Below are 70,311 nucleotides of genomic sequence, written 5' to 3'. Positions count from 1 at the left end.
AGCTGCGATTCGATTGTCATCTGCTCTGCCGGCTCTTGTAATGATTTCACCAACAATTGGCTGGGTGCCACAAAAATCAGTTCAAATTTGTCTTGCCATATAGTGCGTTTCAATACTGACTCAAAAAGAATAACTGCACCCGTTACAGAAGCGATTGCCAAGCTTTGCAAAGGAATTAAAAAAACTATAAATAAAACTGTCAGAAAGTGCTCATTTCGCAGCGACTCACCGTGCGCCATCGCGACGCCATTGTACGCATGTGACTGTGTAGAAGTGAGTAATATCTTTGGTTGCACTTTCATTCCAATCGGACAAACGTGGACTCCATGTGAAAATGCGTACTTTGTCGTAGCTGCCAAATGCCACAGCTTGACCGTTTGGGCTAGCGGCAGCAACAGTGATCTCTCGATCATTTCGTGAATAATCGAATGTGCGTACTGAACGCCCCTGTGAGATTAGAGCAAGATTTTATTTTACATTAAAAGTGGTTTATGAAGCAGATTCAACTTACCAAGGTATCGTAGAAAACTACTTTCTGATCACAGCCGCCTGCGCAAAAACCGCCTTGCGGCCAAGCTAAAGCAAAAGGCGGTACGGGATGCTGTACTAGACGACCCGAAGATTCGTTTGCATCATCATTAACGAAGTACCGTATAATTGTGCCATCATTGTGGCCAGAAAGAAAGCCCGTGCCTTTGGTATTTGAAGCCAAGGCAATGCAAATGCTCTCTGCAGAGTATAAACTTTGAGATTTGTTGCTCTTGCAATGTAACGCACGCACCTTGCCATCGTCAAGTCCTTGAAGTGAGGGAAAGGAAGAAAAAGTTGGATCTCTATGTAATTATAAACGTGAAACTCAACTTGGCGCTTCTCGATTGGAGAGTTTGTGTTTAGTAAAATATATAAATGGGTTCTTTATTAGGTGTTTTACCAAGTTTTGCCTCTTGTTAAGTGAGAAACTACAGTTTTATTTCTCTTCCGAACAGCAGGTGGGTTTTGCGAGGACCTTTTCGATAATAGAAACACACTCGGAGGTCTGTCTTTGTCTGTTGAGTGGCGACCGTTATTAGAAATACTTTTTCCAAAAGTACTTTGTGGTACACGTTCACGGTAAATAATGAACCTGGAACCAGGCTCAATTCGCGATTCAGCTGCCAAAAAAGTTCTTTCTTCTCGTTCTTTAGAGAATTTTTGTTATAGAATGACCTTGGACTAAATCTAAAGTAAATCTGCCAGTGAATAGTATGGATATTTAATTATTAGGAAGGTGAAATTGTTATCACAGTAGATCCTTTAAAATATATATAATATTTCTATAGAAAATAAATGTATCTAAGCACCAAAAGTGGGCGCTAGTAATGTGCCCGATGTCCATCTTTGAAAGAGTAAACCTTGCCATTAAACAAAGAACACGATTCCATTCAAATGACATCCTCGGTTGGCTTTACATTATATATTTTCATAAGCTTCGGCGCTTATCTCACTAACATCCGCTTCGATTTAATATTTCAACTCTTCAATGTCTTTGAATGGTTGACGTTAAATTTATTCTTAATAGCGCCCCACAATAAATAGTCTAGATTGTAATTGTTACTTCTAGGCGACCAATAAATTCAGCTAATTATTAAATTCTTCAAGGCTTTCAAATGTTTTCAATATTTCCCAACTTTGTTCAAATTATCTATCCACTTTCATAAACTAAATTTCTAACACATTATGAGTGTTACCTTAACCGTCACGGTCAGAAATATATATATAGTTCGAATTCCAAACGCTAGATGGACCACTACTTTATCCGCTATATCCTACTTTTGTTAAAAATAAGGTTTTATGTACCGCCAACGAACCTGCAATAATAACACCGGTCGACAACCAAATTAAAGCTGTAACTGCATTTGTTTGTGGAAATTTGTTGCATATAACTTTTTTCTCAGTCCATGACTCCCCCAATTTGTATACATATACGATATTATCACTTTGTCCCACGGCCAATTTAGTGGAATCCGGACTGAAGGCAAGACCGCGAATGACGTAAGAGTTTTTTCCGTTGGCTGGATTAGACGGTTTTGTTGAGAATTTATCACGACGTTCGCCAGCATCATCGTATAGCAGAATATGCCGATCGGCGGTGGCGACGGCCAGTTTTTGATGATTCGGTGACCAGGCTAGACCAGCAATGCGATTGAGTTGTTCCTGCAGCCATACCCAGGGCGAAAATTATGTAGGTGTGTAAATAGTATTTTGATGATATGACTACATTTAACTCACCTGCCCGTCTAACAAAGTTCTTAAATATTTTAACTGCATTTGAAATTTTTAAGTGTAGACACTTTAAATTTTAATAATTATAAAGTTACTTCTATTTATCGAAACAAAAAATTATTTCCGTATCAGAGTTTGACTGTAATTTTTCTTCTGTTGTGGCTGCATTTCGCATGACATCGGTCGCATCGTTGCCAAGGAGCTTTTAGCGTGTCTTTCAGGCTATCCGTAAACAAAGTTGTGGATGAAAATGTCCAACAGGTGGTCATTATACACATTCAGGTATCTTTAAAGGTTAAAATAATTCAGTCCTCACCAGTAGGCATTTCTTCCCCTTGGTCTTGCATCACCGTCGTCTTCCTGGTAGGAAACTAAGGGTTGATTACGTTGAGCTCATGTACTTACAACACATACATATGTACGTATTTTTCTATAAAATTCAGTGGCTTTCAAATTAGAAAATTATTATTCTCATCTTTTAATAAACAAATTTATATACTTTAGTTATAGCATGTAAAAAGTGGGTATGATTTTTGTATGATATTAATAATATTTATGTTGGAACAAAGTGAGATGGGGAGCAATATATGTATGTAAGTAGATATGGGCAAGTTTTATTATGGTAAGTGTACATGATTATTGAATTATTTTCAATACCAATTTACTTTGTGTAATAAGTTTCATTGAAGAGGCGTGGACGAACAGACATGACTAAATCGACACGTCTCAATATTACCATGTTATGTGCATTTAAGTACAAATATATATATAACTATCCCCTTATGCTATTATGTACATACGTACAAACATTCATCGTGCGAACAAAATCATAATACTCTTGTGTTCAAGAACGCGCTTGTATAAAAATATTTGGTCGATTTCTATTCTAGGACACTTATTTTGTTTACACCTAAACCTGCTGTGCTGCAAGCAACTTTTTAATGCGAACAACCATTGACACAACTCGTGAGCAACTTTAATTTCAAAAGCACACTTTATTCAATTCAACACGAATTTGCCGCATGAGGCCGCCAGGGGTAATTCCCAGCAAATTTCCCAATATTTTTATACATATCCTTTTTATCCGGCCACAGGAAATCTGTTATACAGTGGGGATTTCTGTAATGGGAAGTAATTGAGGTGAGATTTGGGAAAATTTTCGAGTACGCAGAGTGGTGCGCCTAACTAGTGTTCGAATTGTTCATAGCCATTGACTTGGAAAAAAAGAACAGCGGTAAAAAATGAACAGCGAAATCCGCTTGGGGTGGACATCTGACATGAAAATAAGATAATTATTGTGTATGCTATGTATATTTACTATATTTGAAGGATGCTCCATAAACAGAACGAATAGATCTCGTAGAGGAGTAAAAATAACTTTTCAAAAAGTTTTCGTTTCAGTTCAAACCAGAATAAATGAAACAAAATCGAATAATTAACGAAAACACGTTGATTTTGCTGGCAACATGTATGCGAAGCACGTTGACTTCGTATTTGAACACACGACAAGGCGAATAGAATACAGAAGGTGGCGCTTTCCGAAAACCGTCACTATATTCTTAGCGATGTTAACAACCGGGTGGCATCATAATACAAACAAATAAACAAAATAAATAGAGGGAAGAGAAATTATTTGTTTCTAAAGATTCAGTGAATGGTTGGACAAAACTGCAAGTTGTCGTTGTCGCCGAATTAAATCTACATATTTCCAATTTTACCTGCAACAACTCGCAAAGGAAGTGCTGCCACTGAAGTAGAAAATGTGACATTTTACAAAACTTTTTGTGAATCTGGCGTTATATAATCAAAAGAGGATAAAACAACAATGTACACTTAAATGTATTAATGCTCAATAATTCACAACATATAATCAATATCTATTATTTCCTTTTCTACGCTTAAACATTTTACTTGAAACAAGATAATATAATTTCAAAGAAGAGAAATGTTGCTATTTGGCAACAATGAAAATATGTACGCCACTCGTTGTGGTTTGTTCATTTCATTTCATTTATTGCCCAAAATCATTTTAACATAGGAGCTTACAAAGTTATGATAGAATTAGATTATTTAGCATTATCCTAACATACATTTGTGTTTATCTAGGAGTTTAAAACTTATTTTTCTTTTGATTATACAATAGGTTATCATTTTTAATTTTAATGTCTTTGGCATATTTTAAAACTTATTTATATTCTCCCAAAAAGGGCTTAAAAAGGAGATAACGTATATTAAACTTCTATAATTTATTTGGCTATAAATTGATCAATGTTATAAACTAAATTTTCATCGTTGAAGTTGTAAGTATAGTATCGCCTATGATAATATATTGCTTTACTATTTTTATGTAACATATATTATTTTTTAGTATTTTTAAATATATTGGTGATAAATATTTTTCTGTTAGAGGTAATGATATTTCTCTTGCCTTTGACAGATATTTGTTTATCAGTTCATTTTCTATGAATGTCAGTTTATCAACAAATCTTACTGACGATTTCATTAAGAAAAAGTCTATGCGTGATATTTTACATTTTTCATATAAACTTTTATTAGAAACTCTTTGTTTTATTAATATTTATTTATTTCTTTTGAGCATCTTATTGTATTTGGTAAGTTTTGCGTCCATAATTTATTCTATATATATTGTAAATATATTGTATGTAATTGGCGCTTACATCATTTTTGGGTGTTAGGCCGAGCTCCTCCTCGTATTTGTGGCGTGTGTATTGATGTTGTTCAAAAAAACGGAGGGATCTACAGTTTTACGCCGCCTCCAAACGGCAGATATTTTTTATGGGGCGCTTTTTAATGGCAGAATTATACTCGGAGGTTTGCCATTGCCTAGCGATGGGCGATCGCTATTAGAAAAAAATTTTTTCTTCTTCTTGGTGTTTCACGGAGTTTCGAATCTGCGTCTTTCAGACAGATGTATGCGCATATATAGATGAAATCTTGTTGGAGAAAAAATACTTTTTCCTTTCGTGTCTTATTAACTGGACGAACCCTCCATCTTTGTTTGTTTCCAGAGATTTCGTTGTATGCTTCATATATATGCGCTGTGTTTGTTATCTGTGCAATTTTATCAATCGCTGCTGCCGGCAAAATTCAAACGTAAAGATCCCTTATAAAACAAATTGAGTACTGCTAAATAAGCGTATCTTTTCCGCAATATGCGGTGTTGCAATTTGTTAGTTTTGTGAGAAATTTAGAAAGCGTACGCTGTTACAAAATGAGTTCCGCGCATGAAAAACGATTTGAAGCAGTCAGCGTTCTTACTATATACACACTCTAAAAGTGTCACGTGCATCTGCAACATAGTGTGTGAAGAAGTCGAAGACGTTCATAAATAAATGGGTGCGACCGCAAGGTGATACCGAAGTTAAAAACGTTGCTGACTTTTGTCGAACGAGGTCCAAAAAATATACCAGTTGAAGCATTTTTGAGGAAAAGGGTTAATGTATTATTACTTTCAGCAGCGAAGATATTTGAGAAGAACTAACCAACCTTCAATTTTACAAAAAGACAACGAGGCCAATCACCCAAGCCGAAGGTATGTTTAGTGGAAACAGTAAAATTGGATTGAAATGTTGGATTGGCCCTCAAAGTCGTCTAATGTCAACGTTATTGAAAATTATTGGGTAATAGTTCAGCAAAACAAATAGGGACGGTCAAAGTTATCAAAGCGAAGGCGTCTGATTTGGAGTCGATTACCTCCACAACTTGCGCAGAAAATAACAATAAATAACAAAATATGACTTGAAGATGTGAAGCCATTATATCTATATCTAATGGTGGTGACTGCACATTTTATTGAATATATTGCATACTCGTATAATACGAGCTCCTTTTGGAAAGTCCATGAAAAGTCAGTAAAATGGCACCACTGGCCCATATCGAGGATATGTTTAGTTAGTAGCATCTCTTGGAAGAATAAACACCAAGTTTTAGCCAGATCGATATATTTCTTTGTGCTTGGCATTTGTTCGAGTCGAAGAAGTCGAGTGATTTTCTTTTTCCATCACGACAACGTACTTGCTCACGCCAATTCGAAGAAATGGGTGGCGGGAAACGGATTTTTTAAAACTAGGAAGTGATTGCGGAAATGAATGGATATTTTTCAGTCTTGGTAAAATGATATTATTCAGCAGTGATCAACAAACTAGAACAGCGTTGGACGAAATGTAACGGGTATTTTTTTTAGCTATTATCTTTTTAAATAGTTGGTTTAAACAGCTGACGCACGTTTCGTGTTTTGTTTCACTGTCAAACATCTTCAGTTTGGCCTATAATTTAACCATGAATCGTCTTACAAACGAACAACGCTTGCAAATCATTGAATCTTATTATAAAAATGCGTGTTCTGTTAAGAAAGTTTATCGTGCTCTTCTTCTTTTATGGTCAGTTTAATCGTCTGAAGCGGCTTTTTGAGCTACTGTGACTAAATTTAGAATCAAATTTACATTATTGGACATCAAACCACCAACACGCTTATGTAGAGGGCGAACTGAAGAAAATATCGCAGCTGTATCGGCCAGTGTTAATGATGACCATCAATTATCGATTCGTCGCCGTTCGCAGCAATTGGGCCTCTGTTACTCAACAACGTGAATGAATGGGCTCTTGGAAAGTTGGCCGAAGATCCACTTTTTTATCGAAAAATTGTGTTCAGCGACGAAGCTCATTTTTGGGTATGTAAATAAGCAGAATTGTCGATTTTGGAGTGAAGATCAGGCAGATGAATTGCAAGAGCTACCAATGTATCCAGAAAAGGTCACAGTTTGGTACGGTTTATGGGCTGGAGGTATCATTGGACCGTACTTCTTCAAAATGCTGCGAATCGTAACGTAACTGTGAATGGAGAGCGCTACCGTGAAATGATATTCAACTTTTTTTTGCCCAAAATGCAAGAGATTGACTTGCATGACATGTGGTTTCAGAAAGACGGTGCCACATGCCAAACAGCACGCGTAACAATGGACTTGTTGAGAGGCGAGTTCAGTGAACATTTTATTTCACGTTCGGGACCTGTCAATTGGCCAACCAGATCGTGCGATATAACGCCTTTAGATTATTTTTTGTGGGACCATGTTAAAGCTCATGTCTATTCAGACAAGCCTGCTTCAATTAACGCATTGGAAGACAACATTAAAGATTTATATGTGAGATACCGGCCGAAACATTGGAAAGAGTATGTCAAAATTGGACTTAGCGGATGGACCATTTGAAGCGCAGTCGTGGTCAACATTTGCATGAAATAATCTTCAAATATTAAATTATATGGACTGTACTATCGATTTAAATAAAAATTTCATGCATTTTTCTGAATTTTACGTGTGTTTTTTTGAAAAACTTTCCTATAGCTCTTAAAAAATCACCCTTTATAAGCCTAAAAGGGGCCTATGTCGAAAAATAAAAAAACAAGAAGTGCTTTTTTTTAATTTTTGTTTTTTAATTTCTAGGTTATGGTGGTCACGTTTCTAGACAGACTGTATATTCTGCATTTTAGGCAGCAAGTCCCCATCTTAAATTGATTTGATCGGAATAATGATCATTAAGGGGAATAGAGATGGAACAACGAAAATAGTATTTTGGTTCTTCGCTAATTACCGCGTATAATTTGATGCTTAACTAGTGGAGGTACTTCTTCCGTCAATTCCACCTTATTCGTTTTTTGCTGTAGCTGTTGCATTTGAAAATTCCAAACGCTGATTTTTTTTGTCAAATAACAAATTAATAAATTTATTTATTTTAATAACTGCCAAAGCAACTATAAATGACGACGTTTGTAGAGCAGATAGTAAAGCGTGAGGCTTCGCTGTATTTTTTTATTTAACTCTACCAATGCGAAACATGCATATGTACCAGGTTGTTCAATAAGTTTTGTAGTTCGATAAGAGAACGTATGCGAAACTACATTTCAATCTGTTAATTAAATTTTTGATTAGAAGCCATTTAGTACCGACGTGTCACAGTATTTTCTGGCTATTCGGCTCCGGAACCAGTTCGTATCCAGAAATCGGTCAAGAAGGTGTTAGAATCAGTTTGCAAACTGGTAAAACGATATATTCTGAATATTATTGTAACCTTATAGACCAACTGAAGGAAAAAATTCGTCAAAAAAGACATAGTTTGCAAAAGAAAAAAATCTTTTTCATCAGGAAAATGCACCGTGTCACAAGAGCATTTTGACAGCGGCTAAAATCCACGAATTAAAGTTCAGACCCAAAAAAATGCATGCATTTAAAACCATAAAATTGTGTTTTTCTTATCAAACCACAAAATTTATTGAACATCCTTGTATATCATCCAATAAATTATCAAGAGGACTCAATGAATTTAAAAGCTCTTTGAGTTTTCCAAAACTTAAGAAGACAGGTCTGTTTTGCGGTAGGATAACAATTTTTTATGCTATCTTTCATCACTTGATCTGGCATTTTGGATTGTGGAATAAATTGACTATGCAGTTTCCTACTGGTGGTATTTTCCACGCGTGAGTTATAGATAAATTTAAATTGTGACTATTGTGCTAATAATAATACGAATTGGGATTATTCTTTTCAATTATATTATGCCTCTGAACCTTTTGTTCTCCACTCAATGTATCCGTATCCTTATTTAAGAGATGGAAGTTTAGTAAAACTATAAAAATTTAACTTTAAAAAACATTAAAAAATAATACTTTTTAAAAAATATCTTATCCTCTCAAAAAACTCAAATCCACATCCAAATAATTTAATGTAGTCAACAAAGTAACATTTCCAGAGACATCGAGAACTGGAAAAAAATAAAGAAATTCTGAACAAATTTGATATTCGGGGAACACAAAACGAACATTCAGAGCACGAATTTGTTATTTTCTCTGTTATCACTGAAAAGAATTTGGATTCATTGATAGGTTAAATCAATTATGACGTAATTATTTTTGTCCTGCCGTTTCGACAATTTCGTTCTGAATGTTTTAGGTTTTGCTTGCCTAGGTTCATTCCTGTCTACCATCCCCCTTTCAATTGCAAGGCGCAGAATTGCTCGAAAATTTCCGTCATTTTCTGTAAGAAATTCTTTCAACAATTGTTCATCGTCTCCATGACCTCGTAAATCGAGTCCCTGCCTACCACAAGTTCTATTCAATTTATATCTACTTTCAAGCTTAATGAAATTTATCACTAAATCAATTTGGGATACAATATCGTTTTGAACTATTTGCCCATTCAATATAGCGTTCGTATATATTTTAAGTTTTCCACAGCTTTTTTTTCAATATTCAAATATGCGTTGAATTACAAGTTGTGTGGATTTTATGTCCTTCTTTACAAACAAATTCAGCTCCGAATACAATACAGAATTTGCAGTAACAGTTGTCTTCTTCTGCAGAATAGACCAAGCACGAATAAGCTCCCAACAACAATAGACATTTAAATAACGATTCTCAGAAAGTGGCTTGTTATAGTAACAATCCGTTATCCACATTTATAAAGAACCTCATTATTTAATTTACGACGGCGAAAATTTGCTATATTATGCAGAATAACTTGTAAACACTAAATTCGAAGAATTATTCAAAAATTGAATAAGATTGCATTCATTTTTGAGTTTTCGATAGACACAAAAAATAAAAATACATATAAGGAAAAAAATAGAAAATTAAAAAATGTATATTACATGAAAATTTTTTGATTGAAAAACATTACCTGATTGCAACTACATACAAAGCTGGAATGCAGACTGTTTTCGATACAACATTGAAGAGTTAAGAGACTTATGAAAAATTATTGCGGTAGCACCGAAATTTTCAGTTGGGCGAACAAAATCTACCACTCGAGTGAAATAAGTGTTGATCGTTTAATGTAGGGGTGCGCACCTCAGTAGCTCAACATCACTATAACAATGAAGATATTTCAAATATGGCTTTTTTTTACTCAGCACATACCTTAAAAACTTAAAAGTTACGTAATGTGTACCGTGCCGAAATATTTTAAAGGGCTTGTCATAAAGTCGGCCGAAATCAATACTTGATTAATTGACTAGTTATTTTGTCGGAAAGTATGAACGGATGGCTTTGATATAGTGCATAGTTGATTTTATAAAAAATTAAAGACGATTTTGTTTTTAAATTTTGAAATTATTTCGCACGCACCAGTTTTATAAAAATTGATATAAAAAAAAATATATAGGTACAGTAGCTATAGAAGCTATTCACCCATGCATTGGAAACAATTTTTTTGTTCACTGTCAATTAAAAATTGCGAGTGCAGTTGGTGTACCGTACGCATTTCAATAAACCGAAAAAGTGTTTGTATACATCATTATGAAGAAGATAATTTCAGCAGTCTGTGGTATGCAAAAGAATTTGCCTTTATTTCATTGTCACGCTGGAGGAATTAAAAAAAAAATGATTGTTTACTGTGCCACTCCAGTGGCCTAACCCCTTAAATAAACAATTTCCCCTTAAATAAACAACAATTCACCCTTACTTACCATCAAGGAACTTACCATTGCTAAAATTCACCACCATCGCTTTCCAAGCTACCAACCACATTTACTCCGAGCAGAGCCATGCAGCAGAGTAACAATTCAACGACCACTCTCAATTGCTCTCTAAAGCTCCACCGAGTCTGCAAAGGAGTCAGCTGAGTTTATCAAAAACATGCCTGCAAATTGTTAACATCGAGACCTATGTCACTATTTTTTAATGCAAAACAGTCAGCCGTAAAACGTTCGCTACGCTGCTTTCAATACGGAAAATTCCTCTGTGAGCACAAGCACGATTGGAACTATTACGGTAGGTCAAAGAACAAAGTTTAACTGAGCAAGCAAGTAACTAAGTACACATTGCGTTTCAGTTTGTTGGTGTTTTGTTTTATTGGTTTTTAGCAGCATTGCAAACACTTTCATAATGAGTGACATTTTTCACCCTATACTGTTTGATCGTTTTGTAAATATTCCTTCTAATATGTGTCCATTTGATTTTATATTACAAAGTTAATGTTTCCACCATACATATATAACTGCACATACATTTCTACACACATATGCACATCGAGTAGCTTTTCGTAGTTCGGTTGTTGCTTGATACTTTTGTTTTCTCAGCATGAAGCGTAAACCAATAGCATATAAGTGCAAGCAAAACATGACTATCACATAAAAATGTGTACAAAAGGAAAAACAAAAAAAAAAAACAGAGAAAACTCTGAATTTTACAAAGCGCATTTCGTCCTTGACTTTTAATGAGCCGATGTTGCATATGTACAAGTATATATAAGTAAGGCTGTCGCTAACTACAAGTGTGTGCATGCATTTTATATCGCTTTCAGCATTTGTAAGTATGTCTTTAGCTCCTGTTTATGATAATCCTGCAAATAATTTCACAACGGAAATACAATTAACACCGGCAGAGTACATACATACATATGGATGTATGAAAATAAGTATACGTAAATAGTATATGGAAATGCATATTTGAAATTTAGAATGAAAGCAAAAAGTAATACTCGATGCCGATCTGCTGAATATTATATTAACTACTGGTACCCTTATTAAATAAGATAATTTTTCAATAGTATCGAAGTGCATATCTATGAACTTTACTGAACGCGAAGGCTCTGGCAGTTAGTACGTAATTGGAAGAAGTATTTATAATTGCTCCTCTTTTCAATAAATAAATAAAACTATTAATTTTTCGTGTTAAGTTTGATAAAAAAAGTAATTGTTAATATTTAGTAAAACTGTCGTTGGATTTTATCTGGCTTCTAGTGGCTCGTACAACTCATCTCCATAAAAATCGTCAGCGCCTTGTCGTGGTGCAATTTCCAAGCTCTATCGGTAAAGTCGGGCCACAAACGTTGATCTAGGACGCCAACATAGAACTACGCAGATAAATCAAGCCGCAGATTTTGGAAAACTAACTATGTATCTGCTTATGCCGTAGTGTATTCGTACGTAGCGACGCTTCGGTCGATTTGCAAGCGCACGTAATATACGAGTGGGTCTGTCAGCCACTCACTCTCTAGAGCACTATTTTACCTGACTTTTCACTGGCAAGCTGTGCGTATTTGAATATAATTTGAAAATTATGGGAAGACTACTATCCAACTTTCAGGATTGCTGAGCATGTCTCAGCAATTAATAAAGAAAATATGAAACAAAAATCTGAGGGAGTGTTTTTCGAAAATGACAAACAAAAAAAAAAAACATTTCCCCATAAACTTTTGAACAAAAAGATAACATTTTTTTCACAAAAATACTAAATACTAAATAAAAAGTTTGATGTATCCCAAAAATTTAAAACACAAAAATGTTTAAAAATATATAAATAAGAACCGAAGATATGTGGCTTAAAAAAATCTATAACATAATTTTCAAAACAACATTATTAGAAACTAAAAAAATTGTATCTTAAAAATTCAAAAATTGTATCTTAAAACTATTTTTTTTTGTTTTGTAAATGTTAAAACATCCGAGAAAATTTCACTTCAAAAAGCTATACATAATTTTCTCCAACATTGAATAGATCTCAAAGTTATTAATGTTTTCAGTTTACTTCTTAAACTCAATTCTATAAATTAACAATTTAATTTTTAGAAGTATTCTTTAAATTTTGAACAAAAATATATAACTTTTGTTTTTTTTTGTTGAAGTATAATTCATCCCGGAAAATTTAAAAACATTCAAAAATTTAAAAAAGAACTGAAAATATTTCACTTTAAAAAATACAAAAAAATATACCAACATTTTACGCCCTGGGACTCTGGTCTTGGGGGGCCTCCAAATGGCTGCAAGTTCCCTTGATTAAATCGTAATTAAAGCGCTTTATACATTATATATTTCTAATGTCTAGATTCGTAGTATTTTACTTTCGACTGTAAAATACTAAGTACAGTACAGTCATCTATACTGTACACAATAGTGCATTAATGCCTTGGTCTTACCGACTGAGAAAAAAACATATTTATGTTGGTAGTATGAACAGAATGTACAGTACTAATATTCTTTTATTCGTTGTGTGCAGAGTATATGGTGGAGAGAACTGGTGCTGACTATCACTTTTACGTGTAAGTCTTATGGAAGAGCGTCCTTTTATGTTAATGGCGGCCACTGTAACTAAATTACTCCGTTTGATTTAACATAGGAAAAGCATCCAAAATGTGGGCAGCACATCGTCTAATACTCACGTGGGGAATCCCCTGAACGAATGAACGAAGTAGTCGATCGAAGTGTATTTTTTCAGAAAGAAATACGCCCTTTCTCTTAAAATTAATTTAATTTCGTAATCATATTTAGTCACATAAAGTTACTTTAGTATTAGTTAGTAATGCTGTTTTTTTTGTTGCGGAATATGAACAAAATTGTTTTAATAGTGATTATATTGTCGTACATTTGAAGAAACAGGATATTTATTCATACCTTTTTTAGTGAAACGAGTTCACCCATCTGGCTCTCAAAAATGAAGGCTAAAAAAAGCAAAGACTGAACAGGCCAGCTTGCTGGAATTTATCTAAATACCTATTACATAGTAAAAAAGGAAAGATGCCATCGGCGAACAAATTCATAAAACTGTTGTCCCCAATACACAATCAAATGCTGATGCTGACATTACTAAAACAGATGAAACGTCTTGTGATATTAACAAAAACTCTGCCGTAAGCGACAACGAAGAACAGGACGATAAAATTAATGAGACTGTTAAAATCAGAAAATAAACTGAGGAAGAGAATACTGTTTCAAATTTCATGTTATCCAATGATGCTGTAGACTGGCCAATACCACTGCCAGATCATATTCGAAGTTTAATAGTCGAAAGGGGTAGTGAAGTATTATATTTCAAAACAAGGACGGACCTTTTGAATCTATAGAAAAACCAGGTGAAAACATCGTTGTTTAACTTCGTCTTGGTTTTACTCATGTTTAAACGAGACTAAATATTTAAGGAAATGGATGCTATATTCACCATCACCAAAGAAATTATACTGTTATTGCTGTCGGTTATTAGCATCTGAGGGAGACAAAAGTGTTAGTAAATTTGTCTCTGGTTTTTGTCAATGGTGGAAATTAAATCCAATAAACATTCATCAAATTTAGAACAATGGAAATCATTACCTATCGGTAAAACCATTGATAAAGATAACTTGAAAATAATTAACAGAGAAACTCAGAAGTGGAGATACATTTTACATCGACTCTTAGATGTAACACTATTTTTATCCGAACAAAATCTTGCTTTCCGAGGCCATCGTGAAGAGATTTCTTCTGAAAACAGGGGAAATTTTCTAGAATTGGTACGACTGTTATCAAAATATGATCGTGTGTTGAAAGAGCATTGCCTTAAACTTGAAGCTACCACTGGTGGGTCAAAACGAGTTCCCAGTTATTTGTCAAGAAGTTCCTACAATTCATAATAACATGAGACTTTACTAAATTCTTGCCCTGCATATCGCTTATACTTCAGTATTTCTTAACCATTTGCATTTCAAATGCATGGTGCGAGCGAAGTTTTTATAAATTGAAACTAATTAAAAATTACCTTCGATCTACAATGAATCAAGAGGGACTCGTCAATCTGTTTGTGCTTTCGATTGAAAGAAAAGTTTCAAAAACAAAATTGATTTCACTGCAGTTATTGAAGAGTTCAGTAAAATGAAGACACGAAAATATAAAATTTAATATAAGTATAAGGTTCATGTTACCAAATAAACATAATTATGTAAAAATACTTAGGCAGACATATTTGAAATTAATCAAAATCTTAGAAGGGCCTCATTCAATTATGCCAGCCTGGGCCTCTGACTAGGTTAGTCCGCCACTGCGGATAACATAATCAAAAAATTAATGTCATGGAAATATGGATCATATTACAATAAAAAAACACATGCCAACAATATTTCTGTTTTGTGATACCATTTAAAAGCATCCTTTACAACTGATATAAAAATACAGAAGCTTAGACTAAAGGTCACAGTTGTGCTCTATAGTTGTAAAGGAGCAACTGGCGACGATGAGGCATGTTTCCCAGAGTAATACACTGGGTACACACCTCTGTGGTTAGCGTCACGCTATCACATATCTGGTGATTGACCAACTGCGTTTCCTATATCTTCATTGGAGCATACGGCCTGTCTTAAAGAGGAAATTAGCTTTCTCTGTCCTACAGAGAGTGCAAAAACCGGTGTACTAAGACTATGTACATATATGAAATATATAGTTGGGTAGCATTCACCTATAAGGCCTAACAGACTATCATGGACCAATGATAAATTGAAACCAGCAATAGCAAGTAGAGACATCCATTAGAGAAATATGGGCCTTAGATGTTCCGGACTCTCACTGTTCTCTTCGGTTCTATAAGGAGTTGTAGGTTGTCCACCTATCAGACTATTGTAGAGTCTTTCAAATGAATTTGACAGCAATAAGGAAATGTGTTGATTGTCTTCAAGTAACATTTTTTTTCTTGTCACAAAAAATCTCCAAAACTGTAGTGGGACTGATTCCTTAACAGGATGATCGTGCAGTTTGTTTTTCACGCGGTATTTGTAACATGCGCAACAAAACACAATTCAATGAGATAGCAAAGCTTACAAGTGGATTACAGCTTACAAGTAGGTTTACTCCAGTCAAACTTTCGCCGATCTATAAAAGATTATGTGTGTCCTTTGCTACCTACAAGCTCATTTTGCACAAATGTTTAGGCTCAAGATTGAAACTCTTGCATCTGCTATGATACCAAAGTTGTGTGGTAAGAATGGAATATGAGGAGCTTGCAGGAGTTTTTCAGTCTGGACAGAAAATAATTATTCGTAGCCATGGGGCTTCCAACAGGCCATACTCGTATTATTACCGATGACATGCGATAAGGCTAGCAGCCGCCTATAGCGATTTATGTAGAAGTTTAAAGAACGAAGGAGGGCCAGAGACTTAAAAAGTGCGAATGCTTGCACTCTGAAGGAGGAGATGGACATTCATGGGGTCAGGAGCTTTTGAGCATCTGAGTGATACGGCCCATTTAAAGACACAAAGATTGCTCAGCCAATCCGCCAAGATATGACGGTCTAGGTTATAGGCAACCACTCCAACCTAATCTATTGAAAGAAATTGTACTTGTGATCTCAATGAACTCTAGATGGTGTAGGAGATCGCTGTAGTCGAATGGGTTTGTGCAGGTCAGACAGAGTCAAGCCTCTGAGTGTGTTTCTGCCATGACAAAACTTTTCATAAAAACTCATTTGCCGTTCGGAGGCGGCATAAATCCATAGATCACTGCATTCATGAACGCTTCTTACAAATTGGAGGAGGAGCTCGGTCAAATACCCAACAAGGATGTACATACGCTCCAGTTATATACATACATATATAGATAACATATACGGCGGCCGTTTTAGACGAATGGGATGGATTCTGACTACCATTTGGAATAGTACGCGTTCAAATCTCCGAGCATAAAAAATCAAATGATGAATAGCGGTCGCCCCTGGGCAAACAGTAGCAAAATTCCGAGTGTATTTCTGCTACGAAAAAACATTTGCAGTTCGGAATCGGCTTAAAACTATAGGTCCCTCCATTTGTGCAATATAATCAAGACGTGCACTACAAATAGGAGGAGGAGCTCTGCCAAACACCCAGTAAAGAGTGCAATTACGCTATACAAGTGCAAAGCGTGTTGCTACCTTAAAGCCCAAGTCCAAAAAGAAATAACACGAAACTTTGTTTTTCATACCAGAGTGACTACAATAAAATACCATGACGAATGAATACACAAAGTAAAATGTCAAAACTAATATTACACATGGTTGCAACAGGAATGAAAAAGGTTAGGAGCTTGTGGCGTTGCCCACAAACGCGTTGTATTACCTAACCGCGTCCAAAGCAGCTCTAAGTGACCAGCAATTTGCGAATCATTGTGGCTAGCAATCAGTAACGTAAATGTCGTCGCAAAATAAAATTAACTTAACGAGCTGGCTTGAGCAACAGGACAATAACTATACAGGGGAATCTTTGCAGCGCCGCTTAAATGACTATTGCCAGCGTATGTTTGTTCGCACACTTTTATTTGTGTTTGCGTATGTGTTTTATAAGCAGAGACATATTCTGACCACTGTGTCCTTGTGACTTTGTTTGCCTTTCCGTGACCATGGCTGGTAGCTTTTACTTTTCGGTCGCTTTATATGCGCAAATTAAATTTGAATAAAAATTTCCATTGTATACTACCGTAAACAACAACAATAACCGACAAAATTGAAGGCAACAATTGCAAAATAATCACTTCTGAGAATTTGAAGCTTCAATACAGAAGGCAAAAAATAAAAAAACTAAAGTGAAATGAAGAAAAAAGCAAAAGAGAAAGCGTGCTTATAAAGCGAATGAATAAACTTGAAATATGTTGTAAAAAGCTAGAGCATGCAAAGACTATTTCGGTCTTGCCATGGGCCACATTCGCTAATGTTTTTGATTGCTTTGTTGTTGCTGTACATTTTACTTAACAATCGGAAGCTGTGCGAACTGTGCGGTGCTTCCATCGTTTTACATTACTATTGTGATGTCACAAAAGTTACAGCAAAAAAACAAAACAATGAATTGGCGGAACTTGGCAGAGAGTAAATGGGTCACGACTCGGTCACTACAGAAAAAGAGGGGACTGAAAGAGAAATTAGGGCAAATAAAAAAATGAAAACAAAAAAGAACAAAAAAAAAAAATATAGCAACGAAAATGCACAGCGATTTCGACGCACTGGACAGGGAGAGAGCTGGTAATCGATTGAGAGGAAATGAGACGAACGAACAGGGGACGGATTGGGGCTAAAGGTAGAAGAATAGCACACAAATTATGCAAACATTTGTTGAAATGCCCAATTAGGGTATCACTTAAAAATATTAAAAGACAAAACAAAAAGCCAAAAAACCGCAGAAAATTAACGGGGTCATTGAGCGTAGCTCGGTAACTAGGAAAGGATATATTACACGAACGAGAGTGGTTAGATGCACACAAATACACAATACGGACATACTTAGATACATGTATTAAGAAAAACTCCAGTTGTGGCCGTTCATTTTACTTAAATTGGTATTTTCGCAAATGAACTGAAAACACCAACATTGCTAACAGTGCGGAAAACAGTTTGCTTAATGTAAGTAATGTTATTTAACTTCTTCATTTGTTAAGGCAGTCCAGCATACGTACACACATGCATGCGTACATACACATAGTGCAGGACAGCCTGGCGCTAACCGAAAAAGGCGAACGTAAAATGGCAAGCAACGCAGAGTTGACCTTAATCAGCGAGTTTTTCATGTTTTCGTAAGAAAATTTTTTTATAAAAAAAGCAACTATGTACATCTAGCTTTTGGAATCTCAACTGTTGACTTTTACAGCTGAAATAATATCTGTGGGGTGTCAGAAATTTTGTTTATGGTTAGACATTTATATTTTAAATTGGTCGCTTTCGCTTCGATTTCGCTGGGAACTTTGAAACCGAGTATCGAAAATCAAATAACCAGTTAAAAAGTGACCACCTAAAAGCAACGATTGCTTCCATTAGACTATTTCTTGTGAGGCGCCGTTAAGGATAAATATCATGACAATCATACAGATACGATTTAAGTGTTCAAACATGAAATCAAAGTTGCCATTAGTAAGAAAGTTCCCAAACTCACTGAAATATACTGAAACATTAGCAAGAATGATAAACTGGAAGATTGCGACATCCATGAGAGAATTTGTGGCTGTGACTTAACTACATATATTGTAATAAATAAACGGCATTTAGGAGAAATACGCTCATGAATAATAATAAAAATGCAAAAACATGTCATTTCAATGCAATGAATAAAAGTAAAAATCAGCTAATTCTGCCAAATTAACTGAAGGCAGGATAGCGACTTGCAGATGTCACCAACTCAGGAGTCTCCACCTGGCAAACAGTAGGCTAATAACTGTAGCTCCTCCATCGATACTTGTCCCCATGGTAAAACGTAACCTATGAATGCTGTTGCTATAACTAAAATTAGGATTAGTACTCTTACTAATCATGTGGGTGTAAATAAGTATGAACCAAAATAAATCCCTCGACCAAAGAAATACCTGGGTGTAATTTCAATGAAATTGTGTTCCATTTTGGATGGCCAACATTACTCTTTCCAACAAAAAAGGTTATTGAAAAATATTTACGCGCCTTTTATTTATAAATATAGCCAAATTGAATTAAATTTCAAACGCTAGATGAATCATTTTGTTGGACATATACCTTCTGTATATCACATAAATAAGTTCACACCTACTCAATTTATAGTCAAAGTGGTATAATTTTTTATTAAAATATTTAAAATATTGTATATTACAATATAGCAATTTTTGCCGTCGCAAATTAATCCATATACGACAAGGAATCCAAGGAGACAAATACTGACACATTTAAGTCTGCAATCACGATAGAAAAAACAAAGGCTACCATTTAAGGAAGACATGTTGACTAATTGATCTGCTAACACAGTGATCGGCAAGCAATAGCTTACTGCGCTCTCCGAGTACGTAAGGTCATATATGCATGTCTCTCACATATATATTTTCATATATACATATATAATTGGCACGTACACCGTTTTTGGGTGTTTGGCCGAGCTCCTCCTCCTATTTGTGGCGTGCGTCTTGATGTTGTTCCATAAATGGAGGGACCTACAGTTTCAAGCCGACTCTGAACGGCAGATATTTTTAAGAGGAGACCGTTATTAGCCAAATGTTTTTCTTAATTTTAGTGTTTTACCGCGATTCGAACCTACGTTCTCTCTGTGAGTTCCGAATGGTAGTCACGCACCAACCCATTCGGCGACGGCAACCGCCTGTACATATACGAAAGCGTAATAACAACACGGAAGCCCAAAGTGAACTTACACACACTCAAGGAATGAATAGTTCACATGTGTGGAAATGCCTACCGTTACGTTAACATATTGATAAGATTCAATCGATGGCTAAGCCCATTTGCAATGGGTGAAGAGATTTAAGGTGGCAATTTTGAAACAATTTAATTTTTCCCCTCGAAGTATTTTCTTTCTACTCTTGTGGTGGGGGTCGGAAGCAGTGTTGCCAACGCCAATAAATCTGAGTCGCTAGGGCCAATATCAAAAGTCGCTAGAAAGTCGCTAACTCCATCAGGGACGGATCCTAAATTTCATTCTGAGAGGTGCACAAGAGGCCAGCTGCGGACTTAAAATATTTAGATGAATAATACTTATTATAATTAAACCAGTAATACCAACTCTACTGAAATTTGAGATCAACGGAAGTTAGTTTCAATCTCCTGAAATACTGTTTTTTTCAGATTTTTAAGCAACCTCGAGATAGATTTAAATATTTTATATTTACTTAAAATGAATTAAGTAAGTAAGCTAGAGGATAGTAAACAATCAACTGAGCCGATATCAATTAAATTGTTTCACGTACAGAACATAATAAAATCCGGGGATTCCCCGACCGCATTGCTCTTATGTGATCAGTGGTAAAAATAATTTGGTTACTCATTGCAATTGTGTGAAACAAGGTGTAATTGAATTGGAATATATTTTATTATTTCTAATACAACGTATATTTTTGTTAATTTCATAAAAAATTTTAAGGTAAAAATATATTTAAAATTTCAATTATAGATCGATAATTTATCGACGATAACACACCAATAGGTTATTTTATCTATAGTCAGTAAATTATTACTCTAGAGTATGGAAGGTAAAGAGCATTCACGGGTAATCAAGTTGACAGAAAAGTATCTATTGCCTAAAACGGTTTTGATTTGCGCTCCAAAAGTCGACAGATAAGTCGCTAAATCATTTTTGTCGTAAAAGCTTTTTTTATCGCCAAAACTCAAGCAAAAGTCGTCAAGTCTAGCGACAAAGTCGCTAAATTGGCAACACTGGTCGGAAGATTATCCTGTTGTTACATGAATACGTTCCCAATCAGGCTTCTTCCATCAAGTATCTCAACCTCTTTTCTTTTTCTTTTAATGATATGATACTAAGGGGATTATTTTACAATGTGAGTATTCTTGTACTCTGGCATATTTTAGTATAGGTTTTTAGCATTACTATTGCACAATCGTGCAATATTCCATGATTGATTGAACCGATCCATTTGTACAAAAGCTCAATAGTTTTCTCCGTCGCTTTAAATGCTAGTTTAATGAACATGCGATTCTATTTGCTACTTCCATCTTTTTCACAATTTTTGTTTATTTAGTGAAAAAGTAATTCAACAACAAAATCGGATGATTAATTTTTCGCCGCATTTAGCATTTCCTTGAGATATCCAGATATCCAGTATCCCCATCAACTCCTACCGGACCGATACTTATAGTTTAATGGATGTTGAGAGCACAGGTATAAGACTTCTGTTTTGGTAGTATGAAAAGGAAGACACATAAACAAGCTACTTGAGGGGAAAATTTTAAGAAAAGTGAAGATACAAATTATGGAAGCGGAATTATTCGAAGTAGGTTAACGTTTTTATAACTGATGTAGCAGTTGTTAGATTATTTTATTTCACTCAAATGTGCAACGCAGCTGATGTAAAAGAAGCACTTAAGAAAATGAAGGGGTCCTTTGGTCTTTTCCTTCTTTTCTTGGTTGCAAATTTTGGTGGATAACTCCTCTGACTGGATTTGAACTGGGCAGGGGATATTTATATTATCTCCAAATATTTCTGAAAAAGGAGCAGTGCTTGGTGTAGCGCCAGCCCTTCCGCTGTTGCCGATACTTGGTTTCTTGTACCTGGATGAAATTTTTGAATTTGATTGAGAGCGTGTTTACCGTCTTGGGCTGGCCCTAATATCACAGCAAACTTCTTAGCTCAATAATAATGGGAAACTTACCAAAAATCTTGGGTTTCGAAGTCTAGCAACACATTTTGACTATTATCAATTTCTTACTGCGTGCATTTGGAAATTCGTCTTTGCTTGCAATATAGGCCCTCAAAAATGCTCTCGTCTCCATGTCCAAATTTGTCTATTAAAAAATGAAAAATTATAAAAATTGTAAAAACATTCACTTGTCAGTACTACCAATTACAAAACGCTGTGTGCCAAAGTAACAAACGAAAAATAAAATGAACAGAACGAGCCAATTGAACCACATCTCTATCGGAATCACACAGTTGTTGTTGCATTTGAGTGCAAAATTTTTATCGGGGTCCCAATCATTGACCATTGGGACACGGCTATTGTGTCTAATTGATTATGAAATAGGCAAAATTATTATAGTTTCATAGAAACCTTTAGGGTACATATAAACTAACGTTATTTTGATACATGATTAAAGAACGTTGCCTAACAAAAACCATGTAAATCCATATTTCAAATTTTATACAAAAATTAGAAAGGTTCTACAAATTTCTCATCCAAATTTTACGGGTTTTAATCAAAATTATCAGAAAGATTTTTGGTATGCTTATTAAATTTTAGTAAAACAATTTAGTATTTTAGTATTTAGTACAGGTTTGAATTGGTTGAAAAATCCTACTTTCAATTTTTGAAAATATTTTCCTTGACGGTGTTACACGTTTTCTCCATAAAGCAAAAGCGCGAAATTTTTTTTCGGACCGCAGGTCCTCCGCGAAGCATTTAAGTACATACAACGGATCTGTGAAAGAGACCAGAGAAAGGGCCAGCGTTGCGTCACACTTATCGATAACTATGGTTTACCAGCTGAGAATAGTAAACTGTGTTGTTATCTCTGTTCACACATGAATCGTTCAACGCCATAACAACGCTTCCAAATTGTGGAAATTTGCTTTGAAAAAAAAAAAAAAAAAATCTGTAGGCCCATTGTGATACCACCAGGGCAGCTCCTTCTCCTCACTCTACATTGTCCTCATTGAACCAACGAGTGGTTTTAATGTATCTAACAAGTCTTGTTATTTTTAGATGGGCTACTTCTGCCAAGTTATTCAAAGAAGTTTTTCCAAAAATATTGAACCTTCTTCTACCCAGAGCTATGCACCCGCATGGAAAGTGTTCTATAGTCTTCATCAATGTCGTTATAAGCTTGTTCAATAGTCGTTATAGGGTGTTCCCAGTCTAGGCTACTGGCGTGCCTGCCTATAAGACAGTGCCCTGTTAGAACCCCAAGAATATTTCTCATGTCCTTCCTGCTCAGTTTCAACAGTCGGCTTGTGTGACCCATGTTCCATTCTGGACACGTCATTCTGCTTGTTGCATAGGTTAGGGAGTGGGCCCATAGCACGTTGGCAGCTTTGATGGTGTGTTTGTCTATTAGCATCTTACAAGTTGCTATGTTCGCTTTATTTGGTTGGATAGGTAATATGGTACCTAATCTCGCTAGTTTATCAGCTTTGCAGTTGCCTGCTATGTCGTTGTAACCTGGCACCCGGAGCAGGTTTATTGTAAAGTACTGTGATGTTCTGTCTAAACGTCGATACATTCGTTTACTGTCTTCGAGTTAATGTTAGGTGATTGTAATGATTTCAGGGCCGATTGGCTCTCTGAATATATATTTACAGTGAAATTCCCCATTACGGACAGTCCTTATAACCGGACAGCTCCAATAACCGGACAAATTTTGGGCACACAGGTTTTTCATTCATTTTTTCATACAAATATCATCCTAATAAACGGACGCTCTAATAACCGGACGCGGACAAGGTATTTCAAACCATTTTCATAAAAAAATTTCTCATAAACGGACAAAATTCAAAAATATCACAAGCAAGCTTTGTTGTTCATTATAAAAATGAAACAGGTGATTCCCCTTTTAACATGTATACACTCATTCAAGTCCTGTGTTTTAAATTAAGAGTAGTTTTCCATTCAGTTTGTTAAGTCAGTTGCATGCGAATGGTTGCGTTCAAAGGTTTTCTCCAAATGGATCAAAATGTTTTCACTGAGGACAACAATATAGAAGTTCAATTTGACCAACAAAATGATACTATGGACATAAGTGATTCAGAAGATGAATTTTCAGAAGAAATAAGTGAGCCTATAACATCATAGGATGAGGCTTTAAAACTTGTTGCGGGCTTGAAACATTATGCAAAAAATGACTATGTAGCTTTTCAGCACATTAAAAATATCGAGAGTCACTTTGAAAATGAACATTTTAAATTAAAGCAATCAAGCATTACCTAATTTTTTCAATCAAACTAGTATTGAAATGTAAAGACTTGTACAATGTACTTAATCGCTATATGTACATATATGTATTTATATGTAATACTAAAGTATGCAAATATTCTTTACTTCCAAAAATTTCTTAAATAAACTATGTACAATACAATTCATATGTGTGGTATATAAATATTTTGTGACTTCATCCCTTATAAGCGGACATCTCCCATAGCCGGACAAAAACACTGCGACGGTGAGTGTCCGGTTATAAGGAATTTCACTGTATTTCTCTTGTGGTGAGAACACTTTTCTTTAAGGCCAACAGGCTTTTTCTGACAGCCAGAATTTCAGCTTGAAATACACTACAGTGATCCGGTAGCCGTAAACTTTACGTAGGAATCTTGGCACACAAGTCTATAAAATACAGTTCGTGCAAAAAAATTTAAGCCAAAGATCATAGTTTGGGTCACATTTTTACTACTAGATTTACACTTATATTCATTATACAGATTTATTGGAAAAAGTAGTCAAATGCAACTCGTAGCCTCGGCGAACATATGCCGAATATCTGTTCAAAAGTTCAAAAATGCCATAAAATTATATACCGGATTATGGTAAAAAAAAGTAATTCCAAAAATAATTATGTTTTATATATTATTAACATTTTAAGTTCTCAAGCTCTTAAAAATATACCCTTTACATACAACAATCAGCGAGCGAGCATTGGGTACTACCTCTTTAAATATTGTATACCTCGAAATGTTACGGGGATCCTATTTCGAAACTTACAGAGATTAATCAGCAGAGTCTAATAGCCTAGGTGTCGTTAATCGGGTGAAATAGTGAAACTTTTAAAGAGATGAAGAAGAAAGACTGAAAACAATCATTCCAGTATGGATGGGATAATATGGATGCAATGCTAGTTTGCACTAACACTATCGAAATTACATTAAATGTTTTAATATTTGAAATTGTAATTTAATATTTTTTTAAATAAATAACTATTTTTAAGTTCACGCAGCTAATACCCGTATTTGGTGCCTGCGGTCCACCTTTTACTGACAAAGCTACCCAATAAGCAAATCAGCTGTTCACTAATCCGCGTAACAACTGCTTGTCACACTATAACTTTAATCAGAAATAAATGAGTCGGTAATCAGGATTAGCTATAGTGAATGCATGTCCTTGAGCCATATTTTGTGTTAATTTCGGCGTAAGTTGTGGAAGTAATCGGCTCTTAATTAGCCGAATTTGCATTGAGAATTACTGAGCTTCCATATCTTAAAAGGTTGTTTAACAGTTCGTTGAAGCTTTCAATTATCAGCAGAAAACCAGAAGCGACGTATGCAACTATTCGCCAAATGAAAAGTTTTCTCGTGAATATTACGTTTGTCCAATTACGTTATGAATTTGCCTTAGCCATACAAGTCTTTTCTTCTTCTGTGGTAATGAGAGCAGTGGTTTTTTCAATATGTTGCAGAATTTGAGATCTTCTGAGTGTAAACATCCTCGAATTGTGTCTTTGCATACAGTTAACAAAGTTTAAATTCCAAAGTGAATTTAATTTGAAGCTCAGATGCTGGGATTATTGCACTGAGCCACATAATACCTTGCGATTTCATTTATAATTTACAACAGACTTCCCCGTCAAGCTCATGTGCTAGAGCAACTTGATGGTCTGTATAAAAGTTGTTCAACATTTTGTATTGAAAAACTGTGAAGAAAGTTGTAGAAATTAAAAAGGGAACCAAAAATAAAAAAAATTACCCCACTTCCCATGATCCCTTGCCCCCCCCAAATAGAAAAATTGCATGCATTGGAGTAATGGAAGTTTCTACAGTATATGAAAATATTTACAGAGAAGAATATATTTATGTATTACAGTAGAAAAATGTGTAGGAAGGACACACAGGGAAAGAGGAATGTAACGGGTGATCAATCATGAGGTGCTTTTTTCAATAGTTAAAAAAAAACAAAAATGTAAATTATGTTCAAAACCTTTATTTATCATTTGAAAGGACATTCTTTGACATTTACTTTTTGAATATGACTTCATTCAAATGTTGACCGCAACTACGCTTAAGGTGGTCCATTCTGAAGGTCCAATTTTCAATCACTCGTTCGAGCATTTCGACTGGTATGTCGTGAACAACACGCGTAATGTTGGCTTCCAGAGCTTCAATCGTAGCTGGTTTCTCAGCATAGACCTTGGACTTCACGAATCCCCAAAGAAAAAAGTCCAAAGGTGTGATATCACAAGATCTTGGTGGCCAACTCACAGGTCCTAAACGTGAAATCAGCTGCTCTCCGAAATGACTTCTCAATAAAGTCATTGTTTCACGAGCTGTATGGCAAGTGGCTCCGTCTTGTTGAAACCAAATGTCGTAGAGATCATTAGATTCAATTTCAGGTAGCAAAAAGTCCGATATCATGGTACGGTAGCGAGCACCATTCACAGTTACGTTGCGGCCATCATCATTTTTGAAAAAATATGGACCGATGATTCCACCAGCCCATAAACCACACCAGACCGTTGTTTTCTCTGGGTGTAAAGGTAGCTCTTGAACCTGTTCTGGTTGCTCTTCATCCCAAATACGGCAATTTTGCTTATTGACGTAACCATTGAGCCAGAAATGCGCCTCATCGCTGAACAAAATTTTGCTCGAAAACAGCGGATCTTCTTCAATCTTTTCAAGAGCCCAATCAGCAAAACGGTGACGTGCAGGAAGGTCATTTGGCTTTAGTTCTTGTACGAGCTGTATTTTGTATGCTTTTAAATGAAGATCCTTCCGTAAAATTGACCAAGTTGTTCCATACGACAGTCCAAGTTGCTGAGAACGGTGCCGAATCGATTCATCGCAGTTTTCACGTACACTCTCTGCTACTGCCGCTATATTCTCAATGCTTCTTGCTGGACGTGGTCTATTCGGTCGAGAATTATCCACCAATGAATATTCGGATTCAAATTTGTTGATGGTATGTCGAATAGTGTTTAAGGCAGGCCGATTATGTTGACCATAATGCGGTCTAAGCGTACGAAAAACATTTGTCACAGAACGCTGATTTTCATAATACAGTTGAACAATTTGTAGACGTTGTTGCGGTGTGAGTCTTTCCATGATGAAATGCCAAACGCTGTTCAACAAATCCACGATGACAGTTTGCCACAACTCGCGCGCGATCTGTAAAAAAAACGCAAATGAAAAAAACTCCTCTTAATTGATCACCCGTTATATCTTTTTCCTGGGAAGCGAAGTCCAGAGTATGAGTCGGTCACATTTTGGTTGGCGCTAATAAATTTGAAGCAATATGAAAGTCACATGGGCGGCACAAAATAACTGCACACACATATGTATGTGCATTCATTAATTAAAAAAAACCCACTGCGTGTGTGCGTGCATGTAATGGCATTAGTTATATCCTCCCATTCGCGGTTACTATACCCAGAATGTGGTGAGCTGTTGAAGGAAGGAAGAAATAATGATATCTGCTACACACTGGTAGCCAGCATCATCCTTCTAAGGCAGCACAAAGTACTTCCACCGGAACGATATACATACAGTGTTAACTAACAACAATTCTACCACGCTTATGATATAGGCCATAACCCGAAAGACGAACAACCACCAACGCTTTGGCAAACATTTTCAAATTGGCGAATTTTGTATGCTACCATTAAACAAATATACCCACATTTACATACATACGCATATATACTTGAATGTATGTAGTGTAGAAATATATCTAAAAGTGTTCAGCATGAAAGAGTATTACAGCAACAGCGGCAGCAACAGCAACAAATGTCGTAAAATTCGGTTTTCAATACAAGTACAAGTGAGCCTGCACTAACACATATACGAGTACATTTATACAGAAATTTGCCGGCAGGCAAACAAAAATAAAAGTTCCCAAAGAATATTTAACAAGAGTGACATCTACTTTTATGACTTTACGAGCAAAATGTCAAATGTTGTAGCATCGGGCACTGCTGGCAATAAATGGCTAAATGGCGCATTGTAGCGTTGCTTCACCATCACAATAACACTTCAACCGCCGACCAGCCCGAATCTATGCATCTGCCTACACATATTTATTGTGAGTTTTCTAGATTGTATAAGTATAGTAAACGGCTACTAAAGCTGCTATTGCTGATGCCTTTGACCAGTAAAGCTGCACTCGCTTTCATGGATGCCTAAGCGTATACGAAATTTACGAAATTCCACGAGTTCGCTGTTCCCACAATCATCTAGAGAATAAAGCTCCTGTCAAAGGAAGTGGAAAGTTGCTTGTGCCAATGTCACTGCGTGCAGATTCCGGTGCCGTTAAGACTCATCCTGCCGACGAATTTTCTAGGCAACAAAAAAACATGAGTTCGCAAATGAGTCAACGAGCCAACGAGTCAACGAAACAGCGATTCTGCGAATCAGCCTACCATAACGTCGCTTAATGACTTAACCATGGTCCGTTGGCGGTAATGGTAGACACACCCGCCTTGTGTCCATATCGCGAGAAGAGGGAGTGGACGAGGGAAAGCCAGTGTGTTTGTTTGCAATTTTTGTTAGCTTCATCCGGTCGCAATAAAATATTTATGCAAATTTGAGTTCTTTGTTTAAAACTTTATTGAAAAACGAGAATACATTTATTTATTTGTTTTCTGTGTGCAAGAACATATCCCAAATGAACGATTGCCTTTGTCTCAAAGTTATTAAAAATGCTGGTTTGTGAGTTTGCGCTGCTTTGACTTTGCTGCCTACTCGTGATACGATGATAAAGAGCTTTATATGATTGAAAAACTGAATTTACTTAAAACTTATAAATAATCACTTTTCTATCTTTTAAATTCATTGAGTAGCTCTAATTTATTCGATTTTTTGCCTTCATCACATCGTAAAAGGAACTCAACGGACGACACAAATTAAACTTTTTTAACAGAAATTGCCCGAGATGAATATTAAATTGAGCAATTTGCGCCTGTCTGTATGTGTTAATATGCACGTATCGGGTGTATTTTTATCTGCATGAGAACTATAGATATTGATAACTATGGTTTGGTAGCTGAAAATGGCAATCTGTGTTCACATTTCTGTCCAATAGGTTTGGCAAGCCATCATGAACCGTTTAATGTCAGAACAACGCTTCCGAATTGTGGAAATTTACTTTGAAAAAAATAAATCTGCTCCCGAAATTCATACAGCACTGGCACCATCATCGGCCCTTATTTCTTTCGAAATGAGGAAGGAGCTGCCGTTACGGTGAATGGCGAGCGCTATCGACCCATGTGGACTAGATTTTTGTCTCCAAAAATTAATCAGCTAAGCATCGACGACGTTTGGTTCCCACAAGATGGCGGAACTTGCCATACAGCGCGCTTAACAACCGATTTATTACAACATTTAAGATACCATTGACGCCACACGGCCAGATTTATTGGAAAAAGTAGTCGAAAATTGGGCTGAAAAAATTCGTTCCAACAATATTTCTGTTTTGTATTATCACTTTAAGTTCTCAAGCTTTTAAAAAACACCCTATATATGCATGCTGGCAGTGTAGCTGGTGTTATTTATCAGCACTTCCATTTTCCCTACTGCCCGTTTACTCTCAATTAACGCAGCAATTTGTAAGCTGCTTACCGTGAAATGCTTATGACCTGCATGCCAAGAGTCAATGGCGGTTGATGGGGGGGCTACTGTTTGCTTCCGTGCAATGTTCATTTGAACGCAGTGACCCGCCTGTGACTCAAATTCAGAAATTCCAACGCCATTAGCGCACCAAGTCACAGTTGGTACTTTAGAAAATCAAGCAACAAAACACAAAGAAACATGTCCCTTATTTGTGATGAATGTGACTCGCGGAATAGACGGGCGTACTCTCGTGTATTCCTCGCGGGACATTTTGTGATTCCACAAATGGCTGCTTACACATTCTATTTGCGGCCACATTGGCTAACAGTGACCGAGCAATCACGAAAGGGTGCATAATGGCATTGGCGGGTTACAAGGAAAAAATGTTGTATAAAGAAGGTATTCGAATGACAGGATGAAAAAATTAACCATAGACGCATTGCTTCATTTGGACTATTAGTCAGCTAGCTTTAAGGATGTATCTATGTAAAATAACGGCCTTTATCAGGCCTTTTCCTCGTCTTTTCTTACTACTTCTTCCTCACCTCCCAGTCGCAACAACATTTTAGCACCTCTATGAAATTCATTACTCCTTAGTAAATTTCTCAGATTTTTGTATGAAATTTAGAAGTTTGTCGATGGCGATGGCAAGGTGGACCCAAAGAGTATTGTTTTGTCTTGTTAGATTTTTAAACGGGTTCAGCCATCCTAGTTGGATTCACATACTCTACACTCTCCGCGTGTTACAAGTGCCTAGCTATCTACACATACAAATAATAACCTCTAGATATTTGTCCGATAAGATGTTCCGTTACGACAGCGACATTGGAGCTACAAAGCCACAGCTGGTGTGCCACAAGGATCCGCGCTAGGGCCACTACTGTGGAATATCATGTACGATGGTGATTTGCGGCTCAAAGTACACAGGGGACATTGTTTATTGGCTTTGCGAACGATGCATCAAATGTTGTTACCCCAAAAACGCTCACGGAGGTAGTAAACATTGCACAACATACTATACAAGCGGCTAAGGAATGGCTTGGTGCGAAAAACTTCAGGCTGGCTATCCATAAGACAGATGCAGTCGTAAGAGGGTAGAAAAGGTGCAGCTCAGAGTCTAAGCCATATGTGAAGTACTTGGGAATCTTTATCAAAGCTGCGATTGCACGGTATCTCTGACCAGAGTAATTGTAAATTTCGGTGCAGTAAGACAGCAGGCAATAGATCTTGCCAGGAGTGGTGAGGCGCGATAGTTTGGAGTGGCCCCTTAAAAGCGCTACATGTGCACGAAGCATAAATTCCACGTACCGCTTATGCACTCATAGAATCTGCTCTGCCTTCATTACGGTCTCGGAAAATGCGGCGCTCACTATAGTTGGGATATGCCCACTTGACTTGGTAGAGGAGGATATGTGTGCATAAGTCGCAACAAAACCCAATGTGATCGCAATGAACACATAAAAATGGTAAAACTACGTAGCTGCACCAGTGGCATACACGATGTGATAGTTAAACAAAAGGCAGGTGTACCCACCGTCTCATACCCAGGGTGGAAGAATGGCTTGAAAGAAGTCGGGGAAGTCGATTACTACACTACCCAAATCCTTACTAATGGTGGATATCTTAAAGCATATCTTCATCGCTTTGGGCATGAAGAGACTCCATACTGCGAGCTAAGAATGGATGAAGATGCGGAACATGTGCTTTTCGTATGCCCCCGTTTCAGAAGACTTAGGAAAGCACAGGAAGATAACCTCGGCTGTAGCGTCACGCTCAAGAAATCAGTGCCACTGATGTTTAAGACCAACGACGCATGAAACGACGTACAGCGGGCTATGCCGAAGTAATGCCACAACTTCGGTGCAATGAGCAGACAGGGCGAACGCCAAGCCAACAAGCACACAGACATAACACGAACATACAGGTATATTGAAGATACCACGCATAGAAATTTACTCTTCTAATGGTATATACAGGGACTTGACGAGTGAGGGAGAATTAATACGATAGGGGTGGCCCTCTCATTAAATGGTCTAAACAGTGGGTGGTAACAAGCGGATGCTACCTTCGACGTATTGCATGAGGACTAAAACGGACGTAGGGTCTGGTGCTCAAACCGCCACCCGACGAATTGCTTAACGGTTGTACGAGGGTATTGGTACTTTGACGGTAGGAGGTTTAGTTCGGGTTAAACCCCCCACTCTGACGGGGTTAGGTTTTCGATGTTTTTTCCTAACAAAAAAAAAAAGGAAAAAAATCGAGACTGCCATCATTACTTAGAAATATTTCAAGAGAAAATAAGTGTTTTAAAATTTTTAATATTTTGATATTAAGTTTCTTAAGTTTGCTAAACTTAAACATCTCTATATTTGAATTACATGAAGCAATAATTTCTTACAAGCAGGTAACCATCAAAGCGCAGTGAAAGTGGCTCCTTAGTTAAAGCAGAAACAACAACAATGTAACGAAATAATTGTTCTGAAAAATTCTTCATTATTTGTGACAAATCATTTCGGCACTCGAACACTCCGGCTCAATTATCACTTCGCGATTCCCATGAACATTGTGCTCTTAAACTTTTCGTGTTGCCTCGTTTGCTTACAACTTTCTCAATGCCCATTCTGCAGGTTGTGCCGAATGTCACCAGTTTGTTGTGGGGTTTTTGCGTAATTTGCCGAAATTAATGACAAGTGCCGGCTGAAGATGTCGCCATTAATATATAAAATCATTCGAGCGCAATTGTACGCTTGACTATTTGACAATAAACAATTTTTGTCTTTGGCTCTGTTTCCCTCTTTTCATTTCCTTTTTGCTCAGTCTTTATATTACATAGAGACTTATTGTTAATTAAGTAGTAAGCGCACTTGAGATATTTTCAGAACCTTCAATTATATTTAACCCAGGTGGCTTGAGTAAAAACTACCTTATTTATCTTCTTTGTATTCTTCAATAAGATACTGAGGAATGCGAATATATGGAAGGCGTTAATAATATAAAGGCTAAAGAAAGAGACAAAGGTATCTTCATTACATATTAAGGATTATGTAAAATACATTTTAATATTTGTAACGAGGGATAATTTTATTTTTATTCCATAAAAGTATAACGGTTGTCGAGCTTCTTATACATCTGACCAATAAATTTATGCATAGAAAGTTCAAAGTTTCACGAGAGGGTCGTAGAAGTTTCTAGGTGATTAGGTAGCAGTCATTGCCATCAAAGAAGCAGTTAATTGGCTGCCTAACAGTTCTACATACTTAACGACTAGGAAGGTAAAGATTTTTCCTAAAGTCATCGTTCTGGAAAAATACTTCTCCTGCGGGCACTTTCTTATCAAGCAGTCTTTCAATTTTTGTAATCTTTAAGAATTACTACACATCAATGCATATTTAACTAACTGATGGTTTGGAATTATTGACAACCTTTGTACTCCTGATAGTTTCTTAATGAGACTTACCAAAATAATATAAAAAATGTAAATGCTTTATTGAGACATTCATTTATTGAAATGCTTATCTATCTGCTCTTCTTTGTGGCATGAAGCTAGTGGGTTAAGCCTTTGTACATTTATCCCATTTACGATTTATATTTCGTTTCATTTATGATTCTCCTTCCCACAGGCAAAGAAAGTAGAGTTATCAATAATTCCCATTATATAGGGTTTTTCAATAAGAGGTGTTATTCCCTTATTGTGTGGCACGTAGCGTCGTCTTGTTTAAAATAAACGTTGTGCAGATGTATACCATCCAATTCCGGCCATTAAAAATCGTTAGTCATCTCTCGATAGCGCAATCCATTCACCGTAACTGTTGCTCTAGCTTCATTTTCGGAAAAGGTAGGGTCCAATGACTCCGCCGGACCATAAACCGCACCAAACAGCCACAGTGAGGATAGAGAGGCTTTTCAACAATATATATATATATAATTGGCGCTTACACCCTTTTTGAGTGGCTTGGCCGAGCTCCTCCGAGCGTCTTGATGTTGTTCCACAAATGGAGAGACCTACAGTTTTAAGCCGATTCCGAACGGCAGATATTTTTTTATGAGGAGCTTTTTCATGGCAGAAATTCACTCGGAGGTTTGCCATTGCCTGCCGAGGGGCGACCGGTATTAGAAAAATGTTTTTATTAACTTTGGTTTCACCGAGATTCGAACCAACGTTCTCTCTGTGAATTAAGAAAGGTAGTCACGCACCAACCCATTCGGCTACCGCGGCCGCCTAACTTCAACAATAACTCTTGGAATTTCTGAGCCCCAGATCCGACAATTTTGCTTGTTGACGAAACCACCGTGGTGGAAATGGGCCTTATCACTCAAGATAATTTTTCGATGGAATTCCGGATAATTTTCATGCATTTCAACAACCCAATCAGCAAAGACATGCCGTTGTTGATGATCGGCCGGCTTATATTCTTGTGTTAATTGGACTTTATAAGCCTTAAGACCCAAATCTTTATGCAAAATATTTTTGTGGAATGCCTAATTCCAAAGAACGACGACGAATGCAAAAAACTGGGTTTTCTTCAACACTTTCGGCTACAACAGCAATATTTTCGACTGTTCTTGAGCGACGTGCACGGGTTTTATTCTTCACATCACTAATTTGTCCCAACATATCGAATTTTTTCACCAATTTCTGTATTGCTGTCCGACAAGGTGCTTCACGATGATCTAAAAATGTTCGAGTTTTACGAACCGTATCTGGCAAATTTTCACCATTTTTATAGTGAATTTTAATAATTTCAATGCGTTGTTTAAGCGTGCATCGTTCCATTTTTATTAATGGCGTAGTTTCTACTTGTCAAATGTCAAAAAATGCCAGCTTCAAAAGGGACATCTACAGAAATAGCGGGCTATTCAAAATAACACCTGTTATTGGAAAACCTTTTATTTGACTATTTAAAATATGCAGATTTATCTGCTATGATACTTGAACTCACTAAGCTCAAAAATTCGCAATATCTGGCACTTACAGACCGTTATGTTAAACAAAAATCTTGGGCTGCCTTTAAAGCAACTGTGCAAGAGTTGGGGCTGGCACACAAGATCGTTGCATGGATTTATATGGCGATCCTTTATTTTGTAGTTGTTGTTGTTGTAACAGCATTAACATTCCCCATATATATTTATATGGAATGCTGCTGAAGTGACAGTCCTTGGCCGGATATAAATCCGGGTCGTTCCGGTAACGTAGAACCGACTGTCGTGGGAACGCGTCGTAGTCTAGTAGAGTGCTAGAAAAAAGAAGCAAACTCCATGTTAATGGATCAGGATCAGTGTCACGTCCACTAACAGGCGCAGTACGAATTATAGCTTCTAAAGTGCTATAAACTTTTAAATTCACTTCCGATATACCTTTAAAAGGTGACATGAAATACTGTGTTAAGATTAAATGATTGAAGACAGCCACAGGTACGTGTAAGAAAGTTACTGCGAAAGGTGTCAGATCGTGTTTATTTATCTACTGGAATCTTGTCCTAGTGCGCACGATTTTGGATTTCTAGGATTGTGAAAAAGTGTACAATTTTCGAGATGTGATATTCAATCACTATTTCCCTGACCGTCGTTCTGTTAAATATACTGTGTTACTGCGGCGTGAAACTAAGAGGAGACTCATTTGATTGGCTTACTATCATACCTCCATTAACAATCGAAACCTTATCTTCAGCCCTACAAAGTAAAGGATAATCAGATTGGAGGTAGTTTTTCCAATAGGGGTGTTTTGACAGATCACGCATGACTACTGTCAAATTAAATACATACTTTTTTGAAAAGGCCTATGTTTACAAATCCTACAATTGCATTACGAATATCGTCGCACTGTGAAAAGTGTTTATAGCACAGAGAGCAAAATTGCCATTTATGAGATGAAGAGCAAGCCGAAGTCATTATATTCATTCAACATCGGCCCATATTTCTTCAAAGACGAGGTTGGCGCCAATATAATAGTGAATAGCGAGTCCTATCACTACCTGCCTCGTCGTTTCGGTGAGCAATTTTTTCTCTCGTTTCAGATCAGTGGATTGACCTCCAAGATCGCGTGATATCATACCTCTGGGCTTTTATTTGTGAGGGTATTTAAAGTCTAAACGCTTTATGGATAAACCAGCTTCAATTGAGGCATTGGGTGCCAACATTACTAAAGATATTCACGATATACCTACCGCAGTCAACCAGCGAGTCATTCAGAATTGGTGTTTACGGATGGTCGAATTACGGCGCAGCTGCAGCCAACATCTGAAAGAGATTATCTTTAAAAAAAAAATACCATGAATGTTTCTACATAAAAATAATAAAGATTGTCTAATAAATTTGAATTTTTGTTGTTTCATTTCAATTCAAAATCCAATACCTTTAAATTGATCACTCTTTACAATTGAATTGCTCTTTCGATAAGACTGAAAAGGTATCCCAGTGTCACCGCTACATATTCTCTACTGCAGGTTTCTGAGTAGCCAACCCATTCAGATATCTTTGAATGATCCTATGTCCAGATACCACCAGAGATAATAATCTACAGAGATACAGAGGGTATTGCCAGGATATTTTGCTTATTTGTTTCTCCCGGTATGTAAGAGGCTCGATGTGGAGTTGAGAAGTTCCTTGATCTCTCTTCCATTATTCGCTTGATGGGTAACGTAAGTAAAAGCTAATATTAGAACCTAATGTATAAGTTAAAGGTTGGCTGGTATATGGTATAGTCTTTGCCCTGTTTGCTGTCTGCACATTATTTATGATCAATCCATGTCCACAGCGCCTAGCTCTGAGATTTGTGCTGAACAATCTGCTATTTATTTAGGGTACAGATAAATAGAAGTCAGATGAAGGATCACGTTTATTGCCTCAGTCGGGCAATATTTTAATGCAGCCGTTGTTACCGCATCTGATGTCCTTTTGTGTACCACAAATTTCGTTGCCTATTTAAGAGTAGCCACCAAAGTAAGAAGTCAATCGTTCCTATGATGGCACAGCTGGGCTTAGTATCAAAATACGCTTAGAGATGAAAGCCACTCTTGCGATTATCCCCTTCGTGCTGTGGTCGAATTAGGGGAATTAGGAGCTCACTGGCCGCTTGTAGTTCGTAATTCATCAGAAAAGGTGCCACAATTTTCTGGAGAATTATACAGTTGAAAAGATTTAATTCTTCATTCCACCTTTTTATGACCAGTGTTATTTTAATGAACAATTTAACTAACACTGAAGACGTAGTGATTTTGAAACGCTTATTGCTATTAATATTATGACCATCCCTGTATCGAGCACAGCCTCTAAGTACTTCGTATTTGGAAATAGTATAATTACCTTGCCGTCCAATGACGGAGACTTGACTGGAGTACTTTGTTTGTTTCGAGTTACTCCTATAAAAGTTTTATATGCGTACCAATTTGATTAAATTAATATTTGTCGCATTCAACTTATTAATACAGTTTATAACTGACTAAAGCTTCATAGAAGCATGCCGGGTGATTAGTCATTTAATACGAATAATTGAATTATCAATTGTGAGTTATACTTCTAGACAGCTCCTTCACTTATCATCTCTCACTTTACAGCATCGATATCCTTTGTGTACTTTCATCGTAAGTTCTTATATATACATACACACATACATACATTCTATGCAGTGAAAAGAAAACCACCCAGCAAAGATTCTAGTTCATGAATTGGTAATTCACGAAAGAAGTCGTTTCTTGCTGAGAGTGACTAGAATGGTACTGTTAGAAAATGATCAATTGATTGGGATTTGAATGTTAATGAAATATTCTATTATTATTATAAATAAGAATTCTTCAAACGTTAAAAAACGAATATAAATGTTGATAGATACAATCATCTCCCCTTTTTGTTGGTCCATTATGAACTCGTTCTTTAACCGGTATGCCGATGCAGAGGCTGAAAATTGACATTTCGTAGGACACAGACAAAATAATTGAGCTTCAAAGCTATTTATTAGTGGCACTATGGTCACGGTAAAATCATGTCTGGTATTTTGGAGCTTCCGGGACTGGTGGAGTGTGCACTCTCGTCCACACTTGCCATTGAAACGTTCGCGACCCTTCTACCCTGGAGAACAGAGTGGTAACGGACCAATCCATCCATGTATACACAGATAGCTCAAGGTTCGAGAGCAGAGTGGGTGGAGGTGTATATTCCGAACATCGCGGATCTCCTTCAGTTTTCGGCTCCTCGACTACTGAAATATCGAACTGATGGCAGTAATGAAAGCAACGGCACTGGTACAGTGTGATGGGATATCTAAAAGTGATGTCTACATTTTCACTTATAACCAGGTGGCGACGAAATCCCTCACAAAGCAGTCGACAGCCTCCAAGGTAGCCATGAAATGCCGCACATCGCTTAACGGATTGGCTGAGCCATTTCCATTAAAAGTAATATGGATTCCTGGCCATTGCGACATTGAGGGTAACGGCAGAGCCGATGATCTAGTGAGACTCGGCACCAAATTGAACAATGAGTGTTTGGAAAATGATATAGGTATACCGTTACAGACATGTAAGCTACTCATCCTTGAGAAAATCGTAAGAGCAGCGAATGATAGATAACGTAATAAAACCATCGACAATTGTGTCTGACTCGCAATATTAAACGACTAGAATCTCTGCAACGCTAAAATAAGCACACTTTAGCACATTGACCTGAGTTATAACGGGGCACGCCCAGAGGATGGGTGTGCGCACACAAGACTTCTGCAGAAGTTGTCAAGGAAGAGGAAGGGACGGTCTCGCATCTTTTGTACCATTGTCCTGCTCTGTGAAGACGTAGGTTACTATTCTAAATAGACAATCTTTTGAATCATAATAGAAAATCTCAGTTCTACAGAAATCAGAGATATTCTAACATTTTTGAGAAGCCCAAACTGGTTTTAAGAGAGATAGGGACAAGTTCTCAACGTGCCATCACAATGGCTATGAGCCTGAGTTTGTACCACAGGACAACCGCTTGAGCCTAACCTAATAAATAATAAAATTCAAAAATAAATTTTCACTTCAGTACAGAACTAGTGAGTTTGACTGCAGGGTACTTATATGTGTATGCTCAGTTGACAGCTTGTTAGTCAGACAGTCAGTTAATAACAAATAAGGTATTGTCCTTGAGGCAAATTAATTCTTTCATTCATCTATTTATACATTTACTTCCAATCAGCCGGCCAGTCGTGCGTTCTTCAAACACGCCATACTTCGCGGCCAATTGCACAACATTTAATTAACTCAGCTTGCCATCCAATAGCAAACAGATTAGATTAATTAGCGTGTGTCAAGGTAAAACGCCTACCAGGCTACTTATCGGTATATATGTGTATATACACATACGTATACACATATGGTCATTAAAATAGATACCGCCATGTTCATATGGCAAATTCAAGCTTTTTAAATTAATAATAACAGATATTCAATTGTTTTTGATTTTTATTACATAGATTAATATATAATACATTGTAAATAATAATTCAAGGACCTTTTATAAGAAAACAATTAAATATTTATGTGGTCATTAAAATAGGTATGAAATAGAAATAGTTACGATACAAAAAGAACTTGAGATTCTAAAGGGTTTTTCAATTGGCGCGGGTCGATTTTGTCGCCCTGTGGCAGCCATTTTGTTTTGGTGACATCTGTCAAATCTTTTGTTTATTATTCAGTTGTTTATGCCAAATCATCATGGCAAGTTACACGATTGAACAGCACGTTCAAATGATAAAACTTTATTATCAAAATGAGTGTTCATTAACGCAAACGTTGCGCGCATTGCCCCCATTTTTCGGTAGACGTGGTGGCCCTTCCAATTTCTTATGGCACATATTGAACCATATGGACCTAGACGACATATGGTTCCAGCAGGACGGCGCTACGTGCCACACAGCAAACGCCACGATTGACATTCTGCATGCATACCCGCCCTTATTGAAAAACCGTATATAATTAAAAAAATCGATTTTGAGGTGAAAAACAAAATTGCCGATAAATCTTGAAACAATTTTTTTCGGGCAAACAAAAAAATACGTGTCTCATTATTTTCACCAGAGAGCAACATATCTGAGTTACATCGAAATCGAAGAACATGTCCCGAATAGCCTGGTTGAATTGAAATGCAAAGTATCTGTAGTTTTTAGGCATTGCCTTGCATCCATAACGTCACAAATTTTTTAACAACCTGCTTTCTTCGCTTTTTTAGGTTAAAGCACCAAAGTGTGAGAAAGATGTTAAAAACTTTTACACATATTGAAATGCAAATAGTGTTTCACTAAATAATACGATTACCCAATTTTCAATCTTGGTCTATAAAATATAAATTTTGAGAAACTTCCATACAGCAGAAATTGCTCACTTAACTTTTTAAATCAAACAAAATTGTGAGACCAAACAAACAGTAATTCTATTTTATTTCTCCTCTCTTTTATTCCTTATAACAAATTTCTGCCGCCTTTCTCTATAATTTCATACAAAGGCAAATAATAATTAATAAAACAAAAACTTATTAAAACGACCCACGATGCAAAGTTAGCCGGAAATAATCCAATGAAAAACCGACATAAAAGCTCAAAGGAAGGAAACAAACCATGAATTGGACTGGGAATATTTATTAAATTAATGAGCAGAAACTTCAACATGGCAATTATTTTGATAAATGCCGCCACTGTGGCCATTCCGTTGATGTTGACGATAAGCAATAGCTTTTTGTGGCTGCTTGTATGTGTGCGCGGATGGGTGGCTTACGACACAATATTAAAATTTTCTAACACAACAGTCAGCTTCCTTTAATATATTAATATTATTATTATTTCTTCTTAAGCTATCAAATCCCCATGACACTTCACCAACTTATTTACTTAATGTTTACACCTTTTCCTGCTGAATTATTTTGTCTAGTAAAATAAGTAAACAATGTTCATCAATTATGTATTATTTGAACGCATGCAAGTTGAGTTAATTGCTGTCCTTGCTGGTTATTATAACTATTATCCAGAGGATACAATGAAAATTTGAACTCAATGGCATTGCCTCGCTGCAATTTCAAATGTTTGTACATTGAGTGTCAAAAATAATCTCCTGCAAATGAGAATAAATTAACTTTAACTCATTTAAACAAGTACGACGGCAAGTTCTAGTCAGAGTGGATATATACGAAATGTATATATGTACATACATATGTATATATAATATTTTCCCGTATCGCCTAGGTAGAACATAGGGTCTCAGTAGGCATATACGTAATGTGTTTACCTAAAATAGCAACCATTTTAACAGCTCATACACCCATAATATCATTTGACATCCTCTGACCAGTACTCCTACATATGCTTGAGAATGTCGTGTGAATGAATACATATCCATAAGCATATGGTCATTAAAATAGGTACGCTGCCTTAATCTACCGATTTCCTTGGGCGGCTCGGAAAATTTTAAAACTATTATTGAAATTTCGCTTTTTTTACAAATCACTGATTCGTTGAAAATTTAATGCATTGGCTTTCTGGTTTAAAACTGCTTGATGGTCGTTCTTTAGCTCGTGGGCGATGCTACGTTAACTTCGAATATTTCTGTGATTTTATCAACATTTTCTTTAACATCAAAAGTGCCTGAATGGAATCGACGAAATGAAAATTGCATGTTAGCTTTACAGTATCGGCGCCATAAGCATCATTCACAATTTCAGCGGCCTGGTTGCATTTTCGCCTTTATCAAAGAAAAACTGAAAAATGTACCGAATATCTCTTTGTTGACTTCTGTGGTTAATGCCCTGTTACTCGAAACTGAATGGAACAAACAAAAAGATCGAAAAGAATTTTTAGTGTGAAAAGCCACCTTGACAACGAGCATAAACTTGATATGGTTTGATCGATTCTTTACGAGATACCGAGAAAATAATGTATTTCTTTTCCCCAAACTAATATTAAGTTGCACTATTGGTTGCACAGATTCGGTTATACTCATAAAAGGCATTTTACGTGGTGGCTAAAATATTTAATTTGCGGACAGTTCTTGCATTTTAAATACAATAACTTAGCGAAAAACATTGAATGTAAGGTTAGTAACAAATTAAATAGTTCATTTAATAGCTAACAATAGAAATGAACTTCTTTCAAAGATAGGTCGTGCGCAGCATTGGACAGTTGAAGAGTGGAGGCTGTTTGTCAATCTTCGAAAACAAAACAAATCGTACAAATTTATCGCTCAGTCAATTGGACGGTCCAAAAATTTTGTTGTAAATGCCTTGAGACCAATGATATGGTGACAAAAAAAAACGAATTGCACTACTGATAATTTAATTATGACTCTTGCCAAGAAGGATTATTTTAAGTCATCAAAGGTCCTTGCAGCTGAAATCAACAACGTAGTATCAGCGAGAACTGTGCGGTGTGGGTTATACTACATGATCCTACCAGGCAGAATAGCTCGTAAAGTTCCTTTGTTGAAACAAGTAAATTTAAGGAAGAGAAAAAGTTTTGCTTTTGAACCAGAGGGTATGAAAAAATGTTACAACATACAATACATCGCTGCAATGATGAAACAAAAATAAATTTATTTTAAAATGAGGCTGAGCCAATTGTCAGACGTCCTAAAGGACAAGTGTTCTCACCGCGGTTAACAAAAAAACAAAAAACAGTCAGCACAGTGGCGGCAACCTAATGATTTGGGGATGCTTCTCTGGGTATGAAGTAGGACCCATTCATCTCATAACTAATAAAATGGACAAATTTATTTACAAGGTCACACTTCGGTTGCTTTTATATTATATAAAATAATGACCCAAAACATTGCTCAATGTTAATTAGTACGTGAATGGTTTTTACAAAATAATGTCAAAGTTATGGATTGGCCAAGCCAGTCCACACGACCTAAACATTGAAGACTTTTGGAGAAATTTGAACAAGCGAATCGACTGCAAACAATCCTCGGCAATCATAGTGGACACAGTTTGTTATCGATTAATTTTAATATAGGGTTTTTTAATAAGGGCGGGTAGATGTTGAAATGGAATAAAATGGCGTTTGCTGTGTGGCACGTAGCGCCGTCCTGCTGGAACCATATGTCGTCTAGGTCCATATGGTCCAATATCCATAAGAAATTGGAAGGGCCACCACGTCTACCGAAAAATGGGCGCAATGCGCGCAACGTTTGCGTTAATGAACACTCATTTTGATAATAAAGTTTTATCATTTGAACGTGCTGTTCAATCGTGTAACTTGCCATGATGATTTGGCATAAACAACTGAATAATAAACAAAAGATTTGACAGATGTCACCAAAACAAAATGGCTGCCACAGGGCGACAAAATCGACCCGCGCCAATTGAAAAACCCTGTATAAGAAGCTTTTTTTTTAAATGCTCATAACTTAGTCAAAAATGAACCGATTTTAATGATTCTTGGTTCAAAATGATCGTAATTACTTGTACGAGCGACTTCATGTAGAAACAATTTCAAAAAAGTAGTTGAAAATTTTTTATTTTGCAAAAAAAAAATAAAAATCGAAATTTTTTCGAAATTCAATGTTTCAAAAAGTGTATTTTTTTTGTTTTAACTTTTTCCAAATCAAGAGCACACCTCTAACTTCAATTGAGCTGAATGCCTAGTAGCTAAAATGAGTTGTTTATGACTAATGAATTTTTGAGTAGAAAACATGTTTCGCGTTTTTTGTTTTCTGAAAAATAAAAAATTTTCAACAACCGTTTTGCAATTGTTTCTTTTTGCAGTTGCTCGTGTAAGTAATGGCGATAATGTTGAACCCAGAATCATTAAAATCGGTTAATTTTTGACTAAGTCGAGAAAAGACGAGAACTTCCTTTACAACATTATAATTGGTGATGAAACGTGGTGTTTTCAACATGGACCTGAAACTAAGCGTCAAAGACCCCGAATCGCGTTTGGAGAATTCTGAAATCAAGTCGATGCTCTTTTGATTTTACGATTCTAAGGTAATTGTCCACAAGGAGTTCGTGTCAATTGGCCAAACTGTCAATTCAATTTTCTGTCTTGGCGTTTTGAAGCTTTAGTTGCATCGTATTCGTCGAATTCGCCCTGAATACCGTGAAGGAGGAAGCTGGCACTTATTATATGATAATGCACCATCTCATCGATCCACTATTGTTACTGATTTTTTGACTACTCACCTGATGACTTCTATCTATTCGGAAAATTGCATTTGGCCATGAAAGGAAAACGTTTTGCGTCCAAAGAGGCCATCCAAAAGGCTTTTACCGACATCCTGAAGGCATTCCAGTCAATGACCTGAGCATTCTTTCGAAAAGCTTTTAGATTACGCAAAACAGTGTATCGAGGCCAGATGGGACTACTTTGAATAAATAAACTCGAAGTTATCAGAACAAAGGTCCTGCCGTTTCTATTTTAGCTCAGTCTTGTTTATTTTGGACTTCACTTTTTATAATATTAAATTTTATTGAAACAACTAAAACTGATTGGCCACTATTATTTTAGTTTTTAAAACTCTCAACTCAAACCCACCGTGCAGTAATTTGATCCTAAGTAAATATGTAATTTGCTGAGACCTTAAAATCGTTATGTATGCACTCGTGTATGCTTGCATGAAATCATGAATGCATGAGTGATTAGCCTACGAGTAGCGGAGACAATGTACTTAAATCGAAAACATGCATAATAAACGTCAAATAATATTTGCATCGACCGCCAAATAGTTACAATCGTGTAATTATAAATTTCAGTAAAAATGTACCAAATAAATAAATAAAAATGATTTATTGATTGCATGCCACTGCTAGTGCTTTGACGCCAGTTTTGCCAACATTGACAAATAGCGTTATTTTAGCAATGGCTGGTATGAATGCTTAGCTAACATGACTTCTGCCTACAATTGGCTAAATCTAGGGGCATAAAGAAATGGCGAGTGTACCGGGTGGTCCAGACACAAGTATGTTTTCAAATCATATATTATTTTGTGCAATCACTTTATTCGCAGTCAATAAAATTTGGATTGCATGTAATCGATTCCTTCATAATTTATGTGTTCTCTAAATGAGGCTCTTCTTTATGTGTGAGTGCTTTGCGATGACAAGCAATTTTAGCTTTCCGAACTTTTGCCGCTTCTTTTGCAGACTTCGAAAGTGGCGATAGTGAAAGAGCAATAGGCTCGAGCTCACATTACAAGAGTACGAGTACGTCGCTACTGCAGCTTTTGAAGCATTCTTTCTACGGAAAGCAATCAACTAAGCGCCGTGATGAGTCAATAAGGCTTGCTAGCATATGAAATTACCCTACTCATTTAACAAAAGTGTCAAGCGACACTTCGAACGATTTGCAAACGGAAGTAATGTACGAGTACGTATGCTACTGCTTCGCCAGACCAGTATTTTGTACGGATTTTTCTTAGGTTCGCAGCACGTATTTGAATTTCACTCGAAAATGGAATCCCACTGTGAAACTTTCGGGGCCGTAACTCGGCCATCTGTAAACACCAATTTTGAATGACTCGTTGGAGGACGCTGGAGGTCGGAATCTCATGAATAACTTTAGTAATGTTGGCTTGCAAAGTCTCAATCGAAGTTGGTTTATCCTCAAAGCATTTAGACTTTACATACCCCCGCAAATAAAAGTCCAAAGGTGTGATATTACACGACCTTGATGGCCAATCCACTGATCCGTTTGAAACCAAATGTTGTGGAGATCGGGCTTCAATTTTCGGCATCGAAAAGTCGTTTATCATAGCGCGATAGCGTTCGCCCCCACATTATTACATTGGCGCCAGCCTCCTTTTCGAAGAAATATGTGCCGATGATTCCCATAGGCTGCACCAAACTTTTGTTTTCAATGGATGTAATGGCTGCTCGTGAACAGCTTTGGATTGCTCAAATGCCGCAAGTTTTGTTATTGACGTAGTCATTAAGCCAAAAATGGGCCTCGGCTATGTACGGCATAAGTTGGCCTGAGCGCGCGATTAATACTTTTCACAAAGCGTCGATTTGCGTATTACAATTGCACGATTTGTAAACGTTGTTGAGGCGTAAATCTGTCCATAATCAAATGTCAATGCATACTGAAGCAAATGATGTGCTTAGTTTGACAGTAGTCACGCACGATCAGCAAAAAAAAAACTTATTGGAAAAAGTACCTTCAATCTGATCACCCTTTATTTAAACTTTTAATGATGAATGCGTTAAAAATATTCTACCGAGAAGCAGTTTTTTTCAACGCTTTATTAATGTATGCTTAAAAGGGGTTCAAGAAAATGGGTAGGAACCACTGGTCAGACTTAATTCTTCAAACGATTCGACCACTAAAAATAAACGATTATTTCAAGCGCTGTATGACAAGCGCTCACTGGCTTGCCTGCAACAGGTTGAGTTTTTTTCCTGGCTGTCATTAAAAGCTCTATAAGTCTAAAAAGTTACTCGTAACCAACTATAATAACTAATCTAATACGCTATTGCTTACAGAGATTAGCTAAAAATAATACATATCGACCCAATTAGTTACAATCGTGCCCAATTAGCTGTTATTCTTTTATTCATTTTTGCTTTCTAAATCAATGTTTACTCCATTGAATTTAATAAATTACGTACTTACTTACTATTTACATATAATCAAACAATCGTCTATACAACAAACAAACAAACACACAAAATTCACAAATTGTAAAGCCTATTAATCCTACGAGTATAGGTAATTCCACTCGTTTTATTTAGATTTCTACTTTTTTATTTATTTATTCTCTTTTTGTATTCATTGTGTTGATATTCTGTTGTCTATGGCTTTGCTGGATTAATCCCAATACTCACTATCCGCGCACAAACAACAACAGTAGACATTCAAAATGTATTCACTTTCTTTACTTTAAAATACCATTACTGCATACAATGTCAGATGGGTGCTTGTGAAATTCGAAATTGTTTTGCAAAAACCAGGACACTCATGTGCGGTTTCGACGGCGGCAGCAGCAAAGTGAGCATGAATAACATAAAAATGTCGCCACGTTCCTTAAATCTCGCGTAGATTAGTATACCTAACGTGCTTTACGCTGCACATATACACACAAACATACACAATTTTTTGTACCCATCATCACCCACTGCGGCATGCGGACTCATACAAGCGCGAATGTAATCGTAAAATTTACAACTGTCATTGCGCACACAAATTTTAGCTTATATACACGAGTAGCTACAAATGACTAAGTGAGCAAAAAATAAATTCCTGTATTTATTAGTTAAATACATATGTATTTGTAATACGCATACAAGGGGCGCTATACAAAAACAACGTTCAGTATTTTCTAATGATTTTTACTTTATTCGGAAAATTTTGGAAAATTTTGGAAAATAACTTCATTCAAATTGCTGCATTGTCTGACTCTGTAGTAGCCTATTAGCCCAAATTCAATTTTATAGCACATTACTGATGGTTTTAGCACCCATGCAATTATATTATATATATCAATAAAATAAGGCGGCCGCTGTCTGAATCGCTTGGGATTGTTAGTATAAAATCGATCCTTAATGACATTTCTCAAAACAAGTGTGACGTGGAAACCCAATAATACCGCCGAAACGATTAGGCACGCGATTATCGAACATAGTATGAAAAGCATCCATTTGTGGGCCAAATGTCAGCATCCAACTCCACAATGTGCTGCTATACAAAAGTGAAAAAAATAGTTATGAGACCCATATAATGCCAATGTACAGGGTGGGCCATATAGCATTTGCTTTTTGAACATGACATGTCAATTGACATGTCAAATGTGCTCATAATTTACTTAACGGCTTGACATTTACGAAATGGAATGCTTTCGCTTGAACAAAATTGGGAAATATTGAAAACCTATTTCCAAAGTGGTGAGTCTTCTTCTTCTTTTCTGATTTTCACGTCATCGGGCCATTTTTTTTTAAAAAATGAGCGAGGAGCCGCGGTTACAGTAAATGGCGAGCGTTACCGTGACATGCTCAACGAGTTGTTTCCAAAAATTGAAGAGGATGACATGGACCACATTTGGTTTCAACAGGACGGTACAACTTGTCACACTTCCACAGTTACACTCGAACTTTTGGCTACCGTTTTTGAAAACCGAATAATCAGCCGAAATTCCGATATCAATTGCCTCGGAGCTGTGATTTAATCCCGTTGGACTATTTTTTGTGGAGAGCCGTTAAGGACAAATGCTATGCGAACCATCCAGACACGATTGGTGCTTTAAAACACGAAATCGAAGTTGCCATTCATGAAATTGGAGCCAAAACAATCGAAAATGTGCTTAAAAATTGGGTTGATCAAATGGCCTACTGTAAAGCCAGTCGTGGCAGTCATTTGAGCGATATTATTTTTTATTCATAAATGATAATGTTCAATCTTCAAAATAAAAAAAAAGTTTGAAAAAATATTGATTAGTTTTTTTTATAGCCGATTCAAAAGCAAATTTTACATGTCCCAACCTATATTATTGCTGTCTTTATTTTCAAAGAGTGCGCCAATGAATATCAAACAACCCATCGCTCAGTATGTATCATACTAGTTAGCTTATCTATGATGACACGTAGATTTACCGATCCACAAATGTAGAAATTTCGCGGCAGTTGAAATTAAAACGCGTTAGTTAGTTCATTACAATATTTTTCAAACAGATTTTAAATAGAGATATTTGTTTGATTGATTACCATTTTAGTGTTCTCTTTGGCCATCTCATCTTATTTTTCACTCCCTTCAATATTGCGTTATCACAGCAGAGAAAGCTCGTGATATTATTCAGTAATACTGATGAAGCAAATCTCTTTTCAATCTTTGAGATCATCGCTTGGTTCAGAACGACTTGTGTAACTTATGCGAAGAAGAAAGGGGTGCATTAGAACACCTCCTTAGCCACTGCCCTGCTCTAAGGAGATCTCGTGGCAACTGCCTTTCATTTCTGAAGGATTAAAAGGATTAAGAGGAAGGATTAAGAAAATTTAAACTGTTTATTAACGCTCGCCAATACATGCATGAGGGGAACACTACAACAACGCTAGGGCCTTTGTGGTCTATATGAGAGCTATCCAGATCAATCAGATCGTATGCAAAGAAAACAACAGACTTCGTAAAAAGTTGAAGGGCCAAGCATTTATAAGAGGCATAAGAGATCCGGACATGAAACGGGAAGCATACTTAATACCAAAACAGCAACTTTCTTGAGCAAGACAGTGCACAAAGTCCATCCAGAAATTGCACGAAATTGCAGTATACTCCGCAACTATATTAACCAAAGACTAGTTCAGTTAGAAAGAAGTAAAAGACGCTGGAGAGAAACCACCTTGAGCATCGTAGAGGCGAATAACATAGAAATGCTGATTCACTATCTCGACGACTTAGTGGTGTAGGGTGCTCGGATTGTTCCAAGGTCGAGAGATCCGAGCGGATATTTGGCATCAGATACACTTGCAACCCGATGAGTTGGAATCATGTGAAATAGGGAGAAGTCAATTAAATGATCCTGACCTGGAAAAGGGCATGGCCTCGAAAAATGATGGAAAGAGACCATCCAAAACCAAAATGGCAATAGAAAGTCTCGCGGCTAAGGCGTATTGGGCACAATAGAATAGCCTTAAAATAACGGATGGGGTTTCGCATCACGTTTGGGAAAGAAGATGGAAATCATTCCCGTAATCTGATTATAGTTCCTAAATTCAGAATTACATCCGTGTTAGAGGAGTTCCACAATTGGCAGAATTGGGTGACTTGGATGACAATATTCAAAGAGATGTGTTGCTTCATGGGAATTAAAAAAACCCGTACCACATGATTTAGTGTTCGAAAGAGGATGCCATGGATGAATTACACCAGGACGTGAGGTAACACATCTAGCTAATAAGTAACAAAATTAAGGATTAATTTGCCGGTACTATGAACTCCGAACGATTCAGCGAAGGTAATCCGGTACTTCTTTATAATCCGCAAGGAAAGAAAGGGGTTTCTCCAAAACTTCTAGCGTGCTGGGAAGGTCCATACAAGGTGATTAAAAGGTTGAAAGGTCTGGTGTAACTCAAAACTCGGCAGGGGAAAGTCAAAGGAGTTCACATGGAGAGAGTGGTACTATCTGGATTGAATAATTTGGTGTCTAATCGGCGGCCGCCGTAGTCGAATGGATTGGTGCGTGATTACCATTCGGAATTCACAGAGAGGTCGTTGGTTCGAATCTCGGTGAAAGCAAAATTAATAAAAACATTTTTCTAATAGCGGTCGCCCCTCGGCAGGCAATGGCAAACCTCCGAGTGTATTTCTGCCATGAAAAAGCTCCTCATAAAAATATCTGCCGTTCGGAGTCGGCTTGAAACTGTAGGTCCCTCCATTTGTGGAACAACATCAAGACGCACACCACAAATAGGAGGAGGAGCTCGGCCAAACACCTAACAGAAGTGTACGCGCCAATTATTTATTTATTTATAATCGGTACGATCAGACTTAAGAGAAGGACAGTGTAGCAAAATATAAAAGTAAGCGAGTAAAAACTGAGCGAATGAGTTACTAAAACAACCAGATAGCAAGACAGAACAATGCGAGACAGAAGTTGCCAGAAGATACATGTAGTCAAATCTAGAAAATAGGAAGACAGGGGAATCAGTCTTAAGTTTAGTGTGTGAACGTGTAAACGTAAAGTAAAGCGATTGCGTGTTGAAATTAAATAAAGCAAGTTGTGTTGCCAATAGTTGAGACTTTTATTTAGCAATCCATTGAACGAACTCCGAGTTATTATTGTAAGTCGTTTTTGTTGAATATAAAACGTAACCATTTCGTAACAATAACAACAAATAATATCACATCTCATCCTGCAAGCAAAATTCAAATAATTTTCATCAGTCTCGAAGAAAGTTAGTAACCCTCTTATAAGAAATAAGAAGCAGCTTTCATCCGTTTTATTGATTTTTTTTCACACTGTTTTGCTTACGCTTCAAATACTTGTAAGACTATGTATAGTACATTGGATGTACATACATATTTTACTTAAAATGTACGAGTAAGTTCCATAAAATACTCATACGCCCTGAAGAGTTTTTGCTCATGACTGCAATCTGGCATAAATATGCATATAATATACATGCGAATATTATGGCACAGAGTTGCTGTTACTTTTATTCATGAATAGAAGAATATAAGGAGCTGATTGAATGGCTGGTAGGAAAAAAGTTAAATAGTGATGTTATGTAAAATTGGTTGCGTGCACTCGTGTGTGCCATTCACCGCACGTTCCGTTATGAAAATATGCGTTTGAGCTTAAGCCAATAAGTAAAAAATAAAAATTAGAAACAGAATTTCGAAGTGATATTAAAGTAAAATATATTTAACATGAACGCAGGAATATGCATCTTTGCGATATGTCTTTGTATATGCAAAAAAAGGGGTAGATATGCTATGGGTCAAAAACGAATAAGTAAAATGGTGGCAACACTAGTGGATCTGACCACGGGCGAGTAAATTTGACCGCAACTACTATTTGTTAGTCCCCAGTTCAAACGGCACTATAGACATGAAACCTTAAATGATAGATACACTTTTTCTAGCCGCAGCCGCTCTTGGTAGGAAATTTTCGAATTTTTCGTAAGTATAAGTGCTTTGCAGTTGATGGCGTCTATTTTGATATACATATATCTGTTTTCAGCGTTCAACCCGAGGTAGGGGAGAGATTCTTGCTTTCTCTCCTCAGGCTCGTTAGACCACGCTGTAGGTGTTTCATGACGTCGTGGTATGGGAACTGCGGGATCCCCTTGACTACTTTTACCTCACTTGGTAATTATGCCTTGGTTGCCTACTAAATAAATGTATCTAAAGTGCACAGGTTTTTTTTGTGTCATCGCTTGAAAAGGAACTCTTTTAGTTTTTTGAAGTTTTGAATAATGAAATAAGCTGTTGTAACTTATTGAAAGAAAATGACATAGCTTTTAAGATACTTTTGGTTACAACTTTAAAACTGAAAAGGTTTTAGAAATGATGAGTGTCAGAAATGAAACCTTTTAGTGCGAATTTAAAATCAGCGTTTGCAATTTTATTTGGAAAAAAAGTTGGCTCGGTCTGCAATTAAATTAAAGGTGAGAGTCTGTTCGTTCGATTTATGTCTATTCTATTCTTACGATTTACTATCTATCACCGATCGTTGAACAAGCTTATACAATTTATACTTATACTTTTTATTCAAGATGATATACATATGTAACAACAATTTAATGACAATTGATTTACGGCAAAATATAGATTATGGCCAATTCATGTACAGCAATAATTGAATTTATGATTAAGTCGTGTAAAGCAAAAGTTGAAAAAAATCCTTAAGCGCAGAGTCCCAATACAACAGTTATTAGATTTTTCAAAACTAAAAATGTCGAGGACAAAATATTGCTGTAGACAAACATTTTCGGTGTCCCTAAGACCTCCAGGATCTCTTTTACAAGAATTCTGCATCCTTTAAATCTTTCTAACTTTCTGAAGAAAGGTTCATTATGAATTATTAAAATGTAAATTATGAATTGGAAAAATAGTTCAATTGATTCGTCTTGTGACCTTTAAATCTCTAAAATATATAACTCCTGATTTCTTTATACTTACCTTAACTTTCACACATTTTTCGTTTAACAAAACACATTCTCACAATGGAGTAATACAGGGATATACAGGGTCCGGCACTGCATGGGGCATCAGCTGTCTGTTAGTTAGCTAAATGACAGTCCAGTGTATTGTTTCCAAGCGCGCGGAAACGCTAAAAAAGAAAAACAGTAATGGATTTGAAACGTAATAGTAAGATTCCATTATATTTGGCTGGAAAATCACAATAAGCGATTGTTCGTGAGCTCGAGCACCTTAAAGTAAATAAAGTTTTTGTTTATCCCACCATTTCTCATTACAATAATACTGGTAGGATCGCGAAATGTCATGGAGGTGGTCATCAAAGACTACAACGTCAAGTGAACTTTTTTCTTTGAATTTAATAAAAGAAATTTTTCAAACTAAAGATCTACAATTTTATACTTTTCCATAGCAGAAATTGCAATGGTGTTTCATGCACGGAGATTCGAACCTAGTAGTCACGCATCAACCCATTCGGCTACGGTGGCTAGGAGTACTTATATACATGTATATTTACATATTTATGTATAGTCCTATGAATCCATTAGGGAGAAAAGAGCTGTCGATCGTTGTTGTTCTAATACTTGAACTTTTACTTAGGTACAGGGTGGCTGATGAAAGCCGCTACCAAAAAAAAAATTGAATAACTTTTTTTCTTTTTAAGTTATCTGTTCCATTTTTGTTTTAATTTGCAGATTGATCTTTAAAATTTATTAAAATGGATAACTGGGACACGCAAACAAGAATTTGGAATGTCCGCCGCTATCACGCACTGGAGTCCGTAGTTTTGGTACAGAGAGAGTACAGGCGGATGTTTGGCGGCGATCCCCCGAGCAGATGGACCATAATGAGACTAGTGAATAATTTTGCTGAGCAAGGAACAGTCGCAAGAAGGCCTTATCATCGAAACCCACCAGTTCGGACGGAGGAAACGATCGCTGCTGTAGCTGCAGCTATACAAAGCAATCCAAGGGTTTCAACAAGAAGCTTATCTGCTCAACTTGGTGTCAGCCGACAGTCTTTGCAAACAATAATGCACAAAGATTTAGACTTATTTCTCTACAAAATTCAAATGGTTAACAAACTGAATGCAGCAGACTTGCCGATTCGCTTGGAATTTTGCCAGAAGATCCTGCAAATGGTGGAAGAAGACCAAAACATGTTAAACTGCCTTTTCATGTCTGATGAGGCCCATTTCGATTTAAACGGCAATGTGAACAAACAAAATTGTCGAATATGGAGTACTTCTAACCCACAGATACTCCACGAGACGGAATTGCATCCTCTTCGCGTGACAGTGTGCTGTATTGACGGGCCTTATTTTTTTGAAGAAAATGGTCACACCGTTACGGTTACTGGAGACCGTTATTTGAAAATGCTGAAAGAGTTTTTCTATTCAGAACTACGCCGAAAGAGAATTCCTTTCAACTCTGTGTGGTTTCAACAAGATGGGGCAACGTCTCACATAGCCCAGACTGTTATGACAGAGTTGCGACGAAAATTTCCCAATAAACTGATTTCAAGAAACTCCGAATTTCGTTGGCCCCCAGGTCGCCTGACCTTACTGCACCTGACTTTTTCTTGTGGGGTTTATGTAAACAAGAAGTTTATAAAACAAAGCCAACAAATTTGGATGAACTAAAACAATCCATTCGGGCAACAATTGCGGCTATTCCTGTCGCAACTCTCAAAGCAGCAATGAACAACTTTTTACTAAGATGCCGCACTTGTGTCAACGAGCTTGGGGTGCATTTAAATTCAATTATTTTTAAAACTAGTTAAGCTAATATATATTTAATAAAATTTAATGACCTTCAACTTGAAAAAAAAATAAATGAATTCCATACACTAAAAAAAAAGTTATTTGAGTTTCTTAATGTAGCAAAATTCATCAGCCACCCTGTATTATATTTTCTGATAAGCTACTTTTGCTCAGTAAAGTAGGCTTAAGACTTTTAACTGGTTACTTTACAGGTCTCTTTGAGGCCATCATCTGTCAATTCTGTTAAATGGGTGCTGAAAATTCAGAACAAATTCTTTGTAAATGTCTTCCACTAGGCAAGGAAAGGCTACACCTCCTTGGTGGTATGGCCGTGTATTCACATAAATTACGGATTAATAAACCATGAACTTTTTAAAAAGCCTTAAAATATAGGGTACCTCAATAGGCCTTGCTCAATAGATCTATTTTGGTTGCACTGCGAAATAGCCTAATAATAATAATAGGTTTTACTTTCATGACGAGTCTTTCAGGTGCGATCGAAATTAATAGGGAAATATATACAATAACTACAGTACAGGAACTTTTGACCAGTTTTGCCAGATTTATTTATTTTTATTTAATTTTCTTAAAAAAGCATAATTCATTCTACTACAAAACCACATAAATTAAAGGTGCCTTTTTAAGAGCTATAGGAAAGTTTTTCAAAAAAACACACGTAAAGTTCAGAAAAATGCATAAATATTGTATTTAAATCGATAGTAGAGTCCATATAATATAATTTAATGTTTGAAGATTATTTCATGTAAATGTTGACGGCGACTGCGCTTCAAATGGTCCATCCGCTTAGTCCAATTTTGGCATACTCTTTCCAATGTTTCGGCCGGTATCTCACATATAAATGCTTTACTGTTGTCTTCCAATGCGTTAATTGAAGGAGGCTTGTCTGAATAGACATGAGCTTTAACATAGCCCCACAAAAAACAATCTAAAGGCGTTATATCGCACGATCTGGGTGGCCAATTGACAGGTCCCGAACGTGAAATAAATGTTCGCCGAACTCGCCTCTCAACAAGTCCATTGATACGCGTGCTGTGTGGCATGTGGCACCGTCTTGCTGAAACCACATGTCATGCAAGTCAAGCTCTTACATTTTGGGCAAAAAGAAGTTGGATATCATTTCACGGCAGCGCTCACCATTCATAGTTACGTTACGATTCGCAGCATCTTTGAAGAAGTATGGTCCAATGATACCTCCTGCCCATTAACCGCACCAAACTGTGACCTTTTCTGGATACATTGGTAGCTCTTGCAATTCTTCTGGCTGATCTTCACTCCAAAATCGACAATTCTGCTTATTTACATACCCATTGATCCAAAAATGAGCTTCGTCGCTGAACACAATTTTTCGACTTTAAACTTTCTTAACAGAACACGCATTTTTATAATAAAATTCAATGATTTGTAAGCGTTGTTCGTTTGTAAGGCAATTTATGGTTAAATTATAGACCAAACTGAAGATGTTTTACAGTGAAACAAAACACGAAACGTGCGTCAGCTGTTTAAACCAACTGTTTAAAAAGATAATAGCTAAAAAATCACCCTTTATAATTAGCGCTTACACCCACTTGTTGTTTTCCACAAATGGAGTTTTAAGTGGACTCCGAACCGCAGATATTTTTCATAAGGAGCAGAGCAGAGGAGCAGGGCAGAAATACACTCGGAAGTTTTCTAGTAGTAGTAGTAGTAGTAGTAGTAGTAGTAGTAGTAGTAGTAGGTAATTCTTTATTTAATTTATAAAAAAGTAAGGCTAACAATTTATTTGATTCATACATTAATTCATTTAATATATTAAAGTAAATAAAGAAATAAATAAAAATGTTTGCGACAATAACGTTGTTGTCTGTCACAGCTCTTAAATTAATTAATAATTGAACTCTGCTATAAGAAAATCTCTATAGTGCCAGGCTGAGTATATGAAACCAGAGATGAGAACACTAATCTCCAATTTTGACCACTTAGTATATATATTACTTCAGCGTCGTTCAGCTTCTCTGCATTTAAGTATCTTTGTCAGATTTCTTTCAGTACAGGGCACCTTCCTAGGAAGTGATACATGTCTTCTTCTTCGTTTGAGTTGCATAGTGTGCAAATTTTTACCGCGTTTCCATAAGCTATTACAATCAGTTTTAAAAAAACAACATCTTGTTTTAAATATTGTTGTTATGCCAGCTAACCGCATATCTTCTCTAAAGTATGATTCTCCTTTTAAGTGATCTAAGTGTTTATATATTCGTGTGGTGCTTGATAGTGCTTTTTGTTTTGCCATGTTTAAAGTTTGTATTTTGTGCGGGAGTCTACTGCTGTTGTATTTATAGATAGTTTTCCAAATGTATTTCATATGTAGTTCTAACGAATATAAGTAGCCATCTACTACGCTAGTTTCTAGCGTTATTGCATAATTCAGGGTGAAGTCAGGTAATTTGAATTTTTTTGAATAAAATAACGCTGAAGTTTATTTACTTCTTCGAGCAGCGTATAACCCCAGATTTGAGCAGCGTATGTTTGTATGGCTCTGCCCACAGCCTGAAACAACTTCCATTTAGCTTTGTATGAGATGTATATCTTAGCTAAGAATTTGTTTCATGTACTATTAATGCTAGCTTTTGCTGAATTATTTCTGGCTTGCACATGTTTAGCAAACGCCATTTTGGATGTGAGAATGACCCCAAGATATTTATATTCTGCTACTACTCTTATTTCCTCACCTTTGTACTACCATTTTTCTGCCTTGGCTAGTTGACCACCTTTTCTAAAGACTATTATCTCAGATTTCATTAAATTTACTTCCATGTTCCACTCAGCGCAATATATTTATAGTTTTTTTAATCATAGATTGCATGACATTAGGATTATCAGCTAAGAGAACAATATCATCAGCATATAGAAGAAGGCTTACATTTGTTCCATCAATCAGTAGACCACCTTTCAAACAGTCATGTAGATCATTCAGGTATAATGTGAAGAGCAAAGGTGATAACGGACAACCTTGTTTCACCCCTGTCCCGGTTTCAAACTAACCTGATACTTCCCTTCCTGTCCAAACTGTTGTTCTCGTATTCGAATATATATTTTGAGTCAGATTTGTTATTTTGTTGAATAATCCCATCTCATCTGTCGAAGTTTGTAAATTAATGGCCTCCTGGGTACCCTGTCGAAAGCCGCTTTGAAATCCACAAAGTATGCATAAACTTTTTTGTTTTCGTTGAACTTTAAATGTACTATAGATGCAAGATTGCATATGTTATCCACCGTTGAGTAGTTTTTTCTAACGCCGGCTTGAAATTCAGTGAGGATGTTATTGTTTTATATCCAGTTTGTAAGTCTTTCATTGATCAATCCCATTAAAACTTTTGCGATACAGTTCATTAAGGATATTCCTCGATAGGTACTTGCTATATTTGCATTCCCTTTTTGAAAGATTGGAAAAACTATTGTTTTTAATAATGCTTCGTCGATTCTTCCGGTGTCGAAGATGATGGTTTATACTTTCGTTAGCTCCATGATAAATTCTGTTGCGGCAGCTTTTAGTAGCTCATAAGGTATTCTGTCTTCTCCAGGTGTCTTGTTTGTTTTAGCATTTTAATTATTTGTTGGACTTCGATTACTGTTACATCTTTATCAAGGACCGTATCTGTATGCAGAGCAGGTGCATAATGAATATCTTTTGTTAACTGAGGCTGATTTAGTAAGTCTTGAAAATAGTTTTTAACTCCGATGTCGTAATATCTACACCAACTTTAATGACTCTTCTCTTATTTCTTTGGCAAGGGTCCCCCATTCTTTTGAATTTGCGGTTTAATTGATTATCTTTTCCAGTTCTTCATAACAATCCTTCTTCGCTTTCTTGCATGTGTTCCTAAACAATTGCTTTGCCTGCGAGTATTTTTGCTTGTCGTCTGTTTTGTTGGATTTTCTGGTATCCAATTTTATTTACAATAGATATAAAAGGGCAATATATATAAACTAACCCTACAAAATATTGAGATTTTATTATACTCCAAAAGTGGGCTGGTTAAAGTGTATTAGAAAGACAATTGGCTGTTAGCACATGGAGATAAACTAGATATTGCACACGAAGAACTTTGCTAGATAAATAAAGTAAAATAGCTGAATAAAACTAATAAGTCCAATGGAATCATAAAGTAAGTCATAACTAAAAATAAGAGACTGGATTAGTCTTCTGTTTTCAAACATCTTTAAACTAAATACATAACATATATGGTGAATTATAAAATGGGCACTTCGTTTTGTTCGTGCTAACCGCCAGTTGGACACACCAAGTGAAGCCAAGTCCTTCTCCATCTGATCTTTCTAACACAGAGGAGGCCTTCCTCTTCCTCTGCTACCACCAGCTGGTACCGCATCGAATACTTTCAGAGCCGGAGCGTTTGTATCCATTCGGACGACATCACCCAGCCAACGTAGCCGCTGAATCTTTATTCGCTGCGCTACGTCTATCTTGTCGTAAAGCTCATCGTTCCATCGCCTGCGAAATTCGCCGTTGCAAACACGCAAAGGTACAAAAATCTTCCGCAGAATCTTTCTCTCAAACGCTCCAAGTGTCCCTTCATCGGATGTTGTCATCGTTCAAGTGTTAGTGTTGTTCGTCGAGAGGGGACGTTTCTACCCATTTGTCTACTTAGTCCAAAGTAGCACTTGTTGGCAACAGAGATTCTACGGTAGATTTCTAGGCTGACTTCTAAGTATACGAAGTATTTTACAACCTCGAAATTATAACTGTTAGTGATGTGAGTGCCGATACGTGAGCGCTGTGAGACTGTTTGTTTGAAGACAGGAGGTACTTCGTTTTGTCCTCGTTCACCACCAGACCCATTCGCTTTGTCTCTTTATCCAGTTTGGAGAAGGCAGAACTAACAGCGCGGTTGTTAAGGCCGATGAACTGCTTTGTGAATAATAGAATTTTGTAACGTCCTGGGAGACAAGAATGCGGTATTGATGTGCCTAGCAGGAGGTCCAAGACGGCAGCGAACAGATGTGTTACGCTTTGAAATGATAAATGACCGCCACTCTATTTGTTTAACAAAGCACCTGGGAATATTGACGGTGCAATCGTCATCGGATGAAATGCCTGAAGATCTCAAAGAAACTCCTTAACAAAGGCTGTGAAGATAAATTAACTTTCTATCAACTTAGTATACTTTCGTTTTGTGAGCTCAAATAAAAAACCGGAAAAAGTGCATACTTCTAAAAAGAACAAAAGAGGCTGTAATAAATACCGTGCTTTATTTTTCAATGGGTTTTACTTTATTAGAAATACTATCCATTCCGTTCAGTTCTGATACACTCGTTTAATTTATTTGTATTCAAACAACTACTCCATCTCTTAACCCAATTTTTCAAGACAACGTTGACGGTTTTTGACCCTATCTCACGAATAATACGGTCGATATTTGTTGGGGGGTATTATTCTCTAAATACATATCTTCCTTACACCTTCTCCTTTTCTTTTCCATTTTCGATTGATGGCACAACAAAGCATACATTCCTAACAATCTATCCAAGAGAGTCCCACCTAAATAGTTTAAATAGTTTTGCGTTTTTGGCTAATATAGACGCCTGCTACACGTTCAATATTTATTGACATCGATCCAGTACACAATATTTATTGAACTTATAACAGTATTGATGGATTGGGATCTACAATACATAATATATATATATATAGTAATATATATATAATATATTGTATATAAATAAAAAATGATTTTGAGTGATGGAAATCTTTATTTTCACCTTTACTTGCGCCCTTGCTTGACTGTTTGTATATTGGAGCTGTCTAGTTTACAAGTGTCAAATAAAATTGACGTACGACGTCATTTTGCAAAGACTATACTCGTACATCTTCGATAGGGACTCTTCCAACAAGATTCCTGCTCGGCACCACATATCGATCAAATTTTCAAACTATACTACTTGAAATTATGCGTTGAAAAAATATATATTAATACACCCTTTGCGTTTGGTTTCAGACGATATTATGTGCTCTTCACCATGAATATTACTACCGCTTTGATCAAAAAGTTCCCAGAACCAACCAGCGTCAGGTGACGCTCTAAGTCAGCTAATTTGAGCTATTGTATATTTTTGTTTTGTTATGTTGCCGCATCCGCTATTACCATTCCTACCACCGTCATTGCTTGACATTTGTAAAAGTAATTACGTTTTGAGTAAATCTACTTCTGCTGGTGCTTTCGAATTTTTACATATTAAAATATGGATTTCAATTTGTAACAACGTGTTCGTATTAAATTCTGCGTTAAAAATGCGAGGTACATTCAATGATGCGAAATCCTTAGAAATATTGGGAAAAAATTGCGCTACTGCTACTTTAAAGAAACGGCCATTTGCGAGTGACATGAACGCTTCAGAAGAGATCGTGAGTGCAACATCTATTATTCGGATGTCGAACGTAGTGGCAGGCCGCCGGCATTGAATTTGATTTGAGTTTGCGCCGTGTTGGCGTGTTGGTCCCAAGGGAACTGGATTTCATGCAAAAGTGCGCTCGCGTTGATATCGGCAAAGACATGATTTCAAAAGATGAATCCGACTCAACACTTATCAAACGCATCGTTACTGGAGGCGAGACGTAAGCTTATGAGTACGACACGCAATCCCGATATCAGGAGAGTAGGGGAGTGAGTGGAAAGTTCCAAATGAACCAATAGCACAAAAATAACGTAATTTTCAATTAAAAAAGAAAGCGATGCTCACGGTTTATAGTTTACAACGGTATTTTATGCCATGAATTTTTGTCAGAAGGTTAGGCAGTTAATATGGACTATTATTTGGGCGTTATGAAATGTGTACGTGAAGTCATTCTCCAAATTGGTGAAAGGATGCATGGGAAAGCAACTTGTAGATTTTGCAACATGATAACGCACCATCTCACAGTGCAATCACTATCCATTGACCAAGAACGAAAACGAATACCATCCAACAGTCATGGAATTCAACTGATATGGCCCCCTGCGATTTTTCTCTGGTTGACCGAGTCAAAAAACCACTACAAGGAACGCGTTTTAATAGCCGAAAGGAAGTAATGTTTCGAAAGCTGGCATAAGTGCGTTGCACTTGATGGGAAGTACTTTAACGGTGATAATATCACTTTTGAGGAATAAACTTTTATTTTGAATTTTCTGAATATATTCCGGGAACATTTTGGTCAAAGTGGTATTTTCCCGGCCACAAAATAGAAGTTTCATGTGGAATTTTATTTAAAATTATTGCATCAATTTATTAATTTCTAGGAGAATTGTTTGCTCTAAATGGTTTGATTTCGTCGTTGAATGGCCTTGGACTAGTTTTACATTTCCATCAGAATGAATCGCGATCCAAATATCACATTACCTAAATATTGAACGTGTTGCTGGCGTCTTAAGCTCATTCTACTTTTCATTTTCTCCTATTTATTTATTATGAGAATAAAACAGTTATTTTAATATACTCAAAAAATATTATATGTAAACATTTTTTCCCACTGGGATGTTTGATTTCTTTATTGCTTGTAATATTCCCTGCCAAATGCAATTAAGCAATTTATTTTTCAATCTTTTTCATCTTAAATGGATTCGTATAGCGGTAGCTCGGCTGTGAGCAGTTGTACAGTTTTAATGAACCTTTTCAGACTTTGGTGAGTCGCTATAAAGGCATGAAAAGTTTTGCAAAAGCTTTTTATATATTTATATCAAAGCCAACCAAATGGGGTGTGGAAATATGAAGCTTGTTTGGATTTTTTTCCTCAAGCAATTGCTTTTCAAAGCAAAGTTTGAAAAGCGCAAAAAATGCTGCTAAATAATTTTAATTAACTACGCCATTAGGCATCACAAATGCATTCAATACTTAACTGAGCTTAAAACGTCTCCTTTGGTGTTTTCAATGCGTTCAACTGCATTCCTTGGAACGCATTTGCTGGCACACACTGCCATACATTTAAGGCTGCAATTAAAATTTTACGGAGGCGGTTTGATTCTTAATGAATTAACCTTGGTAAGGTATGATAGTTTTAAAAAGTAATTAGAAGCGAATTGAAAAAAAAAATGTAGGAAATAGTAATCGCGTTTATCTGAAAAGAAAGGAAATTCATTATAACTCTTGAATTGGAAAACGCTTACTATTTATATAATGTGAAAGTGAAGAATTTGTGAAGTGAATCCTCCATTATTCCATATCAAATGTAAAGATCGCAGTCGACGCGTTTCGCTCACGGCTTGTATGGACTGAGTGCATTGTCTAAAGGAAATTTATGGAAAATTAGTTGTATTGCGCTAATTTACGTTTGAATAATAAGATTTTTAGAAAGGAAAATGATTCTTTGCTGCCACCATTTGCTGTTCGGTGAATAGAATTTTCTTTGCAATCAACCTTACCAGCTCTCAGGTAATGAAACTTCTTTAAAAATCTTGCAAAAGGGATTTATTTTATTTCTTCACAGAAAGCTTACAATAAAATTATTTGCTAGTGATAGAGCATTAGGAAAATTTATTTTATAGTGGAAAAATATGCCTGATCAACCATACGTCGGAGCCTTGTGAGGATACCTTCGAATGCCCGAATGAGTTCTTCACAATTTTTAGCTCTCCAGTTGTTCTTGTGTACCATCGAATTTAAATTTTCAAAGAAATCCCCTTTGTGCTGACATAGAGAAAGCTTGCGATTGCCCCTCTTTTCATACAAAATTAACGATTTCTAAAAATTTCTTATTTAATCGTGCAATGGGACAATGCCTTGTTAGACCAGAAGATGTAGTTGCTATGAGAATGATGCTCTTTAAAGAAGGGAATCAAAATTTATAAATATATATATGTGATTGGCGCATACACCATTTTTGGGTGTTTGGCCGAGCTCCTCCTCCTATTTGTAGCGTGCGTCTTGATGTTGTTCCACAAATGGAGGGACCTACAGTTTCAAGGCCGACTCCGAACAGCAGATATTTTTTATGAGGAGCTTTTTCATAGCAGAAATACGCTCGGAGGTGTGCCGTTGCCTGCCGATGGGCGACCGCTATTATTAAAATGTTTTGCTATTAGAAAAATGTTTTTCTTCATTTTGGCGTTTCACCGAGATTCGAACCAACGTTCTCTCTCTGAATTCCGAATGGTAGCCACGCACCAACCCATTCGGCTACGGCGGCCGCCAAATTTCACAGACCAAAAACTGATGTTCTGTTGAGAATATTGCTGCTGTAACGTAAAATGTTGTTGAACAATCTTCAACATCGACATATCTCGACGTTCTTAACAATTAAGCAATTATGAATTTACTGTTTGGTGGATTTTACCTGTAGACGTGCTTATGGACGGATCCGTATTTTGCATAAGAATAATGAAACCTGAAGTATTCTAAATTTTTACATATTTTATTTCAAAACATAAAAATACCCTTTACATACACATACAAACATATATAAGTTTAAGTAATTATTGTTTAATAAGTCGGGCTTGGACTAACCTCTAAGATGAACAACGCAAGCAGAAACACTTAACAGTCCAGTGAAGAAAAAATTAGTCTTTTTCTGTCTGTATTCCAAAGGTCACCGTTAGGCAGGTAATTTTGGAGTCTAGCTAAACTCATTAGATGCAAATGGTATGTGTTCTCCAACATATTCTTACAATGATTTCTCCATCTATCTAATATAAATAAAAATAAATAAATAACAAGAAGGGCACTCAATCTAAATTAAAATAGGGCTGCTCGGATGCATTTACTCCATTCACCATGCGAGTTATCTCGTAACGGATAACGAAAACCTAAGTGGGTTAGGTACTGCGGTTTGTGTTTGTAAGGCTGCTCTCTAAATTTAATCTTCACACATGGCATGTATCCTACACATACGTACGTACGTATGCATATATTCAATCACCATAATGCTGCATCAACATCAGCAGCGAGAACTACTCTAAATGTGAATACGAAATGAAACCATACTGGTTTGCGGCTATCTGGTGTATATATATGTATCTACATTGGTCAATCTGTCTGGTTGTTTGTTTGTTTTTAATATGGATTTATGTTTGCAAGTTATCATTAATCACCTTATGAATTCATGTTAAGGCGCTAAAAGTGGCGCACATCTGCATATACACATACTAATACACAGGGTATTTCAATTTGTAGTATATTTTTTAAATTTTAATTAACGACATTTCATGCTTTGAATGTAACTTCATGAAATACTACGTGTAGTAGAGGGTCTACAATTTATGAAGGATATTATATTTTCCAAACGTTCTTCGCGTGATGTTTACAGATGTCGGCCCCTTGGTGAAATTTTCGATAACAGTAGCATAATTTGAGTTTCTCCTCGGTAGTTTTACGTTTAATATTGTTTCTTAAAGCTTTAATTGTTACTGGTTTCAAGCTGGGATAGCTTTCGAAACAAAACATTCCTAGAAAAGAAGCTAGAGCATGAAGTACCCTGTATGCGATTAAGCAAGCATGTATGTAAGTGCTTCTGTGGAGTGGCAGTAAATTTCAGGCAACAGTAACGCTGAATATTCGCTGGCTAAAGGATAGCATGGCCAGGAATTGGAAGGTGATGTTGGTGCTAGCAATGTGACACTAACTAGCAAAGGACACTGTCCTTCGTGTCCATGTTAAACATACATGTATGTAAATGTAGCTTTCCTGGTTATGGCTGTGCGTATAGTTGATTGCTACGTTGATATGTTAGACCAACTTTTTTGTCAGCGTCAAAGAGGTCATATGAATTCATGTCAGTTAGATAGAACGCTAACAATGATATTATATGCAAGAAAAACGACCATATGCACACACACATGTATGCGTGTAACTAATAATTACTCCACCGTCAGCAAACATTCAAGTTCATGAACTGGTGTTTGATGGAAGAAGTCTGCGATACTAGTTTGGGAGTGGCTAGAATGGTACCAGTTGCTAAATGACCCGTTAGAGCTGTTTGTAAAATATGGATTCTTCTATTATGGTTTTCGTTTTTGTTATTGTTATGATTTTAAATAGCAATAGTTAGAAATTTGTGTTTTCAAATATGTATGTATGTATGATAATTATGCAATTTTTAATAATAAAATTGTAAAGACGAACAAAAAATTTCAAGTTAAACAATAAGTTTTTGAAATACAGTTAAACTTCTATAACTCGATCATAATCCAATGAAAACGGTCGACTTATGGAGACTTACAGAAAATGTTTGTTTTTTAAGAAACAACCATTATGTAAGATACAATTCAAATAGATTTTATTTTATTAAATCTATTGATTCAAAACCAAGTTTATTTTTCAAACAGTGACTCACAGCAAATTTCAAATATCTTATGAATTTATAAGCAAAATGAATTTTTTTAAAATGCATATTCTAATTATTGCGCATTTTCTAAATAACTGTGCAGTCAAAAAGAATAAATCTGGTACCCTTAAGTAATTAAAACAAAAAAGTGCGTAGAAATGAGATTCTATGTTCACAAAAGTATTTTGCATATTGTATTTTATGTCGCTGTTTGATCAAAGACCGACGTTTGCAAAGTCTTGACATGATCCCTACAGAAAGTCTTTGAAACTATCTAGAGGATGAAGTGCGGGAAGACAAAATTTCATCAAAAAGTGAACTTAAGACTGTTTGCACGTAGAATAAGGGAAATACCTGCCGAATTTTGTCGAAAGTTGATAGAATTTATGTCAAAGCGCTTAGAGGCTGTTTCAAAAATAATGCTTAACATAAAAAAATATTAAATAAATTGTACATATACTTATATATGCACACTCAGTGTTAGAAGAAAAGAACCCGGTTTTTTCTTGTAACTTCATGATATATCATATTTCGTTCTGCTTTTTGCTCTAGTTCCCACTCAAAGGCTACGACGCCAGTGCTAACTCAGGTTAGTGTCGTTCGAAACTCTCCCGTAATCGCAACCAAATCAAAATGAGTGGAAAGTACGCAAAGCGTTTTGAGGATCGTTCAACTTTATACGGGGGACCTGTCTTTGTGACTATGCCAAGTACGATCAGTTCTTGTTAAAAAGGGAATAGATGTAAGTATCAATATCATCGAACGTCGAAGGAAGGAGCCGAACATCATCAAAACCACTGCTCTCAGAAAAACACATTGAGAAACAACAAAGCAAGAAAAAACAAGAAAATGACGTCACAGTATTTGACTGGCCTTCCCAGTCCCCAGACGCCAACCCCATTCCAAATGTGTAGGGAACTATGAAAACGCATCTTGCCGGAAGACCAGTCCATGCTTTAAAGAAACTTGTGTGTCAAGTTCGCAAAATCTAGTCCTGTTTGTCGACGAGCTACGCAGAAAAGCTGGTTCAAAGCATGAAGAAGATGCTAGGCTATACTCGACTGATGAAGACTACACGGCTTATTGAGTAATTGTGACTCGTGGTTTTGTTCATACTTTCATGCAAAAAAAAATTTAAATATATATCTTTTATGCTTCATGAATAATCGCGGTTAATTTTCCTGACACAGAATGTACATACACCACTACTAATGCCTTTGTGAGCAATGAATTCTGTTTTTTTACATTTTCTTAAGTTTATATGAAAAATAGCAATTATTTTTAATACCTAATTTTGATAGCTTATGACAGCTTATTCATCTTCACATACAAAATACTTATGTGAGCCACTGTGAAAGTAACAATGAATTAAAATAATCAGAAATAAGTCACTGTAAACCTACTTCACTTTTGAAATTTTCTGTGAAAAGAGATTCTAACTTATTTAAAGCTTTTTAGTAATCCTCAGTGGTAGTGCCATTTGTTGGCAAATATAAATTCAAACTTAGAAAACAATCTCTTACATCATCTGTTGTAAGGCTGGGGAATAATTTCCTCTACGGAACCCTCACCACCACTTTCCGTTCCGCTTAAATTCAAATCTGCTGAGTTAGTGGTGTTAAACACAATTTTATGTATTGAAATACATTTTATTATTCAGCATAGTCTCCCTGAGCATCAATACGATTGTTCTAGCGAGATTACAATTTATGAATTCCATCCCTGTAGTGTGAATCTGGAAGGCTGCAAAATACGCTTCTACAGCTGTTATGACCTCAACATTTGATGAAAAACGCTTTCCACGAGTCAATTTTTTTAGATCTAGAAACAGATTTGCAAGTAATCCGCAAATAAAATCCCTTTCGCATCCCAAAAAGCTGATGCTTCAACTTCTTCGCCGTATTTTACACGAACTGATTTCGGAGCCGAATCACCAGGGTCACATCACTCTGTAGCATCTTGTTTGAGGATCAACGTGATATACTCAATACTCATCCATAGTGATGAATCGGACGCACAATATCCACTTTATCCTTTCGAAAACGCTCTAAATGTTGCTAAGAAAGTCTCATTCGAATGTGCTTTTGTTCCATTGTTAGCGTATGCGCTCCCCATTGGGCACACAGCTTTCTGAAATCTGAAACTTCTGTCAAAATATGGCTTATACTACCTAATGAGATGCCTAGTGCTTCTGCTAATATCTTTCAGTCACTCGACGATTTTCCGATACCCCGTATTTTTTACACGATTTTCACGCTTGTACGACCACGTTTAAATTCAGCAACCCATCTTTCTACTGTACTAATTGATTGTGAAAAGTCCTTATACACTTTCAACATTCGTTCATAAATTTCATTCGCTTTTAAACATTCCAAAAATAAAAATGCAACCACTACACTAGCAATAATAAAAAAAAAAAATTAAAAAATAAAATGGCTAGTAGTAATGCCTTCTCTTATCGAACCGCAAAACTTATTGAACAACCTAGTAGCAGGGGCCCAAAATAAAAGTTTTTATATTTTTCACAAACAAAAGCGTGAAGAACAAAATTTTGTTGTAGGCAAAGACTTTCGTTGATATTTGATATTGGCAGTAAAAAAACGTATTTTTTCTTGTCACTTTTATTGCAGAAGTTACAACCGGTTCCCTACACAATAATTTTATCGTCTGTGATTTTCAAACTGATTAACAAACCCTACACAAAGAAGAAGCGTCAAAAAGAAAAAAAAAAAAAAATACATTCACTTTACAAATACATACGTACTTCCCCAAGGGGAGCTTCACTGAAGAAAAAATATGTACATAATTTTGGTTTTCCGCTGAATAATTTGATTTAGAGACACCTGTGGCAAAATTCTTACTCGAGCTATGGAGAATTCGAATTAAAGAAATTCGAGTTATAGACTTTTTACTGTATTTGAATTGATAATCAAATATTTTTGAAACTTTCATTTGTCAATTTTCGATTTCGTTTGCAACTATACCAAACTGATAATTTTCATCCAAATCGGACTGGTAGGTTTTTGTCTATTATGGATTAGTTCTTAACTGCCTACTATGTATCCAGTTCATAAATTAATGTTATGCTGATGCAGAGGCTGTAAATTGACAGTTAGTAAAACAACGCCGTGTTAAAAATCCCAGTTGTTAGCATTGCAAAAATGTACAAGACGGACTAGTTGAGCTTGAAAACAAACAGGTTGTAAAGTAGTTCAAAACTTGTAGGTTTGACTGCGGGATACTTGTTCATATAACTTTTAATGCAAATGTATGTATGCAAGGGCATAAAACAATGCATACCTATATTATATGTATGAATGTATATATATTAACAAAGCCACTGCTTGACAATGTTTATGTTCTCAATTTAGGTATGAACGTTTTTTTAATTAAACAATTTCGCTCCTAAGTCTACGCCTCAAAATGCATGAGGATGAATATTGTTGACCCTTTATGATACATACATAAACACATACACATACTTGTATGTTTTCACAAATTTGGATAATTACTTCACTCATTATGCCATTAAATATGCGTATGTGATTTTTATACTCTCGCAATTATACTTATTTGCTGGTTTAGCAAAAGTTTTGGGTTAACATATGTGCGCATAAAGCTTTGACTCGATAAAGCAGATAAAGTACTTTGCGAAACGTTTGTTGGAAATTTATTTAAATAATCTAATGATTCGCAAAGCAGCTAACATTAAAACGTTAATATTTCAAGTAAAGTTTTGCACTGCTGAAACTTTAAACAATAATATTCAGTAATCCATATAAACCAGCTTATTTGGATGTAGTTGCTATGCAAGCCATAGTACAACCAGAATGGCTGAAAGTAACAAATACTGTGTGCATTATATTATGAAAGTAGCAGCAATAGAGCAAAAACAACAAGATCAATGTATTTGGTTTTTATTTTGTTCTCTCATCACCATCATTGTTAGCTGGAGAACCCTGGTCCTGTAGTCACTTGCACATTACTGCAACATATGCCTCCAATTGTCTTGGTTTCCATCCTGCGTTCTCCATGCCCGAAATCTCAAAAAACTTGCGTCTTCATTTACACCGTCAGTTCACCTGAGCGGCGGGTGGCCCCTTTTTCAATGTCTGTGGCACTTTTTAAAGAGTGTTTGTTGGAGTAGGTAATCGGCATTAGCTCGTTATATATGAATAATATATCAGGATTTTTCGCAGAACTCCTCTTTCAAAGATCAGCAGCTTCTGTTTATCTGCATCTCTGGGTGACCACGTTTCACTACCGAATAATAATAAGCAGTTGGAATAATAATTGAGTGGTACAGAGAAATCTTCGTTCTCCTGTCTAGAAGGAGACTCTTTAGGTGATTGTACAAAGAGAAATATCAGTGGTTCGCCATAAGAATTCTAAGAGCGATTTGTGCAGAAATTTTGCTTGTCATGATCAATCGTTACTTCTAGGTATTTAAATCCCTTCACTACTTCAAATCTATAATCACCGAATTTGAGTATTTAACCCACATTCTGTCTGACATAGTCCGAAGAAGTTGAATAAGGCAGTTTAGTTTTGGCTTCATTTACTTCTAAGCGTATATTTTTTGCAGCTTTTTCTTTCTTTCTTTCTAGGTTTTTTTCCAATTGGTCAGCTATGATGCAGTAATGTTTATGACGTCCGTGTAAGCCAGCAACTAAACAGATTTAAAT

At 36.3% G+C, this 70,311-nt stretch overlaps 1 protein-coding gene and 1 long non-coding RNA gene across 4 annotated transcripts in view; one reads left to right on the top strand and one right to left on the bottom strand.

The window, feature by feature from the left end:
• Positions 1 to 3,288, bottom strand: part of LOC128859789 (intraflagellar transport protein 172 homolog) — a 9,351-nt gene extending 6,063 nt beyond the window's left edge. The window contains exons 1-7 of one of the 3 annotated variants that reach the window (XM_054096873.1): positions 3,067 to 3,288; positions 2,579 to 2,633; positions 2,269 to 2,484; positions 1,848 to 2,193; positions 512 to 798; positions 230 to 447; positions 1 to 162 (exon numbers count right to left, since the gene is read on the bottom strand). The exon at positions 1 to 162 is cut by the window's left edge and continues 297 nt beyond it. In XM_054096873.1, coding sequence (XP_053952848.1) covers positions 1 to 162; positions 230 to 447; positions 512 to 798; positions 1,848 to 2,193; positions 2,269 to 2,307 — 1,052 coding nt within the window. In that variant the 5' untranslated portion in view covers positions 2,308 to 2,484; positions 2,579 to 2,633; positions 3,067 to 3,288. Of the gene's footprint in view, positions 163 to 229; positions 448 to 511; positions 799 to 1,847; positions 2,194 to 2,268; positions 2,768 to 3,066 lie in introns of those variants that run through there. The other 2 variants (XM_054096872.1, XM_054096871.1) reach the window with 2 other exon arrangements.
• A 7,687-nt stretch (positions 3,289 to 10,975) lies between these two features.
• Positions 10,976 to 44,318, top strand: LOC128861685 (uncharacterized). The gene is made up of 3 exons (XR_008454400.1): positions 10,976 to 11,044; positions 43,700 to 43,921; positions 43,994 to 44,318. It is a non-coding gene; the product is annotated as an uncharacterized LOC128861685 (long non-coding RNA).
• The last annotated feature ends 25,993 nt before the right edge of the window (positions 44,319 to 70,311 follow it).

This window comes from Anastrepha ludens, chromosome 4 (genome assembly GCF_028408465.1).
Source record: "Anastrepha ludens isolate Willacy chromosome 4, idAnaLude1.1, whole genome shotgun sequence".
Lineage (NCBI taxonomy): Eukaryota > Metazoa > Arthropoda > Insecta > Diptera > Tephritidae > Anastrepha > Anastrepha ludens.
Note: the sequence above shows the minus strand (reverse complement) of the source record. Positions and strands in the feature narration are given on the sequence as shown.